General features: G+C 35.6%; 1 long non-coding RNA gene across 1 annotated transcript; it reads right to left on the reverse strand.

Annotated features, from left to right (window-relative positions):
* Positions 1–11,310: 11,310 nt before the first annotated feature.
* Positions 11,311–27,072, reverse strand: LOC120510656. Its single transcript, XR_005629542.1, has 3 exons — positions 27,018–27,072; positions 12,541–12,710; positions 11,311–11,436 (listed from the first exon to the last, which is right to left on the reverse strand). It is a non-coding gene; the product is annotated as an uncharacterized LOC120510656 (long non-coding RNA).
* Between the last annotated feature and the right edge of the window lie 45,017 nt (positions 27,073–72,089).

Raw genomic sequence — 72,089 nt, forward strand, 5'->3', positions numbered from 1 at the left:
AAAATGCATAAAAATATCTATGCAATTTACCAGCCTCTCTAGGTTATCACCACAATTGGTTTTAGCTGGCAAGACTGGTCTCTGCAGAGTCCTTTATTCAGGAAGGGAAAGACACATGTGGAGAGTGATTGAAAACTTCTAAAATTAAGTTTCAACTCTGAATTTCTCTACAAAATCATGTTTCTCTGTATTAACTCAAAAAGCACCTGATGGCTCTGTGTGGTTTTGCTGGCACTGTCCAAGCCCCAAGACAGTCTCTTAAGGGTTATTCTCCAAAATGTTCAAGGACACAAATCATTCTGACAGACAGTAGGTATGCAGAAATTGTCTCTCTTTTACTATTAAGCTTTGAGTGAGTTAATTTCAAAACAACAAAACCCTGAGATTTCCTACATGGAACTGCTAGGATTACTGAGTGGTTAAAGAAGTGACCATTCAGATTTTTAGTAAAATAACTAATCAAATTAACAAATATAGGAATATGAACTACATGAAGATCATCAATTCCTCAGTAACAAAATCTTTAGCCTGAGGAAAATTTGTGATGTTTCAGTACAAAAATTTACTAATAAAGAAAAAAGTGAGAAGGATGCTTAACATCCTTTCCAGTCTGATACTGATGAGAGAGATTTAGACAAATGGTTTTGCTTGCTAGCCCAGGTTCCTGACCTTCAATCTTCTCCCTTGTTTGCCCTAAGATTAAATGCTCAATCTTAAGTTCTTCCAAGAATTAGAGCTTTTTCTGTAAATCTTCAAACTAAAAATTCCCATGCTGATTCAGAGACAAAGAGAAAGAAGATATTCAATATGAAAAAGAAAAATAATAAAGTAATTAAAGAAGCAGAAACACCTGTATGTTTCTTTTTCTGGTTTACTAAATAAATATTTTTCTGCCATTGAACTAAAACAAATTTTTAAAATCTGTGATGTCCAAGGATATTCCAGAAACAGAAATATACTTCTCTGCAGGGAGCTAGCTTTATGAGCCACATCAATTACCTAAAGGTATATCCTCTTAATTGCAACAAGCTCTTGGAAAGGTCTGAGAGTTGTCTTGCTGCAAAAATAAATTTCACATCAGGAAAACATCAAGCATAGATAAAATATAAACTGCAAGCATCTGTACCCTACAGACATAAGGGATAGCTTTCAAAAATTTCAGAAAAGATGAGCATCAGAACCAGGATTCTCCTATTAGTATTCCTAGCAGCATTCTCAGTTCAAGAATGCTCACACTCCTCATGCTACAAAACTGGAAGGAGTGCAGTTTATTCCACAGCAAAGCATTCTAATAAATGGTGCTGAATAAGTCCTCCTAGGGCTACACTAATTTTCATGACTGCGAACAAATTAAGTGAAAATTGCTGTGAATGCAGGGCAATCATCTGAGCTGGTTGTGTTTTGAAAATAGTTTTGATAGTAGAAAAGAGAAGCTGTGAAGAAGCACCCCTTCTTAAGGGAGTACTGTTAAGACTACTTCTGAAATTGTAGGTGGTATCAAATGGCCTATTTTGCTGCTTTTGAAAAAGGAAATCTTGGTTGAAATAATAAAGTAGCAACAAAGTCAAAATAGAAACATTATAAAGAGCTAAATAGGACTAGATGCTGAGCTTTGGCTGTAGCCCCACAAAGTTGCAGTCCATGAGCTCCTTCAAATAAAAGAATCTATTGATCTTAAGACCTATCACAGAAACATGCAGGGGGGCAACCAAAGCGAAGCTGTGAGAAGAGACTGACCTATGAACTCCTTAATGTCATGGAACAAGAAACTTCTATTTTGTAATTATCCCTGTGCTAGTAATTGCCACATAGATGTTTCTAAACATTTGATGCAGGAGTACGCTGGGAGAGAGGAAAGTTTGTTATGCCCAGACCACTACAGGTTCATAGCCATCTGTCTCAACTGTGACAAGATCTGCTCAGGCTTTAGTTTAGGTGCAGGTTTTCTTACTCTTTAACTTCGGTGGTGGATCCAGCCTTCTGAAGGGCATCTCATCTTCTAGAAGCAGTGGAAGCACCTGGAGAGGATCCCATTCACCCCCCTTTCTGTGGCTAAGCTAAACCAGCCATCCAGGCTCTCCTTACAGTCAGGGAGAAGGAGTGGGAGAGGCAACTGCTGAAAGCACTTGTCCCACACAAGGTGTCTGTAAGGTAAGCACAGGATTAATTGCCTCCAGGGGGCTTAATTATATAACCCTGGACTATATAGAGTCTGGCTCTCTACCCTGAGCAGAAATAATGATTCTCAAGGACAACAGCCTCACAGAGGCCAGATGATTCCATAAACAGGAATTTCAGGGAAATAAGTTATTTCAACATAGAAGTGGAAATAAACCAAACGGAAGCGTATAAATCACAGTCAAGAGAGCAACACAGCACTCTACACAGCTGGGGAAAAAAAAAAAGTAAGCATGGTTCTATTTTGCTAAAAGTATAGTTATTCATACAAAAATACTCAGCAGTTTGCTTTAACCTAGGCATGGCTTGGTCATCATCTTGTCCTTCCTCTTTCTAATAACTGTGTGAAGCAGCCCAGCACACAGAACCATAAGAAAACAGAAATTCAGTATGAACTTTTGCAAATGTAGGAAAACAAGTGATTTTTCAAATATCACTTAACTTTATATAAATGTGACATTGGTTTGGATAGTTCTTACAGTTTTTCAACCCTCTGTATTGTCACTGATCTATAGGTTAGCTCATAGAGGTTCAGTGAATGCAATATTGCAATATTGCTCTATGAGTATTACTTTTGGCTGGTAGTATTTCAAAATGCTACAATGCATTCGGAATCGGCACAATTGTTTTCTGGTGTAATGAAGAAACAATACCTCAAGTCATGGTAGTTTTTCCTTTATGATGAATATATGGGAAAGTAAATGTGTGCCTAAAACACACTTGCTCATATTTTCTTCTTATACTGTTAAACTACTCTGTGTTCACCCAAAGTTAATATATACAGATTTTCTTGCAACAAAAGAAGCAGGAAAAATCTTGAACTGCAAAATAAAAGTCTCTAAGAATTCATCAAGAATGTTTTATTCTTCAAATAGTCTTCTCCTTAGAATAGCATCCTCATCAGAAATACTCAGTGTCATCTGAGGAAGTACAAAATACAGAAGTAAAATATAGCCCCAGGATACAGTCCTATGATCTTCAATAATAATTAGTATTCATTACCCTCCATCATTCTATAATCTTCAGCCATTTTAGATTAAAAATCATCTTTAATTTTAACCAAAATCAATTTTAGCTATGTATTTTATCACAAGGAAAAAAACCCTGAAATTAAAAGAATCTTAGTAGAAGTCCCAGCACAAAGACCTTTAAAGCTTGCTGCAAGAGATTTAATCTACATTTTATAACCAAGTCTGCAAAGATACTTATCAGAACCAGTTCTAACCCAGCTAACTTTAATATGTGAAATTTGCAGGACATTTAATTTTAACACAAGAAAGAAACCATTAGAGATACCAGTTTCACAAGCTCATTTTCATGAGAGGTACCCTGATCCAGGCAAATAAGAATCTGAAATCCCTGTTCTCCAGGAATTAGCATGTGATCCTTCATTTGTAATATTATGTACATGTACTGATTAGAAAATAAAAAACTGTAAAACAGTTTTATACTACATTCAAAAAATCAGAGTCAGACATCCATTAAATCTTTCAGAATACCTTTAAGGAGGTATGAGCTACACTGTAGTTAGTACATAATGAATCAGTACATTGTGGGTTTAAAAAAGTTGCTCATCTGCAAAAAAGTGAAAGGATAATAGTTTTCACAATGAATGGGCATTAATCAATTTTATAGGTCACCAACAAATATTAAAATAAAAAAGCTGAAACCAAACCAGTCATAGGATTAAGTGCTCAATGCCCCAAATAGCAACAGACAGGAGAGTGGACTCAGTGCATTCTGTCTCCCCCCTCTCTGCACAGGAAGCTCTGATCAGCACACTGCCACTGCAGTTTACTGGTTATACTCTCTTTTCTTTAGACTCTAGGGAACAAAACCAAAATTGTTCCAAGGCATCCACAACACTTCAATGCATTAGGGGTGTTTGCAGCACCATCATTTTATAGGACCAGCATGGATTTTGTCCTTAACTTGAAGGATGGGACAGCAGAGAGACAGTAATATGCATTTTGATCACAGAACTTGCAAACTCTTTTAAGTTTTGAAGGTCTTTTTTTGGCTGACAACTTTCTCACAACCCTTCAATATAAATTGATGGATTATGCTAAAGCTTGACATTGTCATTTCAACCCGAGAAATGAAGGATAGGGAATAACAAGAAATTACATTAAAAAATAATTATTAAGGATGTCTACAGAGAACGAGTCTGTTAAAGAGGTCATGGAACTCTCTAAAAGTTGGCATCTCAGACTGTCAGATATCACAAAAGAACTAGGAGAAAAAAATATTTAATCATTAAAATGAACAGTCTAGCTCAGTTGCAATAAATTGGGCAGCGATACGCTTGTTTACAGAAGATGGAATCCAGATGATAGACATAGTCATTATTTCTTCAGAGAGCTGAAATGTCTTGGGATGTGCATAGCAAAGTTGATTTGGGCTTTAATCCCATTTTTGAAGCAGTGACTAATGCAGACAATTGGTTTTTAAAGATTGGTATATTACAGCTGCTGGAAGGCACTTGCTTCATGGATGTTTTTTAATTCTTCAGAAGCAAATCCAAAGTTGAGATCAAGCTTGGCACTCCTTGAAGGTCTGGAAGTAGCTCCCTGAGGATTGATTAGAGCATTGTTTTTCTACAGTATTTCTGTCCCCCTGAAGGTTCACATCAGTCTTCCTTGGCTCCTGAGGCTTTCATCTCATCAGTTATCTAGAACAGGGATAGAGGGAGGGAAAAAATAAAGGAAATATCTGTGTTTTTTCACTGTTATGGAGATTTGGTCATATGTCTTTATATTGGGTTGTCATGTTTCTGTCATTTCCTGCTATCTTTTTTAAGCACTGTGCTAGTTTCCATCATAACTAAATTTCTGTTTATATTCACAAATGGTAATTAAAAGGAAGGGACAGTTCTTACAGCACCTATATGGGCACACACATGCAGATATATCTATATATATATCTATATATGTGTATACACACACACAAACCTATTTTACATCTATACATTCACTGTCTTGAGTTGTTTATTTAGTTAGCTCAATAGCTCTCGGGTGTTTTGGATGACTTTTTCCTATGAGCATGATCTATCAATTTTGGCATAATGAACTCCTGCAAAGGTCAAATTTAAAGGATAAATGCTGCAGGAAATGATGACTCTACAATAATCCTGTTATCCTCCTACAACTCTAATTTCATTTTATTGAGTTGAACAGTGTAAGGGTAAAAGGGTAACTACCTTCTCTCTGCTAACACCCGTATACCCAAGTCCCCTGAGCATGGTTTTATGTTGAATCACTCCTGTAAATGTATTAGTAATAACAATCTATTAGAAAAATAATTGTTTTCTGGTTTTTATTTGTTTATGTTGGTTTTTTGTTGTTTTTTTAATTTTACAAATATCAGCAAAATATTTCAAATTATTATTTAGTTAGGTTGGGGGGGATGTGGGGAGCATGGCCTGAGGGAATTTTATCCTGATAAAATACTGTAAATGAAAGGCAAACTGTGTTGTGAACAACAACATTTTTGTGGCTGTTATCAACTGTTCATACTGTTACTGGGCAGATGTTCTGCTAAATATTTGCATATACTGATGCCTAATGTTTTAGCTTTCATATTTTTCTGATTCTGCACTGCATTAGTATGTAACTCTGAATTTCATATAAAGTGTTCTTTATGCAAGTTCTCTTCACAGTTCAGTTAGACAAAACAATCCTTTTCCAGCCCAAGAACCATTGCAGTTTCAGGCCCAAAAAGTGTAAACAACAGTGAATTGAGGAGAGCAATGTGGGAGGATGGGACTTCATAATCTGAAGCTGTAATGGACAATAAAACCCAATACGTAAATGGACCAAAACTTTAAAAATTGTGAAAATTCATGACTGGTTGTTCATCTTGGGTGGAGCCATGTCTGGGCCCTTGTACTGCCCAAGGTGTATCCTTTAAAGGCCTTTTAATAATAAATACTTACTTTATTCCTTTCCCACTGTCTAGCCTCTGTGCTAGATAGCCTCTCAAGGCATCAATACAGGATGGAACAAAACTTCCAGATAATATTTTAAAAAAAATTCCTAACCTTGAACTGTTTAAAACTTGCAAAACCTTATTCCTGCAAACAGACTGGAGTTTCTTGTTTTTCTTTTTTTTTTAAACTTAGCAGTTCTACTAATTCATTACTACTTTTCATTAACTGTGACTATTCTCTGGTTGATGCATTCATACTTTCTGTTCCAGTAAAGTTAAAAAAAAATCCTGGATAAAAATGTAGCACACACAGGGCATTAGAAAGCCCTGTCTTTTCTAGAATGATCAAGGAGGAAAACAAGACTTCACTGGTCTCCTGCTAGATGAGCCCTTTCATCTTACCACAACATAATTATCTCAGCAAATGCATTCAGTACCTTACCATATTTAAGGCAGCATGTACATTACTTTATCCTGTAGCTGCATCTCTCTTAATAGAGAGCAGGCTTAATAGAATGCAGGCACAACTTCCCAAGGATATTTGCTGGAAATCACAGCAAAGAACCTTAGAGAAAGAAAAAACAATTCTTATCTCATTTTCTGCTCCTGTGTTTTTGAACATGTGGAATGTGTTGGAAGATTATTTACCCAAAGGCATTGCTTGATTCATTCTGGAGATGGTGTTTTGATTCATTGACCAATTGGATCCACACATGTGTGTCGGGACTGTCAGCTGACTATCACAGGTTTTTCAGTGGTTAGAAGTAAGTATGATATAATGTAGTATGTATCTCTTTAGTATAGTATAGTATAATAAAGTAATTAATTAGCATTCTGATATCATGGAGTTCTGAGCATCATTCTTCCTTGTGTCGGGGGATCTTCTTACAATCTGATATTATCCTAAGATAGGGGTAACACTTTAGCTGTTTAAGAAGCACTTTCCCTGCTTTGTAGCTCTGTTTCCAAGCTATGCTTGTTATCAAAAAAACAATTTAACAGGTATCTGTGGGAAGTGATATCCCCTCTCTCTGTTTCCTGATGGTTAAGTGAAGCTGCTTTTCTAAGGGCACATATCCAGTGGTATGCAGAGAAGACCAGCTATGGCAATTCCACAGAGGCTATTTGGTAGCCCCCAGGGAGCCCATCCTTGGAACAGCTTTGGCTTCCTGTAATAAACAAGCCACACCTTTTCATTCATTAGAAGCAACATTGTGTGCGGTAAGGTGAGAATAAGAATTCTCAGAAAAAGTTACTTTAAGAAAACCCATCCAAATACCTGCTTTATTTTACTTCTGTGCATTTCCAGGGTGGCCAAACAAAATTTAGGAGGTGCTACAGAAACCAAATACAGAATAGGCAGAAATATAAAGTCAATTAATTTGTTAAAATCATTAACATATGCTCATAGACAAGTATATTCATTTTCAAACTTCTAGTCATATCAAATACATTGATATTTGGGTGTCCTGCACTCACTGCTACAATACGTAATTTAACCCAGTCTAAAGTCTCACCTGAAAATGTAGGAATATTTTAACAGTTTACCAGCTAGGAAGACTCAGGAGGTACTGGGGTGTTCAAAAGGGCTGCTGAAGTTTTATTCTCCCACTGAATATTTTTTCCTGGAGAACTCCTCAGTTACTACAGACAAGATAGGTCACAAAGAAGATAAGAGCAATTTCATGTCATTGTCTCAGCTTGTTCTAAAACATGCAAAGCCCCTGTATAAAGTACCCATTTCAGCAGCTACGGCTATTAATTCTTACCTTTTATCTTTTCATTTGGTGCGAATCTCAAGTGAGGTTTGCTGCGTTTTCGGCAGCTTGTGGCAATAGGTTGAGGAGATGAGTTTACTTAGATAGTGGAAGCAGAGAAACTTGAAAACACATGAAAAATTGCAATGACAAGGTAGGAATTTGCTGCTTCTGATGTAGTGAAATGAAATTCTTGCCCCATGCACCTAGTGTGTCTGCATAGGCAATAGATCCCACACAGAGGCTGGAGTGATATTTGTTTAAAACTAGCTTTCATCCCTCTATAAACAATATAAATGTCAGCTTCCCATAATCTCCCTTGCACACTTTTGACCTGGCACAAAGGTTGTACAAGCAAATAAGGCTTACAAAAATTTTGAACTAAAGTTCACACCCAAGCCTTCAGAAAGGTATTTCTCTTGCTGAGCTCCTCAGCTCAGAAACAGCAACATATGGTTTATTAACAGAGTAATACATATAGAGCAATACACCAGCTAGACAATCATTACCTAACAAAAATTATATCTGGGATCAAAGCAAGCTGCTAGCAAAGTCAACCTTAGTTTTAAAAAATTTGGGCCATTGCATGCAACCCAACTCCTCCCCATTATTAACCTTCTCACAATCTATGATGTAGACTAATTTAAAATCATCAAAATATGCATCATGACTAGACGTAGACTTTAAAGGACTCCTGGACAATATTCTAAAATATGCTGATGGCCATAATTCAGACAAATGTAAGTAACATAAAAGAGGATAGAAGAGACAATCCAAAGAAAATATTGGGCTGTTACTTAAAGATAACAAAGTAATTCTTTAGATGTTCCAACTGCCATTGGGAAAATAAGATTAAAAAAAAAAAAAAAAACCAAACAGAGAAGATACATAGTAAGAAACTGGTGTAGAATCAATTCACTATGAGCTGAGGAAATAATGAAATCCTGAACCACTAGTGTGTGTATGTAATCTCTCTCTTGCATGAATAGATATCACAGTTTGTAACTCAGAATTTTATTACTGTATATTGTGCTAAGAAAATAGTCTAAATTTACCTTATAAGAAAATAAATGCTAAATAGAAGTCAAATCTGTATGCCAGTGGTCACAGAAAGGAGTTTTCTTCTAGGTCCTAGGATAGAGACTAGACTCTACCTAGAGGTAGAGACTTTCTGCAGCATAGTCAGAAGGAGGAAAAAAAAGAAGAGAGAGAGACTTGCTTCACTTTACTTAAAAAGAAATTGCTGACAGAGAAATTTATTCTGTAGAAAGAGCTGGAAAGCACAGTGCAATGTCATCTTTTTTAAGAACAGGGTTCAGTTTAATGTTCAGTCTTTTTGCAGCACTGTTGCCAATTGGATAAAATATTTAATGGCATTGTATTCTGAACTATATATTTTTGACAATGTATTTCATGCCTTGTATGTCACTGAAGTTATGAGATTGGAGTGAATAATGAAAGAGTAACTCAGCATTCTTCATGCTGTTGCATTCAGATTTGTTATTTTTCATTTATGTGCCACTAGCTACATCAAGCCTTGATAACCCATAACCATTTCTTACTTAGTAAGAATTATATTAAGGCATAAGAGCATCTTAACCTTCTGTCTTTTTCTATGCAATGTTAAAATCATATTAATATTTGAAGTTTGGTATCCATTGCAGGAAATAAAATTCTAAAGAGCATGTACAAATCCGTGCCACAAAAATTTTATTTAAGAGCTTTAGTTTTCATACCAATGTTATCTGTTCACAAAACAATTCATCCAGGAAGAAAGAATAGTAAAGTTAAAAAAAGCTTTCAAAATGTTTATTATGCTGTTTTAGGAACACTATATTTTTCAAAAGCAAATATACTGCAGAAATACAAACCTTTTCCATGGTGAATTCAAGAGCACATAAGGAGTTTGGAGGATTTCAACACCATTTGATTCAAAAATATAAAAGGAAAAGTTTGAAAGGAAAGGAAGTTATTACAGGGAAAAATGCAAATTCAAGGTAAAAAGTGCTGCTCTGTTTCTCTGTTTCTGCAAAGCATTCTAACAGTAAAGCAGATTATAGACAGGTTTTGTATTAAAGTCAAATTACTTGCTGTCATCTACATCTTCATATTGAGACATTATGTGACATTGGCATCCTTTTGGAATGTTGAATGTTATGTCATAATCACAGAGAAAGGCAGGACAGTAGGAATAGTTTGTAGGAGATTTTCAGACAGATTGTTCAGGGACATCTAGGAATGAAAAGAAAGCATCCTTGTATAATTGTTTGTATCAATCCCTAGGAGGTCCTCCTGAAATTACTAGCTGGATAAATCCAAGGGTGCACATGGATATGTACTCAGGATATGGGTGAAGGATGCTGATTCGTCTTATTTAGGGGAGTAACACATTCCAATTTCTAAGTGAAATTCAGACAGGTCCCATGTGGCAACTAAGAGAGGGACTGGTTAAATATTAATTTCAGTTAGCATGGGTATCATATATCTAGCAGAATCTTACAGAGCTATAGAAACCAGCAAGCTGATTCAAATATTTGAAAACAGGTGTTGTCAACCAGGAAAAATTTTTAATAAAAAAAACCTTTGTCATGATTCACACTTTTCCTACTTACTCCTACCTCAAATTTGTCAAGGCTTCCACTGAAGGAAGCTGCGTTTCTGCTGAGAAACATGTTGGTCAGGCATCCAGGACCAGTACTTCATCTAAAGCTTTAGGAACAGCTAAACATATGCTCTTGGTGGGCAGACACCAAGATGAGGTGAGATCACACATGTGATGAAGACCTATGATATCCTAGAAGAGGTGAGCTCTACAAACAGAGCCCATGGGTGCCTCTCTCTGCATAGGAGGGATGCAGCTTAGTGCAGCACTGCACCACATCAGCCCTGAGTTTGCACTGCCTTCATCCATGGCTCTCCTCACCCTTGGCAACCTCCCTGATCATCAGTAAACACACACTGCCCCAAAGGCTCACAGAATGATGCTGCTTATGGTAGGCCAGAGTGAACTGCAAAGTGCTCCCTATTCAGTATTGTAGTAACAGGAAAATGTTGAGTTTTGTCACTGAACATGTAATAGTTTTAAACATAATGCGTATCCTGGAACAAAAACTCCCAACAAACCATGACTGAAGCCTACATTGTTAATTGAGTAAAATATATTTAAGAAAAATATGAGAAAATGTTATTCATTAGGTGGTGATAAGAGGAGATGATCAATGTCATTAACTCAAATAGTGTAATTGCATTTTAAAGACATAGTACCTCTCCAAGTTAGCAAACTAATAAAACTTTAATTTCAAAAATGTCTTTGTCATATTTCTTTTATGTACTGGATGCACCAAATTCCATTTATTTTTCCCATTATTTAACACCTTGATAAGGTTTGCTTTTCGTCATATGCAACTATTGAGTGACTATGGCTAATCGTGAAGAACAAATACAAACACCAAGGGGAAAAGGTGGAAAATTTCTGTGATTGGCTGCCCTAGGTACATAATTAATCAAATGACAGGTGATATAGATCCAGAGTTGTTGGTCTGCTAAGACGAAATCACTAACATCTTCTATCCACCTGTAAATTAAAGACAGTCTTTAGCATTGTAAGATATTTACTTGATCAGTTGTAAAATGATGACAGCTTGGATAAAGTGTCAGTATGTGATGCACTCTGATGCTAAAGCCATGACAGTAATCATGGGTGGGATGGATTCCACAGAGAGACATGAAGATACATGCACGAGCTTTCATTATATCAAAACTAGTGTGAAAATGCACACATGCTGACACTTTAAAAGTATATCGTAATTTGGGGTTTACAATATTAAAATAACAGATTTTCAAAGGATAGATGTTCATTAGATTCCCAGAGGAAAAAAATGAAAAAGGAAATAACAGCTTTATGACAGGTATTTCATATAAACACAGAAAAAAGAAATCACTTTTATAAGTGGTTCACTTCCACTTATGCAAGATTGTAAACAGAAAGACATCAGAACAATAATGCCAAAGTGAGGGAAAAGCAATTGAGAACACACTTTACTATATTCATCATTAGTTTCATAATTTTTATTTTTAATCCCCTTCACATTTCTTATTGGAGGAATGAAAGTCATATTGTTCATGGAAAAATGTATTTAGAAAGACATTAAGTGGCTCTAAAATTCTACATTTATCATACCAACATTTGTTTGCCACATTATGGTAAGGTTATTTTATGGAGAAAAATATCCTTTTCTGACATGCTGGGTCACTTTAACAGCTTCTTTTTTCACATGGTGTGAATACATATCCATTTCAATATATATATATATATATATAACCTGAGCAACTTCTATTTCATAAAGAATTACTCTGAGCTTAATGTAAGACTATGTGATAGTTTTTTCTTGAAAAAAAATTGAAACAAATTGTTGGGTAACATGAGGACTAAGTGAGTAATACCATGTGAAGTGCCCTTGGATGTCAGTAGTTAAGGTTAATAATCCCTCCAAATAATGGGAGGTAAGATGATAATTTTGCTAAGAAAATAATAGCTAGTAGATAAATAGGATTTCTACTTCAGCAACCCACCGAGGACACATGCAGCTTAACTTCTGAGTGGAAAATATGGATTGCAAAAAGTTATATTCAAAGACACAGTAATGTTATGTTTAAATATATTATTCCTACGTTGTACCTTCATACTCTTCATAACCACTGCATTATACTTGGACTCCTGTAGAGCTGCAGAAGACAGAGGCTTTCCTTTTGACAAGTTATAAATATTGTCCTGCTGTGCAATGCTTTACAGGGTTGAGGGTAATTGTGTGAAGCTTAAAAACACACTGGTAACATGACCTCCAGACCCTATGAGATTAACACAGAAAGAAAAAGAACAAGCTATGCTAAGTAGGAATGGTCCAAACTTTATTTACATTTTATAAAAGACAACAAAAAATTTTAGACATTTAATAGATTTATATCTTCTGTGGGCTTATTAAAAGTGATTTACACCATTAAAAAAAAAAAGTAATCATGCTTCCCACATTTCTGTTTCTTTCTATGTTGTGGATCTTTGTTCTAAACCAAGTAGGTTTACTCCTGCTTAGCCTAATCACCTGAATTTTGCCCAACATGTGTATATCACACTTTGTTTCAAGTAGCTGTAGACACCATTTAAAAAATAGACTCAAAAATTGAAATATGAATAGAATACATTTGATTGTACTGCATTGAATGGGAACTGTAAGGGATTTTACTTTCCCAGGGCTGTAAATTACAAACAGATCACACTTGTTGGACACATACTGATTTCAAATGTCTCTGTAATAGAGACTGCCCAACACAGAGGTCGACAGGACCGAGAAAGTACTCCTGAGATAGCCATGAAGATGTGAGGCAGTATCAAGGCTAAACCCAACATGCAATATGTACACATGCAATTGTATGCACAAGCATACTATAAACCACAGCTGGATACACACACCAACACAGAGACAATAAAGCATAATTTATGGCATCCACTTAAACACAAAGAACACCCACACAAACATGAACAATGTGAAAGGGTCAGCCCTGGTCCTTCTTTATGGCTGATGAGATCAAAATATGTTAGTGGAATATACACACAGTAGGGGTCTTGACAGAAGCTGGTCCTGGACATTCAACCTACAAGGTAGCAGCCTCCAAGACCTAGGTCTTCCTGACTTCCTACAACCTCAGGTTCTCAAGCCTCTGAGATTCATTGTCCCACCACCTAATCTGCTGGTTATCAGATGTCTTAGTCTATCACCAACCAGTCCAGGTTGAATTTCTGTAACATCCACATATATTAATTTAAAAAAAAAAAAGCAATTTAGCTAGAATATAAAGCAGGTTGTAGTGATAAAGCACAGGACTTAGCCACACAAATGTACCAGCCAACCCCTGTTTATAGTCAACTGGCCTTTACCCTTCCTCCTTTCTTTACCCACACTTATTCGTCCAAAGTACAGTCAAGCCCCACCTTTACTTTTCCTTTTTCTCCACTCACTAAACATCCCATTATAAAAGTTTCACATCATCTCAAAATTCCCAAATTCAAAGTATCTGATAATAAATATCACAGAATCCCAAAATACTTTTCCCCCTACATCCCATCATAGTCCTGTACCCTGTATTCTGTGAAGCATTCAGAAGAGGCAGTTCCTTGGGCTGACTCGTCCTGGTGGGTTCCCCATTAGCTCCAGGGGTTCGTTGCTCACCATGGAAGGTGCTGGGAGTGCCAGGTCAGGATAATCTATTACCAGTTCTTAGCTTCTTGGGGTCCCTCTACCTGCCACAGTTCCCCTGATCCCCACAAATCCTTTTGTTTATGGGCATTAGCTTTTAATCATAAAATCTAATACTCTGAGCTCTTGAGCAGACAGATGTAAAAAAATTTCAGGACCATGTGTTGAAAGTGGAAGTGAAGACAAATTAACTTGAAAAAAATTTGCCAAAAGTTATAAAACTTGGCAGTGTTTCACTGTCTACAACGACTTCATAAGCCAGAGCTGCAAAGCTGAGTTAGAAACAAAAAGCCACTGGTAATCTTCAGAGGCTTTCTGACCCACCAAAGATACAGGAGAGAAAAAACCTCCTTGAAAGAAGTCCTACTCAGTTACTGCCTGAGTACTTTCACCAATAAACCAGTACATCTGGGGGAAAGGGTAGGGAGAGGAAAAGCAGACTGTGCTCCAGAGGTGGCACTACCCCTTTCAGGGTATCTGACAAACCAGGATGTGTTTCCCTCATTTTTTGACTGTCAGAGGCTGCAGATTCTGAAAGTTGAATTGTGCCATCATTAGTCCAGTCTCTCACAGCTCAACATCAAGGATGAGGCTTCATTACTTAGAAGTGTAAGAATTTTTCACTGCAAATTTATTTACACATTTCTTTTATCAACAGTGAAGCCTAGGGAGGGATAAGGAATTGCAATTCCACTCAGAGGTAAAGTGAATCAGCTCAGCCCAGCAAGGTAGCTTGACTGCTGCTGGTATCATGTAGATATTTCATGATAAAAACACAAGTGCTCAATCTTCATCTGAATCTTTCAATGTATTTTCATGTAGCAGTGTTCCCATTTGTAAAAGGCACATCTTTTTATAGACAGCAACAAACCAGCCCCCAAGTGCCACCCACAGTATGCAAGTCCAAATGAACAACAGGAGCAACAGAAGATTTTAAGCTGACAGTTTTGCACTTTCTTTTTTTCTTTTGCAGAAACCTGTACTAAATAACTTCTCATACACGACACACTGGGAAAAAATATCACAGATAACATATGGTAGTCTTCCTGAACAAAAATGTCAAATGAGATACACTGGAGATGAATAAAAGGAAATCCAGAATAGTGCTCAGGGAAGGTGGATGATTCTGACATATGTAACATTTGAAGTTACATTGAGTACCATAGGTGTGCATCCTGAGACAGAACAAAGGGAAAATGCAAATGGTAATACACAGGGACCAGATGTGTTAGAGGTTCCTGCTCTAACACCTGTATAGAAGACATAATAAACTAATGGTGAAGAAGAAGGCATAAATAAGTCATTTTCCAGACTTAGGAAAATAAAGCTTAGGAAGACACCAGAATTCACTGACAGTAATGAGGAAGGGACTGCACAGACGAATGTCGAGTAAGGTGAATTCCTGGCATGACAATGAGTCCTCACAGAGTTTAAATAAACCCACCACTGTAAAGCAGTCCTGAAGGAGCCCCAATTCTCTGTGTCAAGAGTTGAAAGAAACACAACTAATTTTCACACCCATGAATATTAGCATTACATACCAACAATACCAATGTGAAAATCTGTCATGCTTCAATTACTTAATATAAAGCAAATTGCTTTTCAATAATTTAGTATCTAGAAGAAGAGATCACAATAAATAAATATGTATCATATATAATAAATATATAATATAAAAAATATATTCAGCACACATATATTCAGTACCCTCACATCAGGCTGCAGACAACACTGATTTATTCCTAGAGATAATTCACAAAGTAGAATTATTTTACTTCCAGAATTCTGTTTTAAGTCAGCCAGAATTTTTCTTTCAGTTGTTAAATATATAATATATCAGTGGCTTTTATGTCATTATATCTTTTCTGAAAAGGGTGTGATGCTGATTCCACTGTGCTCACTTTGAAGTTTGTTGTTTTTCTAAGAATAATTTTGGCTGCAACACAGGCAGTTCATTTCAGGATTTCCACTCAACAAGAAGAGCAATTAGGGAATTCTCTGAGGTACTGAAGTAAAAGAAGCAAAGTAGAAAATTGAGTCATATTCTCCCATACATAATACACCAGTCACCAGGAGGTAACTGGAGTCACTGTGGTCTGTTTCAAATATTCTATATTACATCCCTTTTACTGCAGTAAAAAAAAATAAATAAATAAAAATGAACCTTTATTAACCGTTCTCTCTAGAACTAGAATATTTCAATAATTAGTGTCTTAGTCCTTCTAATTTGCTCTGAAAATGCTAGGCATTATATGATTAAAAAAGTCAAATGATGTCTTCAATTGCCTCTAAGTCCAAATGAATATGAGGAACAAACTTTGTCAAGAAATGGATTGATAATTTTCTTGGAATTTATAATTTCTTCAGTTGCAATTCCAGTCTCTATGCACTTGGTATACTTAATGAAAAAGAATGTGACAAAGACAAAACAATGCAAGAAATGCTGGCTTATAAAGATATTAAATGTCAATTTCTATATATTTTCCTTGAAAGGATCCTTTTCCCAGTATTTTCTTTACATAATAGACTGCAGGAGGTAAGCTCCCTTGCTATACTCGCTCCAATTTCAAGAAATAATAGTTTTTCCAGCAGAAAACACCAGGATGCCCAAAATATTTTTTCAGTATATTTACTGAACTGAGAATCCTGGGATTTATTTATATAATAGAACACAAGTAAACACAATGAGCTGGGAAGTGGTTTCTGCTTTATAGGCATCATGAAAAAGAAAAAAACCAAACAAGCAAATGACATTTAGCAATCACATTGGTCTATTAATTTACTCATTGTGAGCCTCATTCTACTCAGCTGGAATTCCACTCACCTACACTTGTCTTTTAATGGGGGGAGAAGGGGTGTTAAGATTCCTCTGTGCACTGTCTTTATTGATAATTCTTGCAATGTAGATTGTCAACTGGTTTGGTTCTTATAAATCAGTGTCAAAATTTCTAACATGATGTTTTTGATAAAATAAAAACATCACGTTCTTGACGGCTTTATATTCCTATTCTCATTTTTCACAGTTTTGCATCTTTTTATGCTATTTACAGAACTATTTTGAATTTGCTATATTAGTACATGAGGACATGAAAATAGAACTCAAAGCTTAGCCCTCACAAAGAAGATTTGACATCTATACTTGTATGTGGTTTTCAGTAGTTAGTGAAGACTGCAGCAGGGTTGGGCAACTGACTCCAACAATCATTTCATCTTCTCAATGAAGATTCCTATGGATGGGAAAGATGACCTAGAATCAGATTTCCAAAAAATATAAGAGCATGTCATCATCGTAGAATCCTGCAATATCCTGAGATGGAAGGGACCCACAAGGGTCATTGACTCCAACTCCTGTGTAATTGTAATATTCAAGGGGCTTTTTTTGTCTACTTTGAAAATGGTTTAAGTATAAATTAAAATCCAGATTTCAAATTCACATTTTCTTTATTAACAGGTACAGATTTACATGCTATACTAAGATCCTTTGCCAATCCAACAATTTTTTTTTATCACCAACTTAAACTGGGATCCTAAAGAAGTCCAAATCTCTTAACAACACATGAGGTCTTAAATCAAAACAGAAGAGGGTAAAAGCATCAGTTAACTGTCTACTAATCCTAGTATTGCTTTATAATGATTCAACTCAGAGGCTTTTGCTCTACGTTGCACGTTACAGCTTGGTCTTGCTCCTCAAATAAGACTCTCTGATGCTCCAGTCTCTGCAGTGAATAATAAATTAACAAATTGTTGTCATCAACAGCTGCAACATGATCAAGCACGGTCCTCTTAATGGAAATAAAGTGGTCCCAGGCCAGTGGCATCCTGGCTTGTATCAGGAATAATGTAGCAAGCAGAACCAGGGCAGAGTGTGCCCGCTGCACTTGGCACTGGTGAGGCCAGATCTCAAATCTTGTGTTCATCTTTGGGATGCTCACAAATAAAGGACACTGAAGTGCTAGGGCATGTTCAGAGAAGGGCAATGAAACTGGTAAAGGGTCTAGAGACCAGACCTTCAAGGAAAGCATATATAAATTGTATTTGCTTTACATAAAGGACTGCAGGAGGTTGGCATCCCTGCTATACTTGTTCAAGTTTCAAAAAATAATCTGTTAAAAGTGCTGGGTTAAAAACTGGACTTTATGATCTTAAAGTACTTTTCCAACATAAATGATTCCATGATTTTCTAATATGAAACTTAATAATCTCTGGGAATTTTGACAAGGGTTTTGTCTTGTGTGTTTTTGGGAGCCTCATAAAGAATCAGAGTTGATAAAGATACTCGCTGATAATTAAGAAATTCCATTTGGAAAATATAGTGGTTTTTGCTCACTACTAAAGCAACCACTTTGGAAAAATTTAAAGTGGGAAGCTATTACTGTAGTCCATAAACCTCTCCTCAGCCCTGAAGGCAGAAATCTCTGCTATCTGTTGTAAACGAAGTCTACTTAAAAGAAAGCTACCAAATTATCATTACTGCTCTTGCCTAGGGAATGTCTCTGGAGTCAGTAGCAATTACTACAATAGGTTTCACAAATGGAAACAATTTGCTTGTTAGTGCCACTTGGGTTTGTGCTAGATTTAGACTGTCAGTTTTCAAAACAATAAATGCTTACTATAAGCTCTGAGAACACAGGCAGGAGAAATTGCTACTAAACAAGAGAGTGTTTTTTTATTATTATTACTACTATTACTATTATTACTATTTTTATTATTATTATTACTAGAATGGAGTAGAATCATTAATTATCAGACAAGATGCTTTTTGAAACAGTGTGACAACATAAACAAGTGTGCTACATTATTTGTTTAGGGTAAATATTTCTCTAAAGAGACATTCCAAGGATAAGATAATATTTCTGTAGAAAAATCCTTTGAAAAGAATGCACATAATCAGTCTGTACAGTTTAAGGGGGTTTGGATTTGGAATTTTGATTCAGGGTCATCCCTAGGAATAAAAAGACTTTTCCTTTGCCTTTCAATTATCTTTCAGAAGCTTGAACTTCTTTTAGAAGGATGGTTCTGAGTGTGCTGAGTAGACCCACAATAAATATATGTCAGCTAAGGAAATTAATTGCCCAGTGGTTGACTCTCTATTAACTGACTGACTGAGGTTAAAGGAAGTCATAGACACCAAAGAGCAGACCACTATTTATAATCCTTACATATATGCCCGTAGAATAAATTATGTCTTGGGTAGAGATACCACTCTCTCATCTATTTTTTCTGGGTTAAGATTTTAAGAGGTTTTTACACCAAGAGATCTTGCTACTGTTTCAATCGTCTCTTATTCCAGAACCTACTCAAGGAATGAAATGCAAAACTACCGCTACCAAACAGATATTAAACAGATTCAAGAAAAACACATCATCTTCTGTGATACAGACCCTGCTGTCTTGTTTTACCTTTCCTCCTCTCTGTATTATCTCTACTATTCCTCATACAAAAATATATTTTGTTAGTTTTTAACTGGAGAAACAACTGTACACTACCTACTCTATTGTCATCTCTTCTGTCATTGAGGTAATGACAGAAGAGATGACAATAATAATATGTCACTAATATTACTAACATAAAGGGTATATCTGTATACAAAATCATCCAAAGTAAATTACCCTGATGAATTCACAACCACCACAGCTGTGACTTGAAACTCCACTGAGATAATTTACACAAAGTAATCCTTCCAGCGAAGAAATAAAAGGGAAACAACCCAACCTAGGGTTGCTCAGCTGTGCTCCTACACCATATTTAAAAGCTTAAATAACATAAATAATCTTTATCAGCCCTCAGAATGATAGTATCCCATCACTCCTACCAAAGTATCTCAAGTTACTGAAGGAGTAGCCACTACATAAGTTACACAAGACAAACTTTGTTCTAGTTGTCTCTAAGTCCCCATGACTGCACAGCGTATTACACAACTAATAATCCAGCTACAACCAATTTAGACAGCTTCTTTGGTTTTGTTCTCTACTGATGCTGGCACCAGTCTTCATGCTAGTTGTTAAACTGAGTCTGCATCACATAACAGTGGCTAGAGTGTGAGCATAAAAGTCAGAAAGAGTCTCAGTCCCACCAAGAGAGCTACCATTTACACATGAAAATATTAGTCTGTTACCCTTAGACAAAACTGGCTCTTCAGCTGTCACTTTTATAGGTTTTCTTTTATTTCATGTTAAAGAAAAATGAATTTTATTGTTCAAAATGCCCTTTCTTATTACAGGTGAACTATAGTTCTCAAACCTTTTCAAAACAACTCCAGACAAATAACATTCTTTTGTAGTCAAGAGTTAATTTTCACTTCTTCAATGAAGGAAAAAAAAATCCAAGGGAAGGTTTCTTGAAATAACTGCAGCTTGTCTTACAGACCTATTTGATTATCTGTTGATTATTTAGTAACTGAAGAAAGAATATTAAACGAATATGGAAATTCTCATTCATATATTTTGGGGTTTTATCATTCTATATTATAAGAACACTTGATATTGATGACATCCAGATCCTTGATAGGTTGTGCAGCATAATTACAACCATTAATATTCTGTGAACAATTACTTAAAGTTACCCATTCATATCTATAGCTGTTTTCTATGATATAGTACATAAGGTCAAGAGCTGCAGAACCTAATATTAATATTTGGTAGTAGAAGTTCTCATTTTTGATTTGGGGGTATTTTGAAGAATTTCTTTCTTCTATTTTTCAAATGTGCCTCAGTAATGTGACCTTATGTTAACTCAAAATATAAGAAAGAGCTCAGCAAGTTTGCCAGCAGCACCAAGCTGTAGGTGCAGTCAGCACACATGCCATCAACAGGGCCTTGAGAGACTTGAGAGGTGGGCAAGTGGGAACCTAATTAAGTTCAAGGCCAAGTATGAGGTTCTACAAATGGATCAGGGCAATCCCAAGAACAAATAGAGGCTGGGCATGAACAGCCCTGAGGAGAAGGATGTTGGGGTGTTGGGTGACAAGAAGTATGACATGACCCAACAAAGTGTGCTTGCTGCCCAGAAAGCCAACTGTGTCTTGGGCTGCATCAAAAGAATCATAACCAGCAGGTTCAGACAGAAGAGACTGCACCTGGAGAACTGTGTTCAGTTCTGAGGCCCCAGCATCAAGGAAAACATGGACCTGTTGGAGCGAGTCCAGAGCAGGGCCGTGAAGATGATCAGAAGGCAGGAGCACCTCTTCTATAAGATGGGCTGAGAGCATTGAGCTTGCCCAGCCTGCAGAAGATGAGGCTTTGGGAAGACCTCAGAGCCTTCCAGCGCAAAAGAGGGAACCCACAAGAGAGCTAGAGCAGGACTTGATACAAGGTCATGTGCTGATTCAGCATGGTGGGATGGCTTTAAACTGAAAGAGGATTGGGCATAAGGAAGAAATTCTTTACCATGAAGGTGGTGAGACACTGGCATAGGTTACCCAGAGAAGTTGCAGATGCTCCATTTTTCAAAGGGTTTAAGGCCAGGCTGGATGGGGCTTTGAGTAACCTGGACAAATGGATGTTTTCCCTGCCTATGGTAGAGAGATTGGAATGAGATAATTTTTAAGGATCCTTTCAATCCAAAGCATTCTTTGATTCTGTGAATTCAAAGACAGCAATGGTTAAGATGCTTTTTTTGTGGAAAGTCGTCAAAACTGTCTAAATAAATTTACAGAATAATAGAACCATTTAGGGTGATAAGACCTCTAAGATTATCAAGCTGCTAATTCAGCACTGCCATCTTCATCACTAACCAAATCCACATCCACATGTCTTTAAAAAACTTTTCAGAGAAGATGATTCCCACAGTTCCCTAGGTACACTGTTCCATTTCCTGTCTACTCTTCCAGTGAAGCAATTTTTCATAACATTCAACTAGATCTCCTCTGGTACAACTTGAGGCCATTTCTTCTCATCCTATCATGCTACCCATAATGTTGCCTTCATCCACTAAGAGGGTAATTTGGTCACAGAAGGTCAAGCTGGTCAAGCAGGACCTGCCTTTCACAAATCCTTCATACACCAAGATGAATAGGCTCAATTTCCTGGTTGTCCCATACATACCCCAGAATGGCACACAGGATGATCTGCTCCATGATTGTTCTGGCACAGAGGTCAGTCTGAGAGTTTCCCCAGGTCCTCTTTACAACCTTTCTTGTATATGTGTGTAACACTTGCTAGTTTCCAGTCAACAGCAAGTCAACATCGTTAGCCAAGGACTGCTGGTAAATGAGTCACTTAACCAGCCACTGACTTAACAGTATTCACAATATCACACACAATTGTTAAAATTAATATCAAATTGGAAATATACAAAAAAGCACAACTGGTAATAAATTTAGAAATGTTTGTCATTAAAGCAAAAAATAGTACAGTAAGACAGAAATAAAAATCTTAAAACTAGTATAATATTCCTTTGCAGTTTGAAGTCCATATTTCAGTCTGAACAATCAATTCCTGCTAAGATTTCTAGTTGCAGGAGAAAGTATTTTTAATATATAACTGATCCTTCAATTATTTTTAATCAGGTCTACATCTAGAATGGTAGCCAGTACCAAATAATACTTTGTAGGCTTCAGAAAAAATGTCAATGTATAATTACACTACACCTACACCGCACCTGCTGATGTAGTTAGTCATGTTTTACATTCCTCAAATAGAACAGCTGAACAGAAATACCATACAGAAATGTTTACAGTTTTAATTGGCAATTAGTCTCCGATTTTGGTGTCAAAATTTTTTTCTAAGATCTGATCCTACACATAAGTTTTGTTATTATTGATTTGTTTTGTAATATCATATAAGATGGTGCATTATGAAGAAGGATTATTTGCAAGAATTTTTCCAAAACTGTTTTAGAATTAGAAAGCTATAATATTATTTTCAGTATCAAAGAACCCTTTTGCAGAGATGGACAAAGTCATGCAAAGGCAAATCAAACATCTGCATAGCATTTGCAAAGCCTGTCAGTATTACTTCTGATAGCTTCCGTTCTAACAGTCCTTTCTACTGAGCTTATATAAAACTAATTATATAAAACCTTTTCATAATCACTCTCTCAAGCCATAATGTTTGATCAATAGGGTTTAACCTTAGCTCATCTAAATTTAGCACAAGGCCTCTCTCTGATCTGTTTCAGGCAGTCTCTTCAATATTTGTCTCTCTCTTAAATGATAAGTTTGTTTTAAGTCACTTAGCTTGTTCTCTAGGAAGAGGAAAGTCAGGATATACAAATTACTTAACAGTTATGAAGAGGTAATAGAGGAATAGAACTAAATTAATATATATGTGAATATATCTTGCTTCCCCAAATTATATTTTGCATAGATTCGCTGATTCTTTTTTCTATTAAAAATGCTAGATGTCTATGCTAGATGTGTTCTAGCATATTTGCTATACCAGGTCATACACAACTTATTTACAAATTAATTTATGACACTTCTGAACTTAGTCCAGAGTGTCAAATTCAGTCTCCAATGGCTCAGTGGATATCTCATAGATTTAATCATCTATTTAAATTTAGGGGTAAGGAAAATACTTTTTAAAATTTATATATATATATATAAAATAAATAATTCATCACAGTTTACCATGAGAATAAACTGAAACTGGTTTGCACACTGAGATGAAGCAGGACTGTGTGTACCAGAAATCTAGGCAGAAAAATACTACCCCATATTATAAAATACTGCCATACAAATATTCATTATACATCTTATGTTAGTTTTAATATTTCCTGTACTGTGTCTTCATTGTAATCTTATACCTACATTAAAACATGTAAATTGTGATTGCTTTTGGTACATGGGCAGCTTTATGTGTATTTGTCTCAAAGCAGAGATGGATTTGGCCCACAGATCTCAGAGTTTTTTTCATGTTTTAAACTTAATAAATTAGATACTCTTTGGATTTCTGTATATTGGATATGACTGAAGTAAATTGATATAACTGTTTCCTACTGATACAAATAACCAGTTCAAAAGGAAACAGAGCTATGTACATTTATAGTGCCAGAAACAACAGCATGTTTTGCTTGTAGAAAATCTTAAGACTAGAATTTCCCATGCTAATTATATTCTATCAATCAGAAATAAATAAAAGCAATATATAAGCTTCACCTGACATGAAAGGCAGTTTCTGTTTGCATTTTTGCATCCAGTGGAACAGGAACACAAAGCACTATTCAGGATATTAAATTAATTTTCAGATTATTAAAGTCCTAATTTTCAGATTATTAAAGTCTGTCTTTCCAGAAATTTCTGGTTTAAATTCACAACATTCTTTGTGAAAATAATTACCCATCAATAATAGAAAGTAGGTAGGCTCCTGAGAACTCCAAACACTGTGGTTCACAGTAAGGTTGCTCAGACACTTGAGACTCATGTTGTAGAGTCCCTCAGAGTAGGAAATATCCTCAAATTCAAGGGTTTACAATTAAAATTATTAGCTAATGAAAGACTTTTGTTTAGTGCCTCCATTGGACATTACAAGTAGTCTACATGCAGACTGTGGAGCAGCAGTGCAGGGTGCAGCATGCAAAGACCCATGCTTTTTTGCCTGTGCTATCAACAGGGGACTCTCAGGCTGGTGCAGGGATAGCTGGGAGGGGTGGGAAAGGCACAGAGCTGGAGCACCCACATCTTCCAGGGAAGGAGAAGTTTGCAGGTGCAGGGAGCGCTCCCTGAAGAGGAAAAGGGCTTAGTGACTACCTGGCTGGTCACTGCAGTTAACTGTGAATACATGGTGGAGAGTATTAGACTTCTGGACACCTTTCGTTATAGAAGGTATTTACAAAGGTATGCATTAACATTTCTTTTATGTCTATTATTTTTGTTTATCTATTATATATGACTCATATTGGACCTGAATTATATCTTGCTCATTCCTTGTTGATTCTGTGTCATCAATAAATTGATATACCACTTCTATCATTATTTGTTTTAAACTACATAAATTGAGCAGGTTTTTTCCCTATCCTCACAAAGGATCTCTCAAAACTTTTTAAAAGAAATAATCACTCTGATAGTAAGAGTTGAGAATACAAGACCTATGGTAAAAAAAAAGCCTGCAAAATGTTGGTAGAGGGGCAGCTTATTGGATACAGTTCTTTCTGAAAGAATGTTTAGGAAGACTCACACCAGGTGCTCATGCAGTGTTTGTGGATAGACTGAGCTAAGGGAGGCACACAGATCCCAGGGAGAGCTATGACTTATGTGGATTCACCATCAGAACTCCTCTGCTGGATCTGATACCTGTGGAAACTTTCGAAGCCTTAGGCTTTTGCAGAAAATATTTTAGAGGCAGACACTATGCCAGAAAAAAAAGAAGCTTAACTCATTATACCAAGTTCATGCAGCAATCCTGAAGAGCAGCAGAATCCTCCATTCCACACCTGCAAACACTTACTCTGCTGAAATCTGCTCTAGCTGCAGGTGATAGATGAACCTTTTTGGCAGCACGCAATCAAGCATACTGCAGCAATTCAACCATGATATCAGAAAGATCCATGTAGCAGGTCAACTTGTGAGAGAGAAATGTAAAGTTCTCATCAACCTAAAAGGTTTAAAAAACCTTTAAAAGACATTTCAAGCTGTGACTGACAGATGATTTTCTGACATTCACTTTTGATCAATCTGCACAAATAAATTTCAAGGCCAACATAGTATCAGACCTGCAATATTGTATTTTATAGTATATCATTCAAGGGATATATAGCACTGAGAGTAATTAAAAAGCAGGAGACATGTTCTCTACAAATATCCATTTTTTCTCTCTGAAATGGCAATAGCCTAACAAAATCTGAATTAGATCATCATGGTTTTAGTTGAAAAATTAATTTTTTTCCAAAATTTTAAAGATCTCTCGATCTAAATAATCTGTGGACATGGCAGAACCTGACACTGTAAATTCCTGTTGTTGGTGTCTTCCCTACTTCAAGCCATTCTAAGATGAAAGTTGATATTGAGAGTCCTTATCTAGTATAAATGAAAAACAGATATTCATTTCTTCCTCAGGGAGTTCCTTAATAAAAAGAAAAGTCAGAGAAAAAGCAACTGAGGAGTAAAAGCACATAGAAAACACAGTGCAGAATCCAGAACCAATGAATGATGCTCAAGACAGACGCGTTATGATTCTTCTCTCTCTCTTCTGTGGGCTTGTCATCACTTTAATCCCAAGTCATTACCTCAGATATCTCCTGGAAAATTTGCCTAATTGTATGAAAAGCATTTGTAACAGAAAAGTATGCTGATAGCTGTTGAATTGTGTTATTTTTAGAGAAGTTTAACTTAGTAACAATATTAAAATCTTAGGTGAAGACAGGAAAGAGTTGAAAAATTGAAAGAAATGGAAATAATTTTTTTAAAGTTATTTATTTAGATATTTTCTTTGTTCGCTAGATCCTCTGGCTACCTTCTCCATGTACTTAACCTGCCCTTTCTGCCTCTATCTGACTCACAGCACTGCTGTTTCTAGGTGACATTTAGAATGTCTGTAAGCAAAATTTTCACACATATTTTAATAGGGAAAAAATCAAGCATGACATATGGGTAATGCAGATAGCATTTATTTCACTGTGGGAAACTCTAACTTCACTTGCTACTTTGAACAACTGGGAATATGCCTCCTCCAAACTACCAGCTTGCTAATATTTCAAATTCTATATATCTATGTTTAATCCTTGCCTAGTAAAATACCTCTCTTCCTTCTTCCTTGTAGTGAGGTTCATACTGAACTGTACTAGTATTATATATGATCTCAATAATATTGAGGCTATTTTAACAGAATAAATTGACTAGCTCAGTGCAATAATGTAGCTATTTACCACACATTAATATGACAGTTGCAGACCTAGACTCATTCTATCTCACTTTAGGGACCTAAACAAAGTGACTAACCGTTGCTGTCCTATTGGAATGGTTTCATACCTTCTCAGTGATTTTCACAAGCAGCTCCTCACAGCCCTGACTCCTTCTTCTCAGCACAGGCAACAAATTCCATCCTTCTCAACCGACCAACCTGCTCTTTTATAATACCCCTCTTAATTGGATCCAGCTGTGGCCTATTAAGAGCAGGCTTGTTCTTAATGCTTGATAACTGGCACAGCTGTAACTCCTTAGGGGCCAGATTACCTTCATCACTGTCTCTATGCTCCTACCTTTTATCTAACCACAACTAACCACAGTCTGTCTATTGCCAGTGCAATGACACAGACACCTTCATAGGGTAAATCAGATCCTCAAAAAGGATCTTTTTCTGTCAGCTGCTTGAGTCCATAGGGCAGCTGTGTTCAGAGTGTAGGCTACTCAGTTCTGTATCTAAGGATGCACAAGATGAATCTGGACCTAAAAAACACATAACTTTTATGTGTTTTGTAAGGACAAGTCCTGTTATCTCTCAGAACAAACACTTTCTGTGAAATGCCAGCAACTACTGCAAGATCACTGGGAAGAAAAAACACAGTGTAAAAATAATCTGGGGGAAAAAAATTAAGGAAAAGCCATACCAAAACCTGTTTCTGGAATAGGTGGTAGGAATTTTTTTGAGGTATAGTCGGAATATAATGATGCCTTAAATAGAGAAAGAACAGCAAATATAAGCAGGATGATAGAGAGCACCCTATATAGAGAAAGGCAAAAGAATTAGTTGAAAGGACTTGAAAGTCTCCCTCTAGGGAGATACAAATGGAGAAAAAGCTTAAGAAGCTGAGGAGTTTTCTGACTTTGGATGTAGATTGTAAAAAGAAGGCAGTGAAAAGATAGTAAAAATTGTTTTATATTCATTTTTTCCTTTGTTCCATGATGAATTTTTCCAACTTCTCTTTTGTGAACTGCTTTTACCTTGGGCCCTGGCTGTTGGTGATGAAAAGACCAAGCAACCGAAACATTGGCAACAGTTACAGAAGTTGATCCTATGGGGAAAAAGTCTAAATAGGATTTTCTGACTCACTTAAGGGTAGGCAGAAATGTCATATACATTTTTGTGTAGGAACATGCTCACCAAGCTGGCTCATGTACCTGAAGCAGTCAAGATCAGCCAGAGCTAATTTACTCTGTGCATGGGACCTGAGGAAGAGGTAATTTAAACCATAGCCATAGTTACAGTGAAATTTCCATTTCAGGAAAAAATGGTCTTATCAGAGATATTTGTCAGTGTTGCATTTTTGTAAATAATTTCTAAGCCTAAGAAAATGGCTTTATGTGCTGCTTTGGTTTTCAGTCAATAAATATTTTCTTGCGTCGTTTATCAATGATAAAGATGACATGTTTAGGTAAGGAATATTTCTATTTAGGGTCTACTCAGCAACTAATTCATCCTAATTCATGGGGTTAATTCATCTTGCTGCTTTATTTACTGGCAGGAAAATAACATTTAAGTGCTAAGCATTTAAGAGAGAAGTAGACTTTGTGAGAGATTTCTGTTCTGAAGTGCTACCCTTGGTGTAGAGTCTGGTAATAAAGAGTCAACATTAGGAGCCTAGACTTCATTCACTGTCTAAGTAGTAAAGATTCTCATTTCAAACATTTTATTTCTGTTTCAGTTTAGCCTACAGTTAACAAACAACTTTGGATGTTAAGTTAATTCCTATAAAGATATTTATATTAAAATATTGAGAAAAAGGATTTTATTCTCCACTTGACTTCTTTTTCAGCTGTCTCCACTTTTCTCATGTTGCCAGGTCTGTTGGATTGCTGCGTTTACTACAGCAAGTTTCTAACAGTTCACGTGCAAGCAACCTGTCTTGATTAGACCTAAACTATCCCCTGGAAAAAATTACAATTTACTTTTTTTTTTTAAGTACACAGCATGCTAAATAGATTACAGGTGCCAGATTGAATAAGAAACATTGCTTTAAATTCCTACATGGCAAGTTGCAACAGCTTCTGTAGATTGTCCTCCCCAGCACAGAGTGCTATGCTGTGCATACCCAGACTGTGCATCCCCATAGCTGTGTGTAAGTTCATTTCCCAGGTGAAACACAATACGTTATCTTCCACATAGCTTACTATTTAGCCATGCTAAATCTTTAATACAACTGGGCATTTTGACAGTATTCACAGCACTGGTTCCCTGTAGATACACATTCCAAAAGGTCACATCACAATAGAAATTTTACTGATAGATAAATTGAAGAGAACAAACCCTTAGTCATCAAGATGATAAAGGCAAGTAGCAGGTGATAAAATGGAGCTGCCATGGTAATTTTGACAGGCCAAGAGTCAGAGTCAAAAAAAATTACTTGCATTCTGGCCTATGAGCTGTAGACATACATTCTATACATTTTCTGACCACCCTGTGTTTGGTCTTTTTATATACAACTTTCCTGTAGAGTTCATATTTCCTTATCAGGCTCATAGTTCTGAAACAAAGCACATTTTAATGAAGTTGTAGCACTGCCACCATCTAAAGTACATCACTAAAAAGAGGTTGCTCAGATCTGCACATTTTGGCTCATAGAGAAGAAAGGCAATTTAATTTTTTAAAAAGCAATCAACTAAAGTCTTTTAAATGAGCACCAAACCTTTTTGTTGCTCAGCTATAAAGAATAACATCTAAACTGCTTTCTGAATAAAAGAGTTCTGTAGGAGGTTAACAGAAAATCTTGAATGGAATTGCCAGTTCCATCGATTAGATTCAATTTACGATGCCATCAGAGTAAAACCTAATTTTATTTAACTTATTTTGTCTATTGTTATTCTGCACATCAGTAGAAGACTAACCCGTTTTCTCTCCTATATGATCCTATTATCAATCAATCAATAATTTTCAAGTGAAAAAGGCAGAATTTAAAAACTGTTTCAATCTTGAATCTTTCAGAAGTCAATCTGTTCTCCTTGGTTTTGATCAAAAGGCAAATAGTGAGGAAGAAAACTTTAGATCTGTTTATGTGAGTTTAAAAATTCTGTAGTTGAAATCAGCTGCTATTTAACACTGTGCATGACAGACTTCAGACAAATCTAAGAGCAGCACAAATGCAGCATTCATATTTTCACAATAAATGACAACCAATCACTTCCCCTCAGGTCTTAAAAGTAAAATGTGCATGAATCCCAGCTCCTTTACAAAGAAACTAGAATGAATTTCTATTATTTAATCAAAACTATAACTGCTTATTGCAGTTTCAGAACACTGGTTAAAGGTTGAACCAACCACTCACAGACTGCCACAACAGGCTGTATATTTTTAAATACTACTGAAACAGTACAATTCAGAAGAAAAGCAATGTGGTTTATAGTGGTAACATGACAGGAAACTTTTCATTTTCAAACAATTATGTCTTTTATAATTTAACATTATCTGTGGAATTATCAGTAGGTTGGGAGACTTTTTCAGACCTGTGTGTTAGCCCCTAATCTCAGAGGAGATTATTAGAATTTCTATTTTTCCTGCTTTTATTAGCTCTTTATTTCTCAATTTGCAGCACACAATTATTCAACTGCTGACCTTTCAAACCAAAATGTTTTGGTTTTTTTTTATTTTAATAGCAGATCTCTTTTAGAGTACTTTTCTATTACATTATCACCATCTTGGGTTGATACACAACAAGTCTGCCTCTTAAAGAGAGGAAATATTCCATCATGTGAGCTTTCTAGCACAATTAAAATGTGAAAATTTTGGAATTCTATTATTTTCAAAATTTTTTCTCTTATTCTATTCTCAGCTTTAAAATATTTGTCTGGATTGTAATAGATCTAATAAGAAATACAAGTCCATAATTTTATTTTTTTCCACCAACAGACAAGTATCTGGCTAAATGGGCAGCTGTTAAAGCTATAAAAAGAGGAATTAAGAGCTACAAATGTACTTAAAAATTCAGTGGTTTCAACTTCCATTTAAAATTTATTCCTCAGTAATTAATTTTCATATTTTAGTCTCTAACAATCAAATCACTCATCCAGGTAAAGATACTGCTTAAAGCCTGAAGCAGTAACATTTGCAGTATCACTGAACAGCATCCAGCCATAGTAGCTAAATGTTTATAGTTCTAGATAACATCGCAGGTATTTTATTACATATAAATTTCTTTCAATTATTATATCTTGAATTTCATACTGCTATGTCTCCATTGCAACCACAGAAAATACTGATGAAAAAAATTATGCCAGCTTTCTCAGGCAGAGTGATCCATTGTGATCCAGCTGAGTTCTCGAGTGAAATTCTCATCTTATAAAATCTCAGAGCAACAGGAGGATCACTTCTAAAATTATCTTTTTTCTTCCTTCTTTTTTTCTTCAGTTTGTCCATTTTTCTGAAGTGCATTAACTCCATCTTTCAAAACACTGTTATCTTTGTCCTTATAAAGTAGGTGATAGAATTGATACTGCAGGATAACAAGATAATGGTAGCATCCTTAATGATTTGAAAATGCCTATTCTGGGCTGCTCTTCTCTGCAGCATTTTTAAATCTACGGAAGTTTTCTATGTACAAAGATGAACATAATATGAAAAGAAGAAGTGAGAAATAGGCAGATCCAAAATGGTAAACTGGAATTCATCATCATTCCAGTTTGAGGCAGGTTCAACAAGCCTGAGTTATGGCCAAATTATTCTCTGTAAGCACAGTGTTCAAATATTAGTAATTAATTATGATATTACATATTTTGAGCCCATGGACTGGAAACATACAGTTTCAGGCAACAAGAAAACACAGAATAGAGGAAATGCTGTAAGTGAAGTGACAAGAAGTGCTTTAAACCTTTTAAATATAATCTTTTATGTGACATTAGAATGTTACAATCCAACAGTGTGGTGGCTGTGTCTTTTTGCTATCATCATGGCAAAAAGAGTGCAATTATACCTGTGTATTCATGCCTCTACCTAGATTTTAATTTACCCAGAACTGGATTTTGCAAAAACAAATCCAATTGCCAAAATAATTTACTCCAGGAATGAGTAAGGTGTTCAGTCTTCAGGGCAAGTGTCTTGTTTCTACAGCAAGAGAAAACTTGTGCGTCTTTTCACCACATCTGCAACTTTCATACAGGCTCAGGCATCCTGTACTCCAACCTGTGCAACCATCCTCTACTATTTTTCCTCTACAAGCTGCAATATTCCGCAATATCATCAAACGAGCCTTGCAACTTAAACTGTCATTTCATAGAGCCTCTTTGAATTTCTGGAGCAAACATTCAATACTTTATAATTTTAGATAACAGATACTGTTAGAGATTCTGCTTCTAGGGATATATCTCTTCTGTGCTTAACCATATTTAATTAAATTGCCCTGGTTTTAAGCCTGAGGTGCTAAATACGATGCTGCTTTCAAATTTTCATGAAAACTGTTTGAAAATTCTCATCAGTGGATAAGTACAGATTGTTCTTAAGCAGTAACCTTTCTTTCTAGGCATATGGCTGAACTATTCCAGGAAAGTAGTTTATTATTTGCTAAGAAAACCAGAGAAGATAACAATATGACAGGACCAGGATGAAATCCATCTGCCATTCAAGTGGAACAGAGGTTGCCCAGGGCTCTGTGCTGCCTCAGTTTGTGCACTGGTGCATTCACAGACATTACCTGTAGAAAGTATATCCACTTTTCCCAACAGAAATCGTAGGCATATAGCAAAAGAGTGTGGAGAATACATAAAAATGAATATATGAAAGCTGGATAAGAAAGGCTGGGGCCCCATTACAAAAAAGCTTCATCTTACCAGCCACACCTCTTTCTAATTACTGGTGTGAAAGACAACAGACACAGACACACATTTTGTTGAGCCTTTCTTAGTGATTAGCACCATTTTTTCTTGCAGATCCATTATGTCCATTATCACCAAATTTTTGCAAGTTCCACACATTTTATTTAAAACTCTACATATAAAAGGATCAGGAGGGCTGATTTTGTTGCTGCAGTACTGTAGTGACTAGTGACTTGTAACATGGTAGACAATAAAAACCATAACCTCTAAGAACCTATAAATAAGACCTCTTGAACTCAGCAACATAAACCTCATTTATTCATGGACCTGAGGCTGCCAACTCTAGAGGCACAGTTTTGCAGTAAGCTGTAGGAGCTTCAGCCTCACGAGAGCTCCTGCCTTCCACACTGCTTGTCCTTAAGTGCATGACACATTATCAATGGCACAGCCAGATGAACTTGCAGTAAATTAGCCTTATAAAAACATGAATTAAAGTAGAAAAGGGCCTGGATAAAGGAGGTTGTGGTTATGTTGACTTTTTCCTGTAATCAAAACCTTAGCAAACAACAGATTTTAGAATCTGGGGTCAAAAGGTCATCTAAACATGAACATTTTAGAAATTAAATTCTGGATATTAAACCCAGAGTTGCAATGCATATCAAGTAATTATACCCACCTTCCTCATAAATTTGTTAAGAAGTGTGTGTCTTATTTAGGTATAACAACATTTGTTTACTGAGGTACCTTTTTCCCTGCTAGATAAGGTGTTCCCCTCCCTCTGTAAAGCATGGTTTGAAAGTGGTTTCTAGTAGAACTGAGAGGGTATATGACAGGAGAACTGGCTGAAATTACAGTTTCATACCAAAGGTGTAAAAAGGTATTTGAAATTAATCCTGTGCTCTAGGACACCACATAACTCACATTATTTACATAAAATGTCAGGATGCTTGTAATACAATATAACGCTACTGAGCTGAGCATAGCCAGTGATTTTTGCTGACTGCAGCAGGGGAAGATGAGCAAAGCTAACATTAAGATAAAGACAGCGAAAACCTCACTGCCGGAGAAAAATAAAATAAAAAATATGAAGAAGCAGAGAGGGAAACAATATAGATCAAAACTGTTTTGAGGAGAGCATTCACGGTTCTAAAACCTACATGTGAATTTGTCAAATAAAACAGAATAAGCAAATGAATCTATATATGCACACCTTTAAACAGACTGAGCTTGAATATAGCTATTGAACAAGCAGCAAAAGGTCAGGACTGGTTCCTGAGAGAGTGGCAGAAGGGACAAAAGCAGGATAGAGACAGATCAGGACCACACATTTGTCTCAAAGGGCCAGGCGAGGCAGCAGAAGGGAGGGCAGTAGGGACTGCAATTTCCCACGAAGGAGAAAGCCAAAAGGCATTCTGCAGCAGTGCAAGGATGCCTGCCCTGAGCACCCTTTCAGATGGAGTGGAGGTTGTGAAAGGTAGTGACACCAGAGGTCTTAAACTTGCATGTTGGTCAGAGGCACTGGCTGGTGGGGAGGGCAACTGTGTTCAAAATCTGTTGAAGGGATTAGCAGACACAGCTGTAGCAGAGAGTTCCATACCATGACTAAGAAAGAACAGTAGAATTACAATGAACAGCTGAATGTGTGAATGAGAGAATTCAGGTACAGGTAGCTAGAAACAGTATGAGAACATTATACTCTGCCTTTCTCTCCCTGTGCTTTCCAGATTCTATTCATAACTGAACAAAGCAGAAGAAAATACAATTTTTAATACCCATTAAAAATTGTAGAAAAGCTACAAGTTCCAGTTTATTTCTTGTTGATAATAATAGTTTTATGCCAACATTTATCTTTAGATTACTTTACAAAGTAATCAATGCTCCTAGAGCTACGGAGGACTTACAACTATAAACCACTATGATCCTGATTAGAAGAAACCATGTATCAGCTTTGACAAAGATAAAACTCAAAACTGAACAGTTTCATTAGAAATTAGAAAAATCATTATCTTGATAAAGTAGAGAAATACCATGACAGTCAAACTGCCATCTGCTATCAGCTGGCAATGAAAAACAGCAGCAAAATTCCAATTGCATGTTAGCAAGTGGACATACAGCTGCCTGGTGTCACCAGGAAAAATCTGAGCGTCCTTGATTTGGCTGTTGACACTGTGATCATTATTCAAGATGTAAAGGAACTCAACCACTTCAAAGACAAAAACAAGCTGGTGCACAATGAAAGCTGCCAACAAAACATGAAAATATAAATACATACACATGCAGGAAAGAGAAACAAAACTATTTTTCTTGCCAATTTGAGAAAAGTAAAAATGTGTCACTCTGTGTTTTCTGATCTTAATTTTGTTTTATCCAATCCCTTGTCCTCAAATTCCTTCAAGGACTCACTTGGGTCAAATTCTGAAAGATGTGGAAGATACAAAATTCTGCAGATATTGTCAAGAGTAAACACGAACTTGAAATCTGGTTGCCCTAGAATTTCCCATTTTAGGTGACTGAGCCTTGCAAAACATGTTCTACATTAAGATCCAAGCCAAATCACTTGACATTCATTTGAAGTTTATCTGAATTCTTCTAATAGTCACAAGGGAAAAAAAGTTCAAAAACACAGAAAGATGGAAATTCTGTCGCTCCAAAGAACAGAGTTTGCAGTATAAAAAATAAATTGTCTGAACTCCCATTTTAACATTCTGTAATGGACTAAGAATTTAAATCCTATCCAAAATCATTTATAGATATAAAAGTGAACCCACAGATTGGTGGAAAAGAGACAAGTCAAATTAGAAGGAAATATTGTCATAGTGTTACCCTGATGAAAACATATTATCCATCTAGCCTATTAAGTTACACTAGCAGTAGACGAGGGTAACTTCTGAGACAATTTTTACTCTTTTCTAAAATTCCATTTGAAACAACTTTTTAAATCAAAAAGATGATTCTATGTATGATTCCTACCCCTTCCTTAAAGAAAATGCCAATGATTTTTTCATTCATTTAATAAGTTCTTGATAAATTTACTGAGGCAGAAATAAATAATCAATTACAAATTTTGTTGAATTCTTTGCATTCAATTCTATTTAGAAGCAAAGAACAAATATGGCATACTTTCTATTTTTTACATATCTGTAACAGAATCAGTTATGCAATATGCAAAGAAAAAGAGAGGCAAAAACTCCTATAAAATAATTAGTTCTATAGCAAAATCGTTGCAATGTTTTCTTGACACATAGTTCTGGCTTCTATCTCTATTTTGGGGAATTCTGTCCACATGAAGAAGAAACACAGCAAGTTATTTACAAACAAAAATTAGAAAATTAGGCAATCCATCTAAGCCTTTCTCCTTTAATAGATTTTATCCTTGAAATGGGAATACAATAACAGAGAAACACCTTGTTAAGAAAATGTTGCAATTTCTGAAAATTAAATAAACCTTCCATTTTCATCACCTAGACCATATATCACACAGAAAGTGTTGCATTTTGTCTTTACAGTATTTCCCACTGTAAGAAAACCTAAGAAACCTTGATTAGGTCTTAGGTTACACAATTTTTAGAATATTTTGCAGTCATCCAGGCCTGATTCCTTGCTTTCCATTTGGAAGTCTCTGCCTCCAACCTCAAAACTACAGACCCAATTCAAAGTGTCCCAGCAAGATTCAGGATCATTTCTAGTGGATGCCTGATCCATGGCATTAGTTCATTAGTTTGAAAAGGAAGTGAGTGATAGCCATTGTAACCACATTCCTGTTTTAAGAGCCTGACCTTATTCTTTTCTTCAAGACTAAATCTGTAACACATGAAAACTTATTTGGGTTTGGTTTTTTTGGTTTTTTTTTTTGTTGTTTTGTTTTTTTTAATAGAGTAACATATAGAAGAGTGATCTTTAACCAGTAATTATATTTTCTACCCACTAAATAGATTCTCAGAGTGACAGCTTGGGATTTTCCTAGGCATCTATCCCCTTGGACTGAGTACTGTAAACATAGAGACTTTATCTAAGAAGGACAAAATCATCTTTGCCTCCCTCTGAGGGCTGGATGATTAAACTGCAGACACATAAAAGCATACATCAGGGATATAAGATCCCAAACATCTTTCTCATCTAATTTTCTTGAGGTTAGGGAGGCTACAAAATTCAAAGGTCTGTGGGGTTGCATTTGGAATATACACAAATACATAATTTTAGAAATTACTAGGGAACTATTCCTAAAACACTGAAGAATGAACACAGAATCTTTCCTTGCAACCTTTACTTAAAAGCAATGAAAATATTCACCTGAGCAACCTATGCGATCAGTTGATACCAATTAGAGGAATAAAGAAAATGCTGTGTTTAAGGAAGATGCTTACTTCCATGTGGTTCCACAAACAGGACAATATAGCTCCTCTTGCCGAAGATATATATGAAAATCAATGTGTTTCATGAAATGCTGTTCTTATAACAACAGTTTTTGTTTACAGGGTTTTGGTTTAGTCAGGCATGGAAATATCACTCCAGTACTTTGAACTGTAAGCAGGTTAGTCAATTTAAACTGTATTTAACATCTATTCCCCCACCCATGGGTCAGCATTCAAATGGAATTGACAGAGAAAGCTGAAAAAAAGAAAGGTATTTTGTGTCCTTATGGTTATCTGTAATGAGATATTCTCAATGATTATTCTCAGAAGTTGGTCTTTAGGTACTTGTGATTCATAACATGAAAAATGTGTTCTAAAGGATGACTCTTAGCATAAATAATGCATAATTTAATAGACAAAAGTAGTCTCAGGTGGTTTTGATGGGGAGTTTTGTGAATATTACAAGATAGATTTTCTTTAAGCAGACTTGGTAGCAGTAGTTAGGCAGGTTTATTTTTTTAATTTATTTTTCTAGTGTTCTCTATCCTTTGGGGAAAAAACATGCATAGACAAAGACTTATTACAATAGATGCTATCATTTCCAAATCTAACAGAAACAGTTTGCTCAGACACAGGATTCAGACTAAAAATGTTTCATTCTCAAAAGCACTGACATTGTGTTGATAGGGATTTCAATAAACAAACAAGAGTAGCTTTTTGATAACCCTCTTTCTGTACAGTAGTATTTCACTGCAGAGGCAGAGCTCTTTACAGGCTCACTGCTGTGAATGAAAAAAGAAGACAGTCAGATTAAAGGCTTCTGAGGAAAACTTTTATTTTATGTCAAGATAAAAGCTGTTGAGTTTTATTTACAGTTCTGTGTCCTTATTCAGAGCATGCATGCTAATCTAGACATATGATTAGAAATGTTGAACTGAAATAGTTGCTGCTTTTCAGACCTCAACATATGTGCATCCTTGAAGATATTTTTCGTGTTACAGAATGCCATAGGAATAGTCTATTGAAATAAATTCCTCTTCCTTGAAATAATATTTACAGAATGTTCTATATCTAACACATAAATACATCCAAGGTTTCATCTGTTAAACAAAAGCCCTGAAATATTCACTCTGTATACTATCTCCCACTGTGCTTTAATCTATAAATGCTTTCACAAATACAGTTTGTGCACAAACAAAATAGACCATGTTTTAAATAGACCATGTTTAGACAAACACATTGAGTTTTCACCAGAGCATTTCTGGAAGTTTGACGTACATCCTTCTTCCACAATTTTTTTCATATATTCCTATCTTTTTGTTTTATTTGCTCACAGGTAGACTAAGATTCATAGCACCCTTTATGGCATGAATAAAAATGGATCTATACTTTGCTGGTAATTCTCTGAGCAAAACAGATATACACAGTCACTTTTTCTCCCAAGGAAACAACAGTTAATAGGTTGCAGAAGGGGTCTCCTGCAGACTACTCAATTTTCATTTCAAACATTGCTTAGGAACTCCTTTGTAATGTGTGGAACCATAGATGTCAAGACTCCATGATTACAGTTAAATAGGGATAAGCTACTACTGCAGTATAAGACTGTAAAAACTCCACAGGTAAACAAACATAAAAGCAGTTGGATGACAGATGAGAAAAGTAAATACATATCATGTTAGCTTGCAGTCACTTGCATCTTGTTTCTGTTGCTACTACACAACAATTCAGAAACTTGAAAATATGCTGTAGGTGTATGTGAGAGCTTTGGAAATGAGAAAAATGTTGTCTCTCAAATATGTAGAAATTTAAAGGTATTTGTAAAAATTCTAATTGAAATATCTGTTTCAATAAATACTCCTCCTATTATTTTTATTTTCAATTTTTACATGTCTCAGAACCCAAAAAATACATCTTGTAAATGCTTAGTGAAATGCTAATTAGTGAATAACACTCAAGTGGCATGAGAAGTACTGTGAGCTACTAATGTGTATTAATCAAATTTTGTCAACCATTTGTAACATATGGTATTATAATTATGTCAAATATGTTTACAAAAGATGCGAACAGGTGCTAACACTTGTGTTCCAAATGCTGACAGTCCTTAACAAGATTTTCTCTGGTTACTAAACTGTGTCCTGCAGACAAGGCAAGAAAAGGACTATAAACTACAGCCAAAAATTTTTCAAGTAACTTAAATTTCTGACCACACTTTTACAAAGCTTGCTGTTTTCATACTAATTTGATACAGACAGTAGTCAAGATTCTACATTATGCATGAAATATAAAAGTGATTTCTAAAAAATATTATTATTTCCAACCCATAAGGTGAAGGTGATACACATCTACTGCTAATACTGTTGTCACTAATTATTATTACTAACATTGTGCTGGATTCTAGTGGCCCTGCCAGATGTGACAACCACAAAGTAGCTATCACATGTTCCTACACATAAAAGACAGTATTTTATGTGTAGTAGACACATGTCTATGGAGTTCAAAATCTCAGAAAGATGCACAACAACGAAACACAATGACAAGGAAACATAATGAAACATAATTTGAAGAGAAAGAGCAATTTGGAACAGCTTTATCCAAGAACAGTAAGGGATTACTTTTATAATTTACCTCCTTTATCTCTAGTAGTGTAGCTGCCTAAAACATCTATTGAACCAAAACAGAGATAACTTCCCAGCAAGACAGGAAGGAATACAAAAAATACTGTACAAAAACAATTATTACAAAATTATTTTGCTCTTATTTGTGTTCAATCTAGAACAGTAAGCATCAGATATGGTTCAGTTACCAACACCTTTTAGCAGTAGTTATAGAATGTGTAACTATTCTTCTTAAGAAGACAGAGTGTGCAGCACTATTTCAGGCTGTTGAATATTTTAATTGTAAACCATTTAAATACTGTTCTTATATGTACAATTACAAAGGCAAAGGAATGGACTGGCTTCTCTCTGTAAAGAATTGCTTTAAATAAACTGTCATTGGCGTTAAATCATTTCCATTATTTCATTCTCCTGTCATTGCTTTGCTTATATCATTACCCCTTAGAAATTATATGTAATTCACCTGTATTAAATAGGTTTCAGGTCAAGTTAGAAAAATAATCAAGTGTTTACTCTAATTAAGTTTAAATTCTTAATTTACACCCACACAGGTCAAACTAAGGATTTTCTACTATGTTGATTACTTCAAGTAGCATTTTTCTACTGCTTTAAAAAATACTTTAAACCATATCTAGAAGAAATTGCTCACCTGAATAAAAACCTTTCCAATGTTGCATTCAAACATATCTTCTCCTCATTATTAACATGAAGCTGCTGTAAGCCTTTGTGAAACAGGACCGACAGCACATTGTGGATTTCTGGTTTGCGTTATTTAGGTGATGAAATTCATTATTTCTTCTAGTTACCAGTCACGTTTAGGATATGGGAAAAATGAGGAGCTCAGTTCAAACATGGCCTGAGCCAAAACAAACAGAGAATACCTGTAGAACATACAAATATTGCCGAGATATCTGGCTGTGGAAGTTCATTTGTCATAGCTTCATAGTATATATAATTTACAGGTGGTTTTAAGCCGTTGCTGAGAAAAATGATAGAACATTTGTTATATTACTCAACCACATTGTGACATTTCTGTTTAAAATTGAATAGTAGCATATTCCCCTTCAAATTTTTAATCTCAGATTTAGGCTATTACAAAATCCTCAGAACATCTTAAAACTGCTTATTAAGTGAAGCATGTATAACTTCCTCAGCTACCTTTGAAATCACAGCCCCAGGAACAAATGAAACTATTCTAAACCAACAAATGCAGGCAGTGCTTACCCATCTGAACGGCTGGACTGATTTACTACACGGTCTGCTTCTCTTTGCGCTATACTGCTATGATTGAGTGACAATGTGGTTGTGTGCAATGTCTTTCATTGGAATGAACATTTTTATCTAAACCACTAGTCTCTACAAACATGTCTTCACTGCAGTATTAATCTATATTTTCCCCTAGGTGTTGCCCAGATGTTCACATCCATGAGATCTGATCCAAATGTCATGGTAATTTAAAGCGCAATCACAAAATAGAACCTTCAACCTTCATTATAACTTAGGTAAATTGGCTGAAAGATGCATGATATTTGGCAATCTTTAAACTACTTCTCTTTATTCAAAACGTATTTCTGAACATAGAGGCAATGGGCTTTCTGTCAAGAAGGCATTGTAAAAGGCACAACATTTAATTCAATTTCACTTCCTTCTCCTGCAATTACATTACATAAAACCAGTGGCAGCAAAGGTGCATTTCTTTCAGTAACCTGTGCCATAGCTCTTGGTCACTGCTGCTTGTCAAGCAGCCACTCCTTCCATCTCCACTGGCTGTGCTTGTGGGGGCCAAGAAGAGTCCATCATCAGTGGTTTGAGCTGAGTTCTGGTGTAGCAAGCTGAATTGCTGCTAGTATAGTCCAGGGAAAGGAAGAAAAAAGGACCTTTTCATAATATCCACAGATGTTTTATTCAGCTGCATGGTGAGATGTTCAGGTCCCAGCACCACACATAGAGGGTCTCAGTTTCTGTCTGCCAAGGTGCCTGCAGCTGACCCTGGTCTGGGGGCAGAACAAAGATGAGGATCAAATAGGGAATAGGGAGGAGTGGCTCAGAGACATAGGTGCAGACATAGGGACATGGGAAGAAGCCAAGGGGGTCTAACAGCTTTTTGAGGAAAGCTTCTTGTGTCTCCCAATACTAGGGGATGCCCCCCCACCCCCAGGGTCTCTCCACATTCTGGCTTTGCTTCATTGTCTGTGATGCCTTTGCCACACCACCTGAAGCAACAGACAAAAAGAGTATAATGTACAGAGCAATACATTCACCATGCCAATAAGAGCTCAAAAGAAGCTGCTTTTTCCAGACAGCATAAAATTTTAAATTGGAAACTGCTTTTACCCAGACCTCAGTAACTAATAAAAAGGCAGGTTGTAATATTCTATAACATTAAACACTTTGAATATTTTACAAATACAAAATGCTTTATCAGGATGACATCCATTTTAAGGTGACAGGAAATTCTAGTTGCATGCATTCATAGATCATTCAGACATCATCAAAATGCATTTATTTTCTTCTGAATTTGAAAAATGTTCTTGGTTTGGAATAGAAAACAAGAATAAGGAAGAGGCAATCTATTTTTTACTAGGAAGCACAAAGGAAATTTAAAAAAATAGAATGGGGAAAAATTAACTCATCTACATACAAATCTTTCTGTATTTTTTCCATGGAAACTCTTTCTGCCTTCAAGACAGAGTATTTAATTTTAGATCAAACAAAAGAAAAAAAAACCGGTTTTTTCCAGTAAAATTTAAAATGTATTGTTTAAAATACTGTTCATTAAAACTAATTCATATGATTTAAAATATCATTCCACTCTTACTATTACAAATGCATACATTGATTAGTTCATAACAATTACCTAATATTTCTAAAAGACTTTAAGGAATATTTTTAATTCCCAAAAGCATTGAAGGAAATGTGTAGAAAAAATGTTATAAAAAAATTATCCAATATTATAAAGCCAAAATTTGTTATCACCATGTCTTCCTCTCAACAGCATTAAAAATTTTTAACAGATGAAAAGTATTGTAAAGGTGAAACTAAGAGTATAAAAAAGAAAATCAGGAAGACTAAAGACATGAAATTGCAGAATAGGTGGAGGAGCACATAATAATAGTTTGGAATAGTAGAGTGGAGGTGAGTATATAAACAACTAGGCACTAACACTTTGGGGAAAGACCCACAAAACTGAAGTATTGTTTGCATATATTATTTTTAGCATGGGTAACTTTTTGGTCAATCCTGGGTATTTCAATAAACAGCAAAATGCACACATTGCATGCTGCCTTAGCACATGCTATAGATATTCTCTCCACAGCAAATAACAAATGAGGTAAATGTATACCCTAGATGTATTCTCAACTAGCTCTGGTTCAAGCCTGAATTTTATCTGAGAAGGAGCATGAGAGTTTCTCTCTGATATTTTTTTTTTTTCACAGAAATTGCCTTTAGCTTTTTACACCTCAGCCTTCACACAGACAAGTGCTCTCCCTCACTTTCCCTCTCTCTGTCTCTCCCACACTCTTTCCTGCTACGTGCATTGCAAAATAACATTTTCAAGCTGATGTTCTTAGTATATTCTACCTCTGAGACTGGCACATTAGTAGATGTCAAATGGCCCAAGTCACAAAGCATTTTTCATAGTCCTAATTGGCTGAGTCTAACCTATATCAGCCCACCTTCTCAGAAGCCATTTCAGTGATGATTCCACAGACAGGCAGCCTGCATTTAAACTGATCCCTCTGGTCAACTAGGAGAAAAAAACAGGGGAAAAATAAACACTGTGGTTGCTCTGGCAGACTGGCTGCCTACCACACTTATTACTTTCTGAAACCCCTTTGAGAACTGTCTTATTTTATTTTCCGTTTAGCTCAAGATGAGAATTTCCCATTTTTAAAGGGTTATTTTTCCCACTGATATCAAAGCCTCCCTGTGCCAACAGGCTATTTTTACACCATAATATTCCTGTAAAGAAACTTACATATACTCTTCCCATATGTCTCCAATAACAAATTATCACTGCAATTTCGTACCTGACATTATAGAAGAGCATCCTCCATTTCCAAGAGAAAAAAGGATGTTGTTTTACTGCTGTTGAAAGCCTGTTGTAATCTCAGGCCATAACATGACAAGCTGATCTTAACACTCACACACATAAAAACATTAGCAGTCTACTATTCTTCCCTCCATACCAGATGTCTGGAAGTTGCTGTAATATTAAGAATTCACACCTTATAGCAAATAATTGTCTCCTGTTTTCACAGGAGAAATTTATTTTATTAGATCAATTAAATTCCAGCATTAGTCTAAAAGATCTGAAATTGAGTAAAAAAGAAGGGCAGAAGAAAACCAGGGCATGGCATTGAATACCAGCAGCTTTGCCAGCGACTTTTCTTCATATGTCCCTTCCAGTGTTTCAGGAATGGACAAATATCCCATATTTTTTTGTTTTCGTATGGTGATATAATGAGTATTTTCACCTTCTTTCTGTTACACATAAATAATTTTCAGGTGAAAGTCAAAGGGTGACAGTAAATAATGAAACTGGACTTGTGCAAACACAAAACTTTTCATCTGGGTGAACATAAAAATTTATAAATGTACACCTCACAATATATTGTAAGCACCAGGCAGATGGGAAGCTTCAAAACTAAGGGTGACAAAAATTCACAACGATAGCACATCTGTAGAATACAGATTTCAAAAAACCTCTGATTTTTCCTACCTCAGGCACTCCCAGTTCTGATAAAACACCACCAGATGTTTGGTAACAGTGGTTCATAACCACCAAGATATCTTGTTTTCCTAAACAACTGGGCATACATTGGATTGGAAAAAAAACCCCTTTTTTTTCCAACTAATAAAAAAGAATAAGTGATAAGTAAATTCTATTTAGAACAACTCACATAATTATATGTTCAAATAAAAATAGGCTAAATAAAACCTAAAATATTCAAGTCTTTTGCTGCATGGTTTCAAAAATTATAATTATGAAGCTGAAGGAAAAAAAAATTATATTCAAAAAATTTCAAAAAAATTGTGACTTCAGCTATTTTCCTTTTCTTTCCACTATTTTCACAGTTCTAGTCTGTAGTCTCACTTTGAATAAGAACCATTCTTTCTAACTTTTCTAAGCCTATGAAATCAATTTTGAGATGGATTGACCAATGCATCACTCAATATTTTACATTTGAGTGCCTCGTTGTCTTATAAACCAATTTTCAGAACTGTTCTTTCCGCTTAATTATTTTCCCAATGATTCCTGACACCGTATAAGATTTTTGAGGCATAGCTGAATTTTGACCTCAGGTTTTCAAAGAAGAATCTGCAATAATTCTGTTAATGCTGATTTAGACAGCAGGCTGTAAATAAAATTAGTAGTTCAGCATTTTCATAATTGGTTCCCTTTAGCTTGCATGTTATCCATTCTTAGTGCTTTCCTACCAATCATTGTATTGATTTTTTTTTCTAAAATCTCTTGTGTAAGATTAATTTAATATTATTCTTGATATCCATTTTCTGTACAGAATGGTTCTAGTGAAACAGCATCTTAATCAATAGATATAATTTCCCTATAATTTAGAATAATTTTAAATTATTTTTACACTCTTAAAAAAATTTTAGATGCAGCTCAAAACATTTCTTGTTTTAAAAAAACCCTTTTTTTAACCTGTCAAAATTTGTACTCTTTTCAATTAGTCAAAATTTGCACTTTTCAATAGAAGCAAACCATTTTAGCTCTGCTGTTAACCCAGTAAATACTTTTGTTCCTCAGAGAGTCTATTGATCACTTTACCTTTTTACCGTGCGTATAAAGTAGAATTTTTGAACAAACTTTATACTGTCTATGAATGTTTTACCTTCTCAGCGCTCTATTTAACTTGCTCTCTTATGTTTTTAAGTAATTCATATAAACATTTTCCTGTAGTTTTCCATTTCCATATTAAATTTGCTGCTTTGGGTTTATGTACTTTTGCATTCCTACTCAGGTGTTAGAAATCTCATTCCCCAAAAGCTGCATGAAGCAATTCTAGACACAGAATTGTTGTCCTGTGCACAACAGAAAAGTAAATCAAGACTCATGTGACGTCTTGCTCACTAACTGACCATATTTTTCCAGTAAGTAAGCATTCAAGGGATCTAAAATGTAGACTCCACAACATGCATTTTTTGTTACAGGGCCAAGATAGGAATAAGTGAAGTTTCCTGGTACAGTTCATTTTTGGCCTTGACCACACTCTAATTTTCCCTTAGCATCTCATTGTTACTACGAGCCCAACACAGCCTAATACCATACTCTTATTCCTTTGGTGTGGCATTTGAACCTACTGAGTTTATGTTAAATTTTGAAAAACTCATCTTGCTTATTTTTCTTATTCTGTATGATATCATTACTCTAGGTGCCCCAAATTCTTAATTGGAACATGCTTCATATTGCTTGTCAGCTCCATAAATATATACAGCAATCTGGCCAAATAAACAAAATGTCAGCTTCTGCAGCAGAATATTTTTGTCTCTCTTTGCTCCAAAGCAAACAATTCTTGTTCCTCTTCCCAGCCACTCTGAAAATCATCTTGTCTTGGCCTTAAAGTTCTGAACCATATCTCCTCAGAAAACAATTGTCAATCTTGACTACCTCATTTCTGTGATCTTCAATAAATCAAATGCTACAAACCATTAAAAGTAAAATAGAACTGGATTTGTGGAGCAATATCAGAGTAGGTAAAATAATATGCCCAGATTTAAATGAATTTAAAAGTACAGAAAAAAAATCAAAAAGTAAAGTAATTAGAAAAATTTTGCTTCTTCATGCGACAAGACAATCTTAATTATACCATCCATAGTCACAGATATCTCTTGGGCAGGACATCTACACAAGTAATTCCTGCCTTGTTGATTTTCTGGGCGCCTCCAGGCATTAGATATTGACAGGACATTTGGTTACCCAGGCCATTCTGTGCTGTAGAAGTGTAAGAGACAGCTAAATCAAAATGTTTTAATCACAGCTCTGGACTTGCTGTTTGAACTATCTCAGATCCATTTCTTTCCCACCTAGCCATACAGCTCAGCTCAGGTAAGTTTCTACCTTTTCCTGAAACATTACACAAATCTGTTTATGCTTATAACTGGGACAATAGTGTTCTAGACTAAATGTTTCAGTCAATATGAAGAAAAATATTTACATGAGTGAAGGATTCAAAAAAGGATTATCTAGTAAGGCCTAATACAAACACACAAAATACATTTTCTGTCCCATAGAAGCAGTGCAATGAAGAGTCTCATATTTAGTCTTCCCTTGATTAGTAGTTTCTTTCTTGTATTACTTCAAATCTAGAGACCAATTAAAGGATATTGATTTCCCCATGCTTCAGAGTAGGTCCTGGTTCAGGAAAAAAGGCACCAGACATTGCAATTCCAAACTAATAAAAGAGATACTTCAGTAGTTATAATTTAGTGATATACTTCATTCCTGCGACAAACTATTAATTCTCCATGGAAATAACAATTCTTTTTATTTATTTTTTTACTGTTAACAAACAATGCTGTAAGTTTTAGAAGCATAATAAAATACAGGGTTTACAAAAAAGGTCAGATTCCAGCAGATGTCTTCCATATGCATGCAACATTCAAAATAATTAGTATACAAACACCATCCCCTCTCTAAGTAGCAAATTTAAATTCAGCTTTGATATTATGTAAATTTTTACTCAGTTCTCAGCATTTATGACTGTTTAAAAAACCACTTGTTAAAAACAAGACCAGATATATGAGTCCAGAGGAAAAAAAACCAAAAATTAATGTAAGAAATTATGTTTTGAGCAGCCCTTCTTCTATTGGAGTGTCTGGCTGAACTTTAAAATGTTACCAAAAAATATGTATTTCAAGCTTTGTCTTTCTATTTGACATTAAAAAAGATTATTACCTTTTCAAATTGATTTGCTATTAATCAGAAAAAGACCTTTCCACACAAAGGTTCTGATAAGACTTGTATTAGTCAAGCATGCACACATTTCATGCCCATTTCTTACTCTGCCAAGGACATAAAATGTGAAAAAAAGACCATTGCAAACAACCTTTGACACTCACTCCTTTTATGATTTTTTCCAGACAACAAATAATAATAAAACAGCTTGAACTAGTTATTGAAATGATGGCATATAAATATAAATAACTGTGTATTTTTAATAAAGACTATCTGTGGGGAGGGGTGGTGGATGGGGACAAACCATGCTCTGTGCAGAATGCTGCTTGTTTATAAACCACTGACAAATTATGGCTACCTCTGCTCTCTGCTTTACTGTTATATGTCTGTCAATCCAAACAGGTGCATCACAAGCCCTTCTTCAATAAAAAATGTGGACTAACAATTGCCAGAAATATGTTGGAGTTAAAGGTGTTTCTTTTTTGAGAATTCTAATTTGGAATGCTTTTGTTTGCCAAAGACTTGATGACCTAAAGCTGAATTACTAACAGCTCTCAGAGCACAGTTCACATTTGAGGTTACCTGCATTCATTCAAAAGACATTTGCATGTCAAAAAGAAAGAAAGATATTTTCCAATTTATGTGTGGCTTACAATACAACAAGTTCAATACAACCATACCAGATTTAAATAGAATGTGTTGTGTCCTAACCTGACCATGGTCAGAAATTCCCATAGCAATTTTATGAACTACAATAAATAAGCTAATTTCTTTATTTCTGCAACTCATTTTACCTGGATATAAAATTTTCCATTTTGAAATATTGAGTATATTTTATGTTATACTAGACCTAATATCACAATTTTATTTATTTTGTACTCATTTCTGTTGCTAGTAAAAAAAATTTCATGGTTTAAATCCAGTGAGAATCTAAGCATCACCAAGCCACTCACTTACTCCCCTTCCAGTTGAACAGGGGAGAGAATCAGAAGGGTAAAACTGAGAAACCTCATGGGTTGGGATAAAGACAATTTAACAGGCAAGGCAAAAACTACCAATGCAAGGAAAGAAAACCAAGGAATTCTTTCACCACTTTTCATGAGCAGGCAGGTGACTCCATCACAGACAATGACACCGACACTCTACTCTCACGCCCTTCTTTCTTCTTCCCCCAGCTTTTGTTGCTGAGCATGACTCCCTATGGGCTGGGATATCCTTGTGCTCCGTTGAGGCCAGCTGCCATGGCTGTGTCTCCTCCCAGCCCCCTGTGCATCCCCAGTCTCCTTGCTGGTGAGGTGGAGTGTGGAAAAGGAAAGACCTTGACTCCACGGAAGCACTGCTCAGCAGTAAGAAACATCTCTCTGTTATCAACACTGTTTTCAGCACATATCAAAACAGAGCCCCATAATAACAATTGTGAAGAAATTAACTTTATCCCATCTCAAATCAGAATAGAAATTAATTTCTCTGGTGGATAAATTATTCTTTGCAATTTGTAGGCCTAGAAGTAATTTTGGTTTTATTTGTTAATAGCATAAAAAATGTTTGTGAATCCATGGAAGATTTATGCGTGTGTAAGAGCACAGTCTGCCCAGTATTTTATAAAGTGTTTGAGGAGTTATTGGGATAAAATTAAGTACATAAGATTTATTTGTTTAGCTGTTTAAGAATTTGAAGTAGATTAACATTTCTCCCAGATTCATGAGCTCACTTGATTGAACAGTAAAAAATTAAATATCCTGAAAATTCCAATAGTCTCTCTAATTAGCAAATGCTCCTTACAGAGATGGGAGATGACTGCTGTGCTTTAAGTATTGCTATTAATTATAATGTTAGCTGAATATTTGTAATCACTTCAAAATTAACCTTTGTATCCTCAAGAGATTCTTCTCTCTAAGAGTCACTCAGAACCTGAGAGAGAAACTAATTAGTCAATGACTGATAAGTGCAGAAGGAACACAAATTAATTCTTTGTTTACTGCTTTATGGTTGGTACTGCATAACTTGTACTGAAATTAAAATTGGTTTTATATTGTAAAAAGAAAAGCGTATAATCCTTGGATAATAATAATATTTTAGTGATACAGATGTTTTATTAGTGCGGTCTATTCCTTGGCAAGTTCAGAGGAAGCCTTCTGGTAGATCTTTGACAAGAAATTTTCTGCATCTCTCGACAGAGTCCAGTTTTGAAACGCACATATCATGAAGCATAGAGAATCATATTTAATATGGAATAGCTGAGTTTCAGCACAGCTTCAGACAAATACATTTGCCAAAATCTTGTGTCCTCAATATTCACTGGTTACATCTTGATGAACAAGGGATTAACTAATGATGTCATCCTCTCAAAAAGATACCAAAGATTCTATTAATCTAATAATATTAGCATGTAACAGATTCAATTCAAATCTATGAGATTGTTATCATGTAGTATACAATAAATTTATAAAATAGATTTGTACTATTTGGATTTAAATCTCTAGGAAAACCCCACAAGTTGCTACTAGCTGATATGACTCACAGTCCTGTCCCACATGCATTAACCCTGCAATGAGTGTTGCATGGGTGGAAATTGAAGTGCAGGACCATCTTTGCAGATCCTAAAAGACTTCAGCTGAAAAACTGTTTCACACTTTCATTCCCTTACTATGCATGCTATCATTCTCATGTGATGCTCTTTTATCATAGCTATTTCAAAATTTCCTAATCTGTGATAATTTATTCCAAATTATCATCTTGGTGTGATTCTTGGGGTTTCTTGCACAGGAACTTGATGATCCTGATGGGTCCCTTCTAACTCAGGATATTCTATAATTCTAGTAAGTAACATTATTCTGGGTCTGTTAGATCAACTTACAAAAAGGTCAGAGTATCCTAGTAACTGTCCTAAATATTTTTATACTACCTTTATTCTTCCTTCCTACACTAGCTAACACAAATATTTGTAATCTGATTCTAATTTTCTGATAGAAAAATTACATAAGCAATTAGGTTTATGGTAGGAGGTGTAAGACTGTACATCTGCTGCCTGGACAGATAGTGTTTTCACTGTGATCTTTTCTGAACAGATATTAACATATTGAGAAGTCTTTCCTGCAATGAAGTTGGTGGCATAGAATTCTGCTCTGTTCATAGGAAACTCCAGTATTTTTTGTGGGGTGGTTTCTGATAGTTACACTGACTTATGCTTTCCAATGAGGAGCTCACAAGCCTACAGCTGTCCCTCAAAAAATGCATACACAGGCCACAGCTGGCACCCTTGGGACCAGCAGCTGATAGTTTATCACAAGGCAAAGCATAACTCAGCTGCTAACTAACTAGAATTTAACTTAACTAGTAGAATTTCACCAGGTCTACCAGAAAGGATTTTCTGCAGCACTGAAGAAGTTAACCAATTAATGAGCATGATGTTTTTTACAAGTGCTGAATCTTTCTGCTCCTTTGGGCCTCTCAGCTCCGTCTTTGGCTGCTGCATAAGCCTTCACATTTCACAACACAAATTCTAAAATCTATGCTTCGATTTTGCATGTCTGCTTTCACATATCATGCTTTTTTAAAATTCCACTTTCTGCCCTGGACACCAGAAATTTTCCACAGACCAGTTACAAGCAAAAACACCGTGAGGACCAGCTACTCCCTTGGCTCAGGGAAACCTGGAGCTGGGAGCAACATTGATGCCCTTGCCAGTCGTTACCATCCCGTGGGCTCTGAGCATGGTAGAGAGAACCAGGGGCTACTAACATCCATCAGTCCCAGGCAGGGTGAAGAACAAACTGGGGTCCAGCCAGGAGAGCACAAAGCAGAACAGGCTGGAGAGAGCATCCCTCTGAGGGTCCTTCCCGGAGAGGAGACCCCTGCCCATCTGCCATCAGGCCAGGCTGCTGGTCAGTGGGATCAGCCTGCCCTGTGCCTGCCTTTGCATTTCCACATTGTTGATGCACAAAGCTCTTAATTACTCCTGCTTTAGTTCCCAGATTATATTGTCTTCAAACTAATACCTTTTAATAGCACTATGATGTTTCAATGTGTGGGGACCATTTGCTCTTAAAAAAAACTGCCAAATTCGTTTCCCAGACTGAGTTTCTCAAAAGTAAATGCAGAAATCTTTATTTCTAAAAATAATTTTTAAAATTTTTAAAAATAAATAAAGAAAAAAAAAAACAGAAAATTATTTCATTTTGTTACAATGTTTTTCATTTCCAAGGAAATTCCATTTTTAGTCATTTTGAGCCAGAATTAATCAGATCCAACATTAACAAAACTTCCAGAACATAAAAATATAACTTCAAATCATTCATCTCAGAATAGTTCTGCTTCCTGCTTCTATAGCCCTGCTTTCCTTGGCCTGTAGTTCCTGACACTTTTCTATTTATTGACCCTTTACCAGCGTGAAGAAATCCAGTCTATACGTTAATTGTAAAAATTGGAACTTTAAGTCAACCTCCTAGATCCAAATATAGGAACATAATAGCAATAAAATTGTCAATGTTTTGAATACCCAGAAGACATAAACACCTTGCATCCAGTTCCAAACCTTTTTTTGTTTTACCTTAGTTCTATTACTAGCATCTATTACTATTTCACTATAAGGATGCTAGCCTTGCCATATCATTTCTCAGGTAGATTTGCACAAGTAGGCTGCTGGGAGCATGAGTCCAGTTTTCCAGAGATGTAGCCTGTTTTGAAATCAACATTTAATGCAGAAGGTTTTGCTTAACCTCCATTCACTGAGTTTCAACTGACTGCATACCTAGGGACATTTTTACAATCACATAAAATAGATTCATAACAAATTTAATTAGCAAAGCCTACAATCATTACATCCAAAAGAAAAGAAGTGAGAGAGATCAAAATTTTAAGAAGCAATCATATCAGGCTACCTGACACTCAGGGTTAGAAATGCTCACCTTCTCAAGAGTACATCCAAAATAAATCCACTGGAGTTATTTTAGTCTGCAGCAGCAAACTGAAGAGTTTGACCACAAGGCCAGAGTTCAGAAACATTGTTAGAACTGTCTTATGCTTTGAGAAATCAAAGTTTAAAAATCTCTGGTAGCTACAAAACATTGACATCATCTACTCAGCATGGGAATAGGTAACATGCTGATTCATTTCCAAATTTAGGGGACTTTACTGTTATTCTCTTGTAAGTCTCTTCCTAAAATAATTTCTTTCTACCAGTCTTTAATGGGCCTCTATCCAGCTGGAGAAACTTGTGATATTTTCTTTTATTCATAGCTGCTTTCAGAATGTTTTGATTATTCCTTCTTCCCCCACATATTTGATGTTTCTAATTCAGATTGTTGTACCAGGAATAAAACTAATTACTTAGTGGAATCAACTGATATGCAACTTAAAGTAATTAATTGTTTTATTTTAAGAATGTCTTCTGATATCTCCTGAACCATAATTGGACCACTAGAGAGGTTACTTAAAACTTTGTAGACTAATTAAGCCAATTCCATCTACTTTTCTCTAATTTAGTAATTCTCAGTTAGATTCATTCTATTAGTTGCACTAATGTGTCTATAGTGTTCCAAGTAGTCAAAACCTTATGTTGTTATCAGAAAACTGTTCTTTTACTCTCAAAACTAAAAAGGGAAAAAATATAAAAACTTTGGCTTAGTTTGAATTTTATGATAGCTATATTGAACTTTATTTTTCCTCTGTGTTTTTGCAGTTTTTTAGTGTTAAAACCAAGGAATCTGTTAGAATAACAGAATCTCTTATGCTGGAAATGGCCTGTAAGACCATCAAATCCACCTGTAATGTAGTATCTTACTTTCACTTGAAAGTGTCACTGCTCCCACACATGACCACATAGTCACCTAGTTCTTAGAACATTTCCCATGGACCAGGGAAGTTTTGGTTCTAGGAGGACATGTTTCCCAGAAGGGCTCTACTTCCCAAATAATTGTCAAGCTTACAATGAACATCAAAATTACTTTAATAAGAATGAGGGTATCGTTGCATCACCCAAGTGAGTGAGACAGATAAATAGTTCTGACCACACTTTTGAAACATGGTTTAGGGAATTGTAGAAAACAGTTTCTCTGTTCTGCCCCTGGGATGAGAGATAAGCATGCATAGAAAGATTTTCACTTAATGGTGAAGCTCCATCTTAAAAGCTTTTGAAACACGGTAATTGCACCAGCCTTGAATGCAATATTATCAGTGCAAAGCATAAATGCATTATTGTTCCTATACTACTTTTTCTACCAGAAATACTATGTAGTAATAATACTTAAAACTGCATTTATTTTTTATATGTTAGTGGTTCAACATCACATATAACAATCAATAATATCCAGATCTTCTTGCCTGCCATTTTCCAAACCTGTCACTATTACAGTTAATCTTCTACAAAAACTAGATTCAAGAAAAGCCTGAGGCATCTGAAAACACCCTGCAGTGAGCCATAACTCCTGGTTAAGTGGTTAGATTCCTTGGTTAACACCAGGGAGTTGATAAAATTATTAAAATGTGATCCAAAGTCCAAGACACGAGGAAGAACTTCTGAGCAAAGGGGTGCTTTTTAAAATCTGATAGTCCTCACGCGGGGGCGCTGGGAGGTGTTGTTATCTAGCTGTAAACCACTGACCTGGAATCTCTTCCCAGGAATGATGCTTATAATGTTTTTCTAAAGTGACATTCAGTCAGCTGAAGCACAGCTTTGTGAGAAGTGTATGATGGTGCTCATTATTCTGAGAGCCAAGAAAGGAGAGGCCTGGGTGCATTGTCCTACTCCTGCTGAGCAAACTCTGATATCCACTGCTCCCCTCCCAGGAGAATGCCCTTGGTAGCAAGACTATAATGAGGCTTAACCCAGTATCCAGCAGCTCTGTAGAGCTGTGTAGCAAGGTGTTCACAGCTCTCCCAGTCAGATGGAAAAGCAGGTACACAAGGAAAGTAAGAAAATGACATGATACAAAGTGGCATTCCCCAGGAAATTAATAGAGACCCTGCTGCCTGTATGGTTTCTATGCTTTATATTTAAATAAATAAATAAGCCAGTTTACTATCTCTGTAAATTGCTTTTATCAGCGAATCATAACACATATGAGGTAGAAGTGTTTCAGTAAAGGAATTACTGCATGTTTAATTAATGGTGATCCTTTCAAAAAGTGGGCACAAAGATGCTCAACACCAGCAAAAAGAGGGCACCCTAGGGAATGGTAAGATCCTACTACAAAATAATGAGGTAGTTAAAGCAGTTCTGCAGCTAGAATTGCACCCACTGTGAGGTTAGATTTATATGTTTGGACATTACCTTTCACTTGACTTCCCTATTACTGGCTTAAACTCATATCAGGCCCTTGGAAATTTTTTTTTTCTTTTTTCTTTTGCTAGCATAAACCTTTTTATTTCTAGTTAAAATTGATTTCTATTGACAATTAATCAATTTTTTCTAGATCAGAAAACTTAATGACACTTTAAATATTAATACAGTTGTCAAAATACTGATCAAAACTGATCCTGAGACCAATCCTTAAAGTCTTGGGAACTTCTCTTAAGCCTGAGATTTTACCTTTTGTCACAGCATGTTCTGCATTTGCTTTTTTATTTTTTTTTTTAATCAAAGAGGGATAATCCATTATTCAGACATGAGTTATCTTTGATGAGCTATGCTTAGTTGTACTACATTTTCTTTTCACATCCATGTCATCAGTCTGCTTTCTTGAGAAAAAGGTCTTAAAAAACACACACTGTTTTGAAAATGAACTGCTGAGTCACTCCAGCTTCCTCTTCCAGCAGATGCAGTAATATTAGAGATTCATTGTTAACAAAAGTTGTTCATAAGCGCATAGGTTTGTTAAAAATTCTGACTGACCGACTTACAATTTGATTCACTGTGTGAGCCAGAGCCTCAGTTCTTCTTCTGTGCAGGTCTTAGAGCTTTTCTTTTCACATGCTACTCAATTTTGTCGGTCCTTCATTCTCATTAGCTCTGTTTTCACTCCCATGCTCAAAGTCAGCAGCTGTACTGAAAACAGGAGTAGTAATTTTACCTATGGCTCTAACTTCTCACCATCTTTAACCTCTGGCCTGTCATCTTTGTACTTATCTTTACTCTCATGTTTTACACGTTCAATAGTATTAGCCTGACTAAGAGAAATTTACTTACTAATTTTATTTCTTTATGGAAATAGAAGTCAACATTTGCTGGTATTTTTTAATTACTATATTATCTCCAAACTCCTAAACAAGAAAATGAGAAATTGTCAGTCAGTTTCATTTTCATCCGTATAGATTTCTTTCCCAATATTTTAAAGATAATGCTTTTGAAGAAAAATTTTTCTTTATGGTAGATAGCTTTCAAACACTACAGTTTTAAATCGTACATGGAAGAATGTAATTTCTTCATGTGTCTTAGTCAGTGAGTACTAAGCTCATATTTCCCTTAAACTGCTAAACTTTAAATTTCAGGGATTTAATTCATTTTTAGAAATGTCTCTTGAGTCTCAAAACTTTGAGGTTTTTCAAGAAGTCCTGACCTATGACAAGTTTGTGTCACAATTGCGTTAGTGCTCCTCTAACAGGTTTAGAAGACAAGAATAATATCTCAACAAATGCAAAGTCTTCTATTCGTTAGGTGCACTTTAGGTTTCAATACTCGATGACATGAAACTTCCACTAGCCAGCACATTTTTTACATAGGTGTTCAGGATTAAACCGATGTGATTATTTTTTCCTCTTAAGGAGAGCTATTATTTTGGTACTAGCTCAGTAACTAAAGCATTACAAATTCAGTCTTTCGTAGGCCAAGACCTCTGGAGCTGTGCAGAAGTGTCTTGCTCTGCACAATGGCAAGGGCAATGTGCTGGTGACCACATGCTTTTGTTTTCCGTTTTGCAGTTTCAGCGTGGTATCATTTGACCCTGCATTGAGCCAGAAGTCTACAAACTAAAGATTCCTCTGGACTAATCATAACCAATGGCCCAGGTCCATCTATACTAGAACTAAGATAAAGTTCCATTAAATACAAATTATAGCTCATGTGCTTAGACATAAGCACATTTCACTGCAGTCTTTAAGAAATTACTTTATTTCATTTCTGGATTCCTAAGTACTACTACTTCAAACAGATGCAAACAATGTACCAACAAAAAAAAACAAAGGAAATCTAATTTTTAGACTTACCATATTCTGTGATGTTCAGCAGTGTAATGGCATTAAAGAAACAGTTTCAAGGTCTCTGAGAAAATAATTACATTTTCTTTCTGTTCAGCAGCATTTTCCACATAATTCTGTGCATCTTGATTACCCAAAAAATACCATGCATACTGCTGTATATTGCAAAGGTCCTCTGTCGCAGTGTCCACCAAGTGTCCACTCGGTGTCTCCCTGCTAGCTCCGACACTGTGACTACAGGGGACACTTCTGATCTCAGGAGGGCAGAAAGGAGGTTAAGGGTTGCGAGCCCTTTCCTTGGGGAGACACAGCAGACAACGGTGAAGGACAGGAGTAGGCAATCTAGAGGATATACAACCCAATGTTTTATTGGAAGCTCTGAAGAGCTCTCGTCCTGCATGCTTCTGCTGCAACCAGTGCATCTCCTTGGGAAGCTGCTGTCTGCCCTGTAGCTTCCTCATCTACAGCAAAAACCTTATTCACCTTGGGTTTGGTGTGCTGGGGATTTTGCAGGGGTTGTGAAATGGAAGAGACTAGGGTCTATGTTCTGGACACAGGAAAAAAAATGTTAGAATGGTTCTTTTCATGTTTAATCCACCCACTGATTTTTTCTAAGGACCTAATATTCACACTGGAAGTACTGAATGTCTGCCTGTTTAATTCCCTACTATCCTCTCCTCAAGCAGCCAGTTTTAAAGTCTTAGACTTCAAGTAGAGTAATAACAAGTAGGTCAGCTGAATTGAACCAAATTTGCATAAAATATAGCACTTGTAAAATATAGTTCTTGTTTTTATCTTGAACTATAAAGTGATTTAATTGATATAAGGGTCTTGAAAACTTTAATTTCAGCTCTGTTGGTATGCTATATATGGCAATCACATAACCGCAACTTTGAGCATAAAAAGAAATAAGAGCTGCTAATAAGAGTGGTAATTGTGCTGCAAACATGTTTTGAAGCTACCATAAAAAGTGAATTAGCATGTATACCAATAAGCTTTTAAAACACATTCTTCACGACTGCAGGGCACTATTTTAGTTGATTTGTTGGTATTGGTTACTTGAAAGATCTTTGCAGCTCTTTTAAGACATGCACAGGCAGAGGTGTATGAAACCTCAGTATAACCTCTGACACTAAAAATCAGTGTGCAAGAGAGAAAAAGAGGAGCGGTTAATTGCCAGAAACTCAACACAAACTCTCAGAACAAGATTTTTTCAATTGGTATGATTCTGACAGGACTTTTCCTGGTTTAAAATGTTTTAGTATATTATTTGACTTTTGGCGTGTTGAGCATCTCTCTTACAAAGATAGGATGAATAGCTGGACCTGTTGAGCCTCAAAAAGAGATGACTGCGAATGGACCTCACCAATGTCTATGAGTATCTGAAGGGAGGGTGCCAAGAGGATGTTTCCAGGCTCTTCTTGGTGGTACCCAGCAACAGGACAAGAGGCAGAAACTGATGCACGGAAGTTCCACCTGAACGTGAGGAAGAATTCTTTCCTATGTGGGTGACCAAGCACTGGAACAGATTGCCCAGGGAGGTTGTACAGGAGATATTCAACAGCTGTCTGAATACAATCCTGTGCTCAGGGATGGTCTTCCTCGTGGTTTTGCGTGAAAGGATGTGGCAAGATAGAAGGAATGGAGAAGTTAAAAGCTGTTGTTTGCTGATATTTCTTAAGCAAAATAAAATTTTTTTGAATATTTTAATTTCTTTGACTGGCAATTTTCAAAATTGAAATCTTAAATAAAAAATGCTACTTCAGACTGAGAAGCTACAATTGCTTAAGGTAAAAAGGAAGGAAAGCTGATTATATGTTAAAACAACCCTAACAGGATAAACAAAATGAACAGAATGGTTAGATAAAACTTTCAGATAAAGAGCAACAAAGAAGGAAAGAATGGTAACTACTATACATAACATGTTTTATTTCATTGGAGTTCAATTTCATTTGTTTGGTTGACTCTAAACTGATTTCTCTGTTCATATCTTTTTGGTTTTCTGTAAAAATGTTTATGAAATTATGCTCCTAATCCAGACCTGGAGATGATGTCCACTTCTTAACCATCATAAATTAAATGGAGCCCTCTGTATTGTAGATAGTTGTGTTTATGCCTAGCTAGATTAACACAAGTTATCCCATTATAAAAACTAACAAATAGAATGCATGCAGCATTCAACTCTGCACAATACTATTAGAGCTCTAATTAGGGATAGCAAGGATCACCTTGCCTTTATGGGACTGAGTTACAAATTCAGCTTTATATTCCTCTGTTTACAAGTAAATACATTACATTTGTATGTGCTGTCAGGAATTTCTTTAGCGAACTACATACATAATTTGAGAACTGTCAAATAAAAATATCTCATACTGTATTATAGAGCTCCAAAACTAAGATTTTGTGATTTCAAAGTTTTTATGGTTTTTTTGTCATCTCCATACATATTTAATCATTGTTTCTGATGAAAAAAAAATTACCTTAGTGTCAAAAAATATTGAAAACATTGAAAACAATAGTTCACCAGAAATAGTGTATACTACTTCTCATACCCTGTTTATACTAATGAAGTCAAACCTGTTTACACTATGAATGATAAATAGCTACAGAAAGAAATTTAAATGTTTTTCATGTCTAGATTTTTTCTAAAGCAAACCGTATTTCTAATTTAAGTATGTTTAATACTGTCCCCAAATGAAATTACAACACCCATAACCTTCTACCTAAAGGAAGAAACATGTCAAAAAATGCAGTTTAAAAAGAAATTTTCTTTTAAAAATTATACAATATATTTAAAACCTAATAAAAAAGATGCTTTGGTCAAGATAAAAAAACCAAAACATCTGCATATGCACATGGGGCATGGATGATTATAAGTTCTATGATGTAGTTCTCAAATATATTATAAATTCCATAATTTCTGTAAACTAGTTCAGCATGTTCAAATCTTTCAGAATTTGTGTTTCTGAACCTGGTATCATTACTAACATCTACAAAATAAATATTTAGGTCAGTGATGACCTTGTAGTGTAATTATATAATCTATTATAAATCAACAATTCTAGCTCAAGGAAATAATTTTCTAAAACAATAAAATAGGCTAAATTGCATTTATCTCAATTTGGGATCTTTTTCAATTTTGCTAATCTTTTACAAGGAGAGGACTCCAGATGTCCATCTGCATTAAACATCCTACACTTGATGTACATTGGTCAGCTTATGTTAAACAAAGACAGCACTCTTTACAACCCTCAGTTCAGTAATTGCATGAATCACTTAGCACTGGTAAAAACATCTTTGGGTTTGTTCAGGGATTGGGTTAGTTCTTACTCCGAGAACCACCCATTTTTCTATGGTATAAATCAAATTCAGTACTGTTAACTATTATGAAGCATTGTGCAGCTCAAAGTCTCTTGTAGAACTTACATACAAAGCATAAAATCTAATTGCCTCGAAAGCTCAGATAGCTTTTATTTAATGGCTTTATGAAATAGTAATTATTGACTCAGTTAACAACACTGGCTTCAGAGGTGCTTTGACCAGCTGTGTAGACATGCAGTAAAGGGGTTTTAAGATTCCATAATGGGGCTAAAGGAATCATTTTGGTCAATTGTGTAAATGCTTAGCCTACATAATATTGACTTGAGATATGTCACCCCCCTGGAGACTTAAGGCCCACATGGTACTGAGTTTGTCAAGCCATTTCAGTGTAGAAAACAACAAAAAGGCACTGAAGATTAATAACATTTAAACAAAAGCATACTTGTAAAATTTATAATATACAGAGGAAACTGAAAGCAATAAATTTTAACTACACATAAGAACTTCTAAGCATTTAGCATTGATTGCATACCAGAAAAATGACATTAAATATTTTTTGAAAATTGGTAGTTGAAAATTGGAAAGGTTATTGCTGTGAAATATTTTTGTCAGTTTAGAAAAACGGGAAAAAACAGTTTTCTTTTACATGATGCAACTAGTTCAGTGCAAATGCTCTTCCTCTCCTCCTCCTGATTCTTCCTCTTTTTTTTTTCCCTTTAATTTAGTCCTTGTGTATAATGACCTCAGGATCAGAGCTCTACATGAATAGGTCCTTTACTGGCACAAGCTTTTCAGTCTAAACAAACTGGCAAGCAGAGCACAACAGATATCTCACATGAGAACCAAAGTGTTTTTACATTTAAAAATCTTCACAAAACAGCACTGTTTTTTAAGAAGAAGGGAATGTACTTTGTAGGGTTTTTTTACTTAGTGATCCCCTAACCATATTGTATAAAACATGCACATTCCTCTGAGATCATAAATTAAATTTAGCGCATTAAATAAAATCTTGCATTATCCAAAGGTGGAAAAAAGTACTTTGTGTTGGTAAAGTGCTGATTCCAGGCGGTTACCTGAAAGGCTCTGTCGCCTTGCATAGCTAAGCATGCCCAATTCTGAATTCAGGTAGTTGGACTTTGTAAACTGAAATTCCCAATTTCTTGGAGTGATCCAAGACTGCATTGTCCAGCAGTACTGCAAATCCCAGTTACCACAATATAGATGTTGAGAATATACTTACTGTAAGAATGTCACTGCAAATATTCAGAATGCCAAGTCTTTTCAGGGAAACAGATGTAATAATACAAGACCATTATGATCTACAAAAGCCTGGATTAAGTTCCCAATTATTTTTTCATGGAGGCATGATCCTCTATACAGCCAGGCTCTTGTCAGACTTAGATAAATGGAGAGTGACTTCCTCACTCAAAGACAGTGGATTATCTACAGTTCTCTTTTGAGCCTTCTCATTTTGGAAAACCTCAGTACTCTCAGTGTCCAGGTGTTCACTGATCATTTGCTATGACAGCTGCCCATTGCAAGAAAGAACAAATCAACTTGAAAATCCAAGATATAATTAAATTCACTGAGTAAGGGATTCAGCTCTCATCTAGGTGTCTTTGTATATAACACTGAATAGAACAAGCTTAATATTAGATCTTATAACTAGTGCTGTGATGAGGAATCTGCAATTAAAATTTAAATTAAATAATGGGTGAGTATTACAGTCTTTTTAATATTTAGATTTCAATGCACTTTTTAAACTGAGAATCATTACTACCAGCATATAATGCAAACATGAAGTGAAATCATGAGAGAAGCTTTAATCATTCCCAGGTTGCACATTACACAGGTCTTGCTTACCTAAGAAGCATTTAGACTTTCCAGTACAAAGAGCTACAGGTGAGAGATAGGTAAATAAGCAGAGGAGAAAAAAAAAATGTGAAATATTAAGGATCAAGGAAAAGCATGAGATTGAACTTGATGTAAAAGGAAACTGAAAGCCAACAAAGAAATTTTTAAAAACAGGAAAAGATATGTTCAGTAAAACAGGAGTAGAGATAATCCTGGCAGCACTATACTTGGTAAACTAGAATAGGAAAGCAATCTGGGATTCACAGTACATTAGAGGTAGCTGTGAGAAAAAAATGGCTATTCTAAAATGACTTTTGACAATTTAGCTGTGGACACAGATACAAAGTTTGGTTCTCCATCCTGCGAAGAGACAGATGAGAGCAATCAATGTCAACCTGTATTTTTAATGATGAAAAATGAGTACATGCTTGAGATGATTGTCGAGAAATTTGGATCAAATACATTACCTCAGCCTCAGTACAAACTTTAGTTAAGACATAAATGAGAAATGTAGGATCAGAAGTTTAGTTTGAATATACTTGGACATTTTAGTACTCATGCTCCTAAAATATGAAAGATAAAGAAAAGCTGTATATTTTCCCATAATCAGAAGGATTTTGTTGATAATATACACTATTTTAAGAGGTTTCTAATAAAAATTTAACCAAGCTGTCATTATAAATGACGAAATATACCGTTTAGAAATATTATCCCTGAAAATAAAAACTGTGTAAATTTAGAACTCAGAACTCTTGAATCATAATTCCACAACATGACACAGAATAGGTAAGATTGCTTTTCTACCTAAATGCAACTAATAATATGAGCAATTAACACAGCCCATAAGAAATTCCTCGTGTTTATTTTGAATGTTACATTATTTTCTTTTCACAGTAATAAGTCAAACAAAGCAAGTGTAATCTATTTAACTGACTCTTATGTAGATCTATAGCAACAAAGCCACATGCAGAAAATTACTTCTTCTCTTTCACCAGGACCTCTACTGGCTTTACAATTGCTAAACCAGGATATAAGAAGATTGCAAGGCAAAAGTAATAACATACAATGCTGTATATTAAGAATTCATTACAATAGCTTGGGCAATCACTTAGGGATGTAGCTCTACGTGGCAGAGATGTGCAGGGTATCTAGGATTCAAAGAGAATTATGGATGTAAGTCAAGGTGCAGATATAGACAAAGTGTTCCCTGAAGCTAGAAGAAAAAACATCATGAAGGGTGAAATTTGTCAATACAGTCCTCTGAAATGGTGCCCAGCAGCCTGGTTAAACCCCTTTCATGGGAAGCTGGTACCACTGGGTGCTCCATGTCTTGTGGCTTATTCTGTGCTGTGGAAGCTTTCATGCAGGTATACAGCCCAAAGGCTGCAGTGGAGCAGGGCACCCTTTTGCTGCTTACAAACTATAGTAATAGTTATTTCAAGACAATGGTCTAGTACTGATGGCAAAATCTGTTATCAAAACAGGGAGGACTGCATTTTTTATGCTTTTCAGTGGATATAAAAGAACATATAAAAAAATTAATAAAATTTAGAGAAAAAAATCAATTTTATTTTCACACTACCCTTTTTTAATTTTTTATACATAATTCAGAGACAGATTGCTTTGTTTCACACAGAGTTTTTCTGTATGAATAATTCTAGTAGCTAGTTGTCTCTCAAAATTACCTCATGCAATTACACTACATTTTTTTTAGTTTATCATATCTACCTATTTATATACAATACCTAAATCACATAAGGCAAAGTGTTCACGGTATCAGAAATTATATAGTGACCAGTGGCTGGTAAATTTGGTGAAATATCAATCTCAGATAAATGTTTTAATGAATTGCAGAAAGTGTTACTAGCACACATATTTAATGTCATTAACAAAATTGACTTCAACAGGTGAGCTAAAATAACTCATTTGGTTTAGTTCTTAATTGCATGCTATTTTTATCAAATAACTAAACTTGATATATAGAGACTTTTATAAACTTAGTTGATTGTCATTTTATCTCGCCTCTCAATCTCTCATTGACAGATTTGTAAAACACTAAACAAAGGGGATCCTGTTAATTTTGCAACTTAGTTGATTGTCATTTTATCTCAGGAGAAAGCTTTCACCTCTCCTGAAATTTCTCATTGACAGATTTGTAAAACACTAAACAAAGGGGATCCTGTTAATTTTGGAGACACCAGCCTATATAGGAAAAAAATTGAGGAATGATGGCTTTGACAGGGAAGGAGCTGTGAAGGAGTAGTGCAGCTTCCAACCACAGGACAGCTTTCATATCAAATTAAAGAAGTGGTATTTTCAGGTTCAATAGAAAAAAAAAAGAAAATACAGAGTTTTCTAATAATGATTTTATTTGTAATTTTTACATCATTTCTTTAAAGAAAAATAAACTTCTTTTTCTTTCCATAACAGAAGAATACCACCATCAACTTGAAGAGATGGCTTCTTCATTGGATTTAATTTATATTTTGCAGATTATATTATTAAAAAAAAGTCTGACAGATTATTTAGTAAGCACTCTAGGCCTAAGAACACTGGTTTTAAAATGTTTTGTCTATTTTATCAAGGACAGTAAATGTGAAGAGCTCCAAGGGCATTATCTGTTCTTCCACTGCAGTCTCCACAAGTGTTGAAAGGAAGTCTAGTTGCCACTACTCATGTAACTCCTTTCCCCATGGTGCCTGTTCCACAAACAAGGCAAAGGAGGAAACTAGTTGATAGTCCTTCCTTGTGCTATTCCATAATGAGATTGAGTTGTTACAGACCAAAGTGCTCCAAAACTGCTAGTGGATGCTGAAGGATAGGAATTGTACAGGTAATTCTGACATTGTCCAAGTCCTCTCTGCATGTGAGGCCTCAGGCAATCAAAAGCAGTGGAAACACTCCCAAAACCACATCTTTAATGCAAAATTTTTCAGTGCTCCTTGTTTCATGATTACTATTTCATTAGAGGAACCATGATATGAAGATAAAAAAATACAGGAGCAGGAAGTTCAATGGCTAGCAGCCTTGCACTTACTGGATGCATTATCTGAAAGCACATACCACTTCATGCGAACAGTTGTGCTTACCAAAAATTACTTCTTGAATACTGTGCCAACCAGTTGACAGCATATCATCAGATTTTTTTTTTAGTTGTAAGGAGAAACATCTGGAAGGCCCAAACTCATTAGGCATTAAATGTTATTCTCATGTACTGCTAATGTGCATTTTTTCAGTGCCACAGGTTAACTGGAGCCTTCAGTCAAGGTTTATTAGAGGAGTCCTTCTCTGGAACCACAAAACTCAGAAAGGACCCTCTTGCTTTCTAAACTCCTTCTCAGGGAGGAGCGTAGGTGCAACTGCATTAAATCATAGTCCAAGACTAGGTAAACAGTTATATCTATATATAAATATAAAACTATATCTAAAGGATTGCAGAGATGCAATTGAATCTTTGTGCAACTTTGTCCTGCAGGACTAAGGATTGCAGACCAATATAGAAGAATTATTTATTTGAATTTATTATAATAATGATTAATCTAAAGTACCTTAATCAGAAGCATGTCTGCTCAATATAGGTATCTATAACTACTAGTAAAATGCACTATTTTTAAAGCAATATTGAAGCAACAATACTAGAACTAGCAAAATAATTATTAAGCAGAGATTGGTGCTGCTCACTCACACCAATGACCATGGGCAGAACTCTTTTGCTCAGTTTGAGGAGTAACCCTGGGGGGATGTCCCACTCAAGAGTGGAATCTCCACACATTGTAGAACGGGTGTGTTAGAAGTTCCTGCCATTAAAAAGTGAGACTGTGCTTTTATATTACATAGTGACTGATCATCACTCACAGGTTTCTAGGCTGGCCAACTCAGCTCTAGACAAGCTGTCAGCTCTATCATTTGTTGGTTCCTTTATGAGGAACCATGTCTTGACACATCCTCATGCATGCAAGTTTCCGTTCTTCACTTCCTCAGAATTTTTAACCTTGGGATTGATCAATCAGGCTGGTCTCAGCACTCTTTAACACCAAAAGAAGCATTACTCCCCTTTTATATGCCCACTGATAACTTGTGCAAGTTGGGTGAAGTTTTACCTCCCACTTTGTCAGAACATCCTACTACACTCATCCACAGTGAAGACTGACACAAACATTCAGATCATATCCACATCAGGTATGGATTCAGAAATCTAGTCTGTATTCTGAAATCTCCAGCCTAAAAGTATTAATTTATGAATTAATTATGAATAATTTAAGAATTATAAACAGCCATTATCCATAGCTACTTGAAAGGCAAAGGCTGTTCTAAAACAAACAGAGAAAATAATTTTACAAAAGTGTATTCACAGTAAATTAGGGGGGCTCAGGCAAAGTTCTGATTAAAGTCAAAATACCCTTTATTTCTTTTTTTTTTTTTAAGGACTGCATTGATATGTTCAGTTTATGTCAGGAATTGGTACAAATAAAGGAACAGCTTCTCATCATGTGCAAAAGTGGAAAAGAGGACAAAATAGATATGATAAATACCATGAACAATATAGAGATGTTAGTAAATGTAAGAAGCAAAAACAGGTGTATAGAAAAAAAGAAGTTAAAATATAAGAAGGTAGAATTCAAACTACAAACAAAGAAACATGAAAGTGATTAACAGAGAATATTAAACTAAAAATACATATCTGACAATTGAAGAAATAAGCTTACAAAGAAATTATATAGAAAATCTTAGACAAAATAGTCATACTAAAATCTTGCAGGAAGAGTTGTGTGCAAATGCAGTATTGTTGTAGAACAAACAATTTAGATCTGGATTGAGTTTTTTGTCTTTATTTGCGTGCTCATAACTATCGATTATATTTTTATCTTGCATAAAAATTTAAAAGTAAAACAAATAAATGCTGTTCTATACATCATCTTCATTTTATTTTTTACCAAATAATGTCCTAGTACCAATATCTGAGAAGAGCTGTCAAGGCCTTCCTCAAGGAAGATGCTTCTGCTCATAAAATAACTTATAAATTGTTCCCTTGATCATAAAAGTAATCTGCTGTCATTTTGCCTTATCATTTTTCACTAATAGTGATTTTTTAATCAGAGAACATTATTGTTTTAACTCCCAAATCAATGTAATAGAGAAAATTGCATATCCCCCCATACAGAAGACTGAACAGACAGAGAAGTGTAACTTTCTGTTACACTAGATGTTTTATCCAAACAAAGAAATTTGGATAAAAAAACTAACAATGAAAACAGGAACTTTGGGGAAATTATGGAAAAAAATAACAAGTTGTCCAAATGTTGTAACTCTGAAAACAGCCTTAGTTATTTACTTCATTTTTTGTTAATAACAAGAAAGTTTTACTTGTGATTAATTGTTTCTCCTTGCATTCAATAAAGCCCTTCATCAGCGGCATGTACCAAGGAATTTCTTCTGACAGTTAACTGTTAGTACAGAATTCAAGAATTTTATGTACTTTGAGGCAGTAGAGGCAATGAAGAGAAAGTAAATTTCATATTACACATTTGAAAGTTTGTCAGCTAAGATGGGATACCAGTAACTCCTTGTGCTGCATGAATGCTTCTGAGACAAAGGCATCATGATAGTGAAACTGGGGAAGCACAACTCTCACAGGACAACCAACATGGCATCCAAACAATGAAAATAATAATCAGCAAACATAGTTTAGGAACTGCTACAAAAATATCCTTAAAAAAATAAAGGGCCCAGTTCCTGCTTACCCGGAAATGCAACAAGTATATATTTTACAAATAAGGAATTTAGATAATGAAATTTCAACACTTACCTTATAGACATGGTGTATTTTGTATTATATAGATCATATTTAAGTGCAACCTCAAAACCAGATAAGTACCCTATGAAGCCTTGTTAAAGATTTTTATTTTCTTAGGATTTTTTTAAAAGACTTACATGTCTTCTGTACAGATATTCATGAGCTGCCCAGGCAAGCAATAGCAGTTCCAATTTCAAAGTCAGAAGGGCAAATGCAGTGCAATCAGATACAAATCTGATAACAGGATTTTCAGCTTAGGCCCATTATATTCTGAACAGTAAATATACAAAGAGTGGTAGGTGGTGGAGGGAGTGAAGGATTTTTCCTCAACAGCCTCTATGTCAGAGTGCTGCAATAAATGAATGAAGTTGTAAATTATTATCTAACCATTATATCCAATTTTGAATTATTGACAACTGCAGCCACAGTCAACTTTATGCACTTTTTATTTCTCTTTTTTTGCATTAAATTGAAAGCGAGTAAGTGGATATGGGAGAAAATAGAGAAGTACATTACTATGGGCAGTAGAGCTAGAGAAGGTAAGGGGAGTAATAGCAATTCAGGGAAATAATCTTGAAGACATATAAAATGACAATAAAATACCTATTATCCAATATATATGGAATTTCATAAATATATTAGAAAATATATTGGCAAGTATCATACGTAAATATTGTGTGTCTTGAAGAATAAGAGGGAAATGTAAGGAAAAATTTAAAGAGATGGCTACTAAGGACAGCCAGATGTCAAGAGACAATTCAGAGACTATATTCTGTCATATAAATATATGTTCACCTTTTAACTTTTTCTGTAAGATAACCAGTCTGTTGTTGGGAATAAACAGCATCTATCTAACAAGATATTCATGGTGAAAATTCTAATACTGTGTTATCACTTCTATTTCCCATGCTTATTCATGTATTCTTTTGTTGGTGTTAAGTTTTGGTTTTTTGCTTCATTTTGGTTTTGTTTGCTCCTTTTTTTTACATAAATATCTGCATCAATTTCAATAATCTAAATTATATGTGTAAATCTATATTGTTTTGGACTGAAAGGTGAAAAATAACCTAAACAAGTATGAGATAAACCTCAAAACTTTCTGTAGGTGTCTGTCCATGAAGTGGGATTGCTGGTTCAGATTACACAGCCAGACTACCTGATGGATGTTTATTGTGCTAAAATTATAAGGGAAAAACCATACTCTCAAATCCTCCTACCACCATGAACAGTTCCCTGTAGTCTGTGTATTCAGGACTTGTATCAGCAACATTTACTCCTGCAATAACCCCTAAAATGGCTATCACAACATACTTTTTACTTCTGACACTCTGTAAAAGGTACTATGGAGTGGTGGTGTTTGGCAGTTTACCAAGGAATTCCTTATATCAAAGGAATGTAAATCTAATTTGTAACCCAAGTGGGTCATGTCTGAATTGCATTATTACTTAAATCAGCATTATGAATACTAAAGGACTGAGGTCCACACTGAGGTATTTCAGGATGTTTTATTTGAGACTTTTTTTCATGTAGTCCTGTGCATTGAACTGCCCTTAGTGGTTTGGGTGCTGATAAATGAACTTCAACATGATTAACCAGAAAGGCATTCAAAATTCTAATCACTTACAGTCTGCAATCTCAGTAAGAGGATTGCCTCAGAACTCCAGAATTCTGGAGGTTTTCTTTCACAAAGAGGGGCTCTGCAACTTGGGCATCTTGAGCTTGGAGCTAGCAGCACATGCAGCAGTGCTGATGCAGCAGGAGGGGCATGACATGTGGCAGCCCTTAGCTTTGTGTGCTGAGGCTTGGACTTTGAGTGCTGAGACTTGGGATCCCACACAGAGTTAGGATTTAGCAATCCTGGACTGGCAGCTTAAAACTGTGTTCTTCAAGGGGTATAAATTCCCAGTTTCATGCACACCCTATGGTTGTCCCTTGCTTTGAGGCATTTGCTATGAATTTGAGACAGCCTAGTAAGTCTTTGGGGATTTGGTGGCTGATTAGACATTATACAAGAAGCTCCATCTCTTTTTCCCCCCTTTTTAAAATTTTCTTTTCTCTCTCTTTTTTTTTTTTTTTTTTTGGTTATAAGTTAAACCCAGGTGATTCTCTTTTCTAATCTGCTTTTAATGTCTCAAATTTTTTCATGGCTGAAAAGAATAATTTTTCTTAAGAATCCGAATAAAAAATTTTTCAAAGTCTGATTTTCCTGCAATGCAGAAATTAAATTTCACCCTCTCCACAGCATTTAATTGGTAATTGCAAGCCAAAGGCTCAGGTGTCTGTCTCATTTTTCACAGTAGCATTCCTACATGCATTTATCTATACCTCACACAGACACCTACCAAAGACTAATACTTGAATACTCAAGAAATTATCTGTGATCTTTAACACATTTTCCACAGACAGTGCAAGGACAGAGCAAGCCTAACTTGAAAGGAGCTTGAAGAAACTGGGAAGCTTCACTTCTTTTTCTATCAAAATTGAAAGCTACAGAGCATGAGTAAAAGGAGGAAACAACTCACAGAGAAATTAAGTTCATAGAAGAAATAATATAAAAAGCTATTATTTTAAGACCAACAAAGCATGTATGAGAATGTATTAAGTAGGAATGATGTTCTTCAAACTTATTTCCTGTTGACAAAAAAAAAGTTTGTCAGCAGATCAAGGGTTCCCTAGATGAATTTGTTTATTAAAATAATATTTCATACAACTATGTTCTGCCCTGTGAATTGATTACCAACATCACATTTTGAATATCTCATATCTCCACAGAGAAGGCTTAATTGGATATATCAGTCATTTTGTATATTCTTCTTTCCTGTCTAGATTATTTTTGCTTTTCAGCAGACAAGTTATAGTGAATGTGAATAAATTCAGAGAAGAGTTGAAATCAAAGTCAATGTTGAAAATGAATGAGAACAGAAGGTAATATATCTATACTGAGAAAGAGAGAGACACATACATTGATAATAATAACATTCATGCTCACAGTCCCAGATCCCTAATATTTCCTTCCTGTTGGCACACTGTGCTTCTTTATATTACCTTGAATCCGTCCTAAAGTACACATGGATTTTCTACAATCAGCTGCACCGAGTCAGCCTCTGCCCCTAGAACTCAGTAGCCTCAAACACTAGTTTGATTCAAAGCAAATCAGTCTCTCAAATGCACTTCATTAGGCAGGATGGCTGGTAAGAAATTTAACAGTGTGTACCCCTGGTCAAACTGCATATACGACCACGAGGACTGGACTAGGAATGCGATCAGAAAGAAAACAGCAATCTGTTGTTTCCAACTATGTAGTGGCTGAAGTAAACATTGTGTTGAAAAGGATTATCCACCAAAAGTAATAAACTTCCAGTTGAGCATAAATCTGCATTCCAGGCTTCATTGTGTATTTAACTTGCACTAAAGCAAAAGCGGGTGCATTCCACAGTCTTACATGCTTTCTTAATGACTGACATCTCATGACTGCACTTGAAGAGCTGTAATCCTTCTGCTCCCTAGCAGGTGTCTGTCTTCTAATGAAGCTCCTCTCATGGTGTAAGAAGAAATAACACTCATCTCTAGCCTTCATTGTAAGTACTTTTTTAATCACCAGGGTTAGTGTTACAGCACTTTGGTGGAATGGAAATTACCAGTTAATTAAGGTTCAGGAGACTCGAGGCATCTACATCCTCCTAAACATTCTTTTGCCTGGCAGTATTAAAAATGTCAGCATCCCAATTAATATTTAGTTTGTAGCTGGAATTTTAAGGTACAGTTACAAGAATAATGTAAGAGCACTATGCCAAATAATCAAGTTGCTCAGACCTTGAAAATATGCTTAATGGAACTTGTTACTCTCACCCTCATACATCTGAACTTTGACATTCAAGTGTTGTGTTCAAGCTTCCTAAGGGAAGCTTGCATCAGTTTGAAAGAACTTGGGCAACATTTTGTATGAAGCATAAATGAGTCACCAGTAATGACAACCATAATGAAATAAATCACAATTATATTAGACACTGCTAAGGAGGTCAGCAGTAATTATGAATGACCATGGTGAACCCAAACAGCACATTGAATCAAATCTTAACAGGTGAGTGTCATCATCAAGGCTGTCACACAGGTCAGATCTCGCCTTTGCTGGTGGCGGTGAAAGACAGTTTCACCCACAGTTGTTAGATTTTATTAAGATTGGAACTGCACTTGTTTTCTTAGAACACCATCATAGAAAGTGAGTAACTTCTTTTTTAGGTCTTCCAGCCATAAAATCCTTGTTGATTCATTGATGTTTTCCTGATTTACAAAGCACCACAGAGGTTTGATCCCCTCAGAATCAATACTTCATTCACACCTCAGACAGCAAAAGTCTATTGGTCTTCCAGGAAT

This window comes from Passer montanus, unplaced genomic scaffold (genome assembly GCF_014805655.1).
Source record: "Passer montanus isolate IOZ18808 unplaced genomic scaffold, ASM1480565v1 scaffold6, whole genome shotgun sequence".
Classification (NCBI taxonomy): domain Eukaryota; kingdom Metazoa; phylum Chordata; class Aves; order Passeriformes; family Passeridae; genus Passer; species Passer montanus.